Source organism: Phalacrocorax carbo, chromosome 3, assembly GCF_963921805.1.
Source record: "Phalacrocorax carbo chromosome 3, bPhaCar2.1, whole genome shotgun sequence".
Classification (NCBI taxonomy): domain Eukaryota; kingdom Metazoa; phylum Chordata; class Aves; order Suliformes; family Phalacrocoracidae; genus Phalacrocorax; species Phalacrocorax carbo.
In genome coordinates, this window is record NC_087515.1 from 49244858 (window position 1) to 49305805 (window position 60948).

Consider the following 60948-nt stretch of genomic DNA (forward strand, 5'->3'; position numbering starts at 1 on the left):
AGACACTGAAAAGATATTATTTAAGCATGCATCGGTTTAGCCTTTATTACCTGCTTTTCTCTCCATGATGACTAATTATAACAGAAAAAAACATTGCAAATAGTCGATCCCATCTTTGCAACCTCTTCTCCTGTGTGCTAAACTACAAGGTCATAGTTCTCCGTTTGTAACATCATTACTGCTTGTTGTGAGAATCGTCATGATGTCACAAACAGTATTAATGTAGGTAGTGATGTAGTATTAATGAGGAGGAGGGCTGAAAAGAGCCTGTCATGCATGAATACCACATGTAACACCTCTCATATCTGAAAAAGACCTAGGACCAAACCCTTGAAAAGAAAGGGAGCTATTTGAATGTTGTGCTTTCATTTCCCTTTTGACTGAACATGAAAGCTCATCTTTAAATTCATGAAATATAAACATTTTAGAGTTCCTATCTTGAGTTAACTTAACCCAGCCTTAAAAAAAAAAAAAAGAAAAAAGAAAAAGAAAAAGAAGCAGTGACAGAGGCCCAGACATGACAGAGACAATTCATTACAGGCCTTTTTGATCCAATTATCTGGGAGAGGTTGGGATATGCAGCCCAAATATGTGCAGGCTAATGGAAGAGAATACAAAGAAAGGCTACGCTCTCACTTTTCCTAAAAGTTACAATGGCTTTCCTATATACCATGCATATTAACAAGCATGCACACCAATTCAAAGACGCATTCCTGTTTGGAGAACAAAGGCAAAAATCCCCACATTTATCCCAACAATTCCAAATTTAACTAAAACCCAAGCATTAATGGCTCTGACTGCTTTGGAGAATCGCGTTGTGAACAGGGAGGTTGTACTTCTTCACTAACCCACTAACCCAGTGAGCCAGAGCAGGTCTTCCAGTGTAGGAAAGGAAAAGCTCCTTGTGTGTGTTTGGTTTAGCGACACCACACTGCAGTGCTGTGCCACGGACGGCATGCCTCAACTATTGTTGGTGGCTACCATCCCCAACGACTCTTGCTATCAGCTGAGAGCCCTGTTCAGGAGGAGCGGTGAGGAGACAAACAAAATGGCCAAACCTTGGGGAAAATACAGATAAAATGAGCAAATCAAGATAATTGTGCTAATTATCATAATGAAGGAAAGATTTTGTGTTTGCATGAAGGCTCCCCCTCCCCTGTTTTGTGCATGATGCCAGAGATGCATTCAGGGCAAATGAGCTCCAGGCCTCGCTAGATGCTTGAATTTCCGTCAAAGTGGCTCCATTACATATGTGTCCCCCAGGGTCAGACTGCATTAGTCGACTCCTTTATTCCATACATGATGAACTAAGGAGTTGGCAGAGTGTGTTCCAAAAATGCCTTCGTAATGGATATTTTCAGTGTCGGCAAGAACTTCAGCTCAGTTTAAAACAGGGTGGGGTTTTTTTTTCTTTTTTTCCTTTTTTTTTTTTTTTTTGTTATGTGGTAAAAAAAATAAAACACAAAATGTCTTTAAGGTCACGGAACAGTGACCTCATTGGCTGGGCTAATTTGATTGTGCCAGAACAATAGCACTGTACTCCTCTGCCAGCGAAGTGCATGCTAATTATGCGATTTGCCCTTGATAAGACCTTGGTGGGTCATTCAGCAGTTGTGATCTGTCACTGACTTCTAATCATGTATTATCGTCTGGGTGAGTCAGAATGGTACCCTAAGCTTTCTGTCTTTACAGCAATGTGGCACTCTAATTACCTTATGCCAAGTGGATATGCAGAGACTGAATTAAGTGATCACTGTGATTGCCTTCAAAATCTTCTCTTTATCCTTTGTGTTGCTTCTCTGCAATTTACATTTTAAGATGCCGAGAAGCTTTTGGTGAGACTGAAAATGCCACTCTAAAAAATAATGATTTTTTAATTTAAAAAGCATAACACTAAATTTAAGTCATACCAATTCCTAACAGTATATTGTTTAGCAGCATTTAAATACCTCAGTAAGAATCTTTCCATAAACTTGTTGGAAATTATAAGACATCCTTTACCTTTTAATCTGTAACCAAGAGAGAAACAAAAGGAGAGAAGCCTGATCTCTTTCTAAAGTTGTAACAATCCGTAACTGCTATTTAATAAGCAAAATTAATTATAAAGCACTTTTCCACATTTATTATGCCTGTGAAATGTCCATACCAATATAACAAACACTACAGATCAAATGTAAAGCTTGAAAAAGCTTCATCGCTGCATTCATGATGTTCGTTAATGACAGTAAAGATGGGTTGACCCTGTAAGTCTTACAAATTCGGGAGCAAATTTCTCACCTATGGGCTAACCTCATTTTGCAGCAATTTAAGGGATGTGTGTTAGGCTAGCTATGAAAATGCTCCATATTTTACCCAGTACTTTAAAAATCAGTTCGAGCTGCACCGTATTTCTCTATTGTTGCATAGCAACTCTCAAAAACTACAAAGCAATCTGTTATGGTAAACCAGTTGTATTAACATCTGTATTTGCCCAAAGAATGATCTAATGCCTGTTGCAAAGAAAATGTGGCAATATGTCTCTAGGTTAAATAAACGAAGTAATGATTTATAAAATTTGATAAGATACATTTGTCTGAATCATCCTTGAAAATATGAACTCTGAAGTGCTACTTGAAAGTTGTCATAAACGAGACAAAAAATCCTCACAATGCTAAATTTATTGTACTACTAACAGAAAATAAGGATTTTCAAAGCTTTTCTGTATTGTATGTCAATATTGCAGTATAATTTTTTTTATAGAAACAAACTGAAAAAAAAATAGTCAATAAAAACCATAAAGGACAATTGAGAAAAAATTGCAAGCCTTATTTTCTTTGAATCACATGATGCACAAGAAGCATTATTTGCTGAAACCTTGGTTTGTTTGGGGGTGGGGGGGGAAGGAGAGAGACAGAGCGAGAGAGAAAGGCAGAGAGAGGCAGAGTGCCTAGAAATAAGATGCATTCCCTGGGTGGCAAAACAAAAGAGCCCAAGGAAAGAAAAAAGAAAAAAAAAAAAAAGCTGTAGAAAGTTGACACAGTCAAGAATAATGGCTAAATCTATCAAGTTTGATCAGGTCTGCTATAATGAAGTGGAGCTTCATATTCCAAGCAGGGACAATGAAGACAGAAGTCAGGCTCTAGAAATGTGCTGCTCACTTTGTGCTTGGAATATGCAGCAGCCAGCAGGGAGCCACAAGATAATTACACAGTATTTGTGTGGTTCCAGGAAGCTTCCTGCGCAGGTTGAATGCCCACACTATATTAAAAGGCAGCACAGTGAAATGTTTTTAATGAATATTTTTGTCAGAGAAAGAAAAGGTATTTGAATGATTTTTGTGTATGCAGGGAACGACAGGTGGAACATCACTGTCAAAATACAGGTACCTTTATTTATATTTACTCCATTATTTACAGTTTCAAGAGCCTAACGTCCTTACAATAATACAAATTGCAACACTAGGTTAATGTTATTTAGGGCTAATTGCACCTGCAGTCCCCTAACTAATGTTTGCTCTTAGTATGTTTCCCTGAAATCCTACATCACACTGGCTTGAAACTACTTTTATTTTGATTTCCAGTAGGAGCTGAAATGTTTAGACACATTTAATCGGAAAACTCAAAGAAGAAGTAACACAGATGTTGATACTTACTATTCAGTAGCCCTTGGCAGTGATAGATCTAAAACACAAGAATACATTATTTCAGCACTCTGTAATTCTCACCTAACAGATGTGAATAATCCGCTGAATTAAAAAACCCAGACATGATACTCATAAATGCTCGTTTTGCAGTGCAAGCAATCACATTGATCAAACCCTGGACTTTGGTAAAAAAGTTAATTTGAAAGGCTTTTTACTGGTCCAGATTTCAATATTATCTACACCTAAGCAAGCCCCTCTTTTGCTGCTTACAGCTGAATCACTTCTGGTATGCAGAGACTGAGACAATTTGCTGCTACGTGCTGCTGAGTATCCTCATGCAAGATTAAATAAGGCCCTTTAGATTTCACAGCCCCATCCTCCACAGGAAACACAGGTACATACACTCGCTTCCTGCTCTAGATCAGTGACTGCAATTCACCAGGATTTTTTTGCATAAAAATTTTAAGTTTTAAACAAATACCATGATCAGGTTTATAATTAAACCATGATTCAATAGAGGGAAACTCCCTGGCTGAGGCCCCACGACCCTCCGGTCTGCCACCCGGGATCAGCATAGCTTCTCCGCCTGCACTGCCCTGTTCTCCTCCCCACCCAAAACGTACGCCCAGATCTAGTCTACTGATTTCCAAATACTGAACAAGAGAGAGACACGGTTTTGTTGCTCTCTAGGTATCTTCTTAGGCATGCATTTTAATAATGGTATTATTTGGAGGAGGGAAAAAAAGAGAGAATAATTTCTGGACAACATCAAAATGAAGAATGTAATTAAAAGGAGTAACGACTTTGGTGATGACACTTCAGGCAACCCACTGTAGCAGAAGACACAAAGAGCTCCTCCCCATCATCAAGAGAAGATAAAACTTTCACCTTTCTGCATTTTTAACTCTGCGCTTACAAAAAGACTAGTGAGTAACCGTGATAATGGTCCTGGGAAAAGAACAATAAAATAGAAAGTTGCTCCATCTGAATCAGGGTATTGAAGAAAACAACCTCATGGGTCAATATAATGCAGTTGAAGAGGTGGGTTTTTTTAAAGGACACTAGAAAATTGTTGAATACTTCTGATATTGCCACCGATTTTAAAATTCTTAGTATCTATAAAGAAAGGTTAAAGTGTCCCATGTGCCATAATAGAATAATTATGGCCACAAATTCATCCCCAGTGTAATTCCTGTTATTACCTATTTTGCTACTTAATTCAAACGCACCTATGACTTGCATTTAAAAAAAAAAAAACCAAACCAAAACAAAACCACCTTAAATACCAAATTGTGAAAATTCTTGCTCAGAAATCCTTTTCAGGTTCACTTCTCAAATACTTTTTTGTTTTTCAAGAGATAAAAATTAAACTTCCTTGAATACTGAGCACTTCAGTAATGTTACTTAGTCCTTGTTACTCACAGGGACCGATTCTGCACGTTTAAACAGGAGATTTACCCCAGGCAGGAACAAAACTGATGCAAAAGGGAATAAAACGGTTTCACACATACAACCCCCCCTCCCTTTTTTTGTTTGCATTCCTATTTTAGCAACACACAGTGTTACGTTTTTGGAAATGATTGAAGAACTAAGCTGGAAATACCTCTTTCAGAATTATCAGTGCTATATTTTTGCCTGGGAACTGAATGCGACTTTTACTCCATTCTTTGACTACGGCAGCTCTAATTTAAAAGGAAATCTTTCAATTACCAGATGAAGAGGTAAACAGCTGTCACACTTGGAGCCCAAGTAAACATTATAACCTACATTCCATCCCCCTGAGCAAAAAATACAGAACAGCTTCCTCTGCCACAAAGGCGGCAATGGGAGCTAAGTGATAGTTTTCATTTTATTTTTGGCAAGTTCTTAAAATTTTTGCAGCTCCAAACACTTGAGCCCATTTCTTAAATGGAGGGGAAGATAATAATTACTCCTTTGGACCTCTGGCTGTTTGAGGTTGCCTTTTGTGATTAGAGCAAATAGTTGCAACTAATCAACCACTGCAACTCATGTTTGCTCGGTCTCAAATAGTTCACTCTACCAAATACGTTTTTAAGTAACTAAAAGATCTAACTACAGCTTACAGCACGCTTATCAAGAACTGAGCTTTCATTCACCCAGGACGGTACTCAAAGCCTATGCTCTGTGTCTGCAGCTCATTTTGTTTCACTGTTGTTACAAATAAGCCAAAAGAATACTAAACTCATTGGGTCGGATTCCCGTTTCCGTTACGCCTGTCCATTTAATTTCATGTAAGCCAGTGCATTACATCAGATTTACAGGACTCTGAGTGACTACGAGATTCACTCAGGGTGACAGAATCCACTTGGGTTTATACAAGTTTAAGCGAGAGCAGAATTTAGGCTCTTAAAACAGAAAAAAAGAAATCTTAACACCCTCATTGCTCTACACAGCCTTCCCTTACAGCAGCCATACAAACTGCTTAATGTAGGCAGAGCTTCTTTTTGCATCTGTATATTAAACATTTATTTTGCCAATATTTATACGCTCATATCCCTCAGTACAAGCAGAGCCAGGAGTATCAACCATAGCTGTTAGTCCCGTTGCGTGAGATGAGCTTTGTATCAAAGGAAAAAAGGCTCCTCTCCATCTCACATGCTTTATTTTATTCAACCAGCTCTTTTTCACATTGTTATATCCAGTGAATATAGCACGGTTGGATTCAGAAGAGAACCTTAAGCGTTATCATAATGCTTAGAAGCAATGGCTTCACACTGTATAATCTATCAAAGGTGTCAGATTTACAAAATGCAGATTTTCTGTCACATTTGGGCACTATAAGCACTGTATCTTTTCACTAAGGTGCTGACTGCTGTTTTAATGAGGCCCTTTGGTGGCTGTAAAAAACTGAAAGGAGAGGATTATAGGGGTTACCCTAGGTATTGTCTATTTGTCTTACAAATTTCACACTAACTACCAATTACATCGCCATAAACCTTTTGGCTACTTCAAGCTATATGCCATATAATACATAAAAAATACGCTATGTTAACCTCTTCCATATTATACGAGTAACTACAGCCACTGATGCAAGTAACATATCTAATGAAGCCAATAATGAGCCTCTTTAAAAGTAGTCTTGTTATAGGAATAATATTAGAGCAGTTCAGTTAAAGGCTAAGGTCCATTATGGCATGCTTCCTATGTTCTCCAGTCCCAGGTCTGAAAAGATGCTGACATGCTAATTCAGGCTCAAGAAGGGCATTAATCTCACAACCTTCTACTTGTCATGCTTAATGGGACATCCTGCCTAGGTGAAATGAACCTGATGTATTCAGGTAAACATAATTTAATAATAAGAAAGAAAAAAAAAAAGAAATAGCCAGGGTCCGACATAATGGCAAGGGGAATATTTACAATTTAGTTTCAGCAGAGAGGATTGTTAACGTTTGACTGAGAAGTAGGCAATGTAAGAAGAGAAAAGAAAAGGGCAAATAATACAGAATCTGTTTAAACACCCACCACTGAAATATTAGTGCATTTAAAGGAATACGTTAATTTGGAGGAGGAAGAGATGCTCTAATGTGGGGCTTAGAGCACTTCAGTGTAAAATAGAGATCTGAAGCCATATAGTATGATATTTAAAAGGCAAGCATGAATGTCAGTGACTAGCTGTATATCCTCTTTTAGCTGTCATCAATCATAAGTCTAATAAGCCACCTAAAATTATGTCACAAGATATGGAATAGCACCAACCACAGCAGTTAAAGAAGCACATGTCTTACTTGCAAACTGGGTGGTAAATGCAGGACCCATCTCTCAAACCCCCAAAAAGCACAAGGGACTACAAGGAGCACACACCTGCACATGGTGTGCCGCAGATCGGGTGTTCTGTGCTGCTGGATATAAAGATGTTTACAGCCATTCCTTAACTTAGCAGAAGATAAAATTATAAAGGGCAAAAAAATATTGCCAACTACTTAGGAAAAAAAAATTATTTTGATTCATGAATTGAAGTTGGATACCTAAGAAAACCAAAATATTAGTATGGGCCCTTTTGCTCAGTATGAGCGGGTCTTTATTTCCCCGGAATTTTCCCCTTGCTGCCTCCCAAAACCAAAGGGTTGCGCTATGCATTTTAGTGCTGTGTGAGAAAGCAGGATGAAATCATCAGACTCGAAAAGGGAATAAAACTGTTATGGATGCTACTTGGTGATTGGAGTGGAGAGGGGGCTCCTGAGAAAGCAGAACACACCACACTGCTGCAGAGCTGGCTATCATCCTCGACCTCTGTGTGATTTTTAACCAAACTACATCTTCATTCTTTCTGTTCCTGTATAGCCCAAGCAGCACCGTAGCATCAAAAGCTCAGGGAAAAAGATTGGGGAAGTTCTTTGGCTGTTGCTGAATTTTCTTTTCATCCATAACTGAAGTTATGAACTGGGCAGTGGGCTTGTGCCGCATCACTAGGGTAACAGTGTTAACTAACCAGAGAAAATTAGGTAAATTTAAAAGTCCTGTATTTGTGGAACAGTTGTGTTGCGGTTGTGTCATGTTCCAGAAAGGGAACCAAATCCACCTTTCTTCTAACAATTATTCCCTTTGCTATGCTTCCAGTTGCATCTGACACATGGAGCCCAAACTGCATTTGTTTTGCACCACTGAGAAGAAATCAAAACTTGCCTTATAACTAGCCAAAAAAAAAGGTATGGAAAGAGCACCACTCAGTTGGGCCCTTACAGACCTGTACATACAGACGTTAATCTTGTTAAACCTTGAAACGCGTACTCCAAATAGGCCTCTGCTGCCTCACTGGCTCCCAATACACCTTTTGACCATAAACATCTGGGTATTTTATCTAGGCTGATTTTTTGCAAGCAGTTTACTCTAAAGCCACTAATACATGCTATCGCAATGGGGCTCAACGGTACCTATTAGGTGCTGGTCATGCTGAGTGAGGGTGTGGATTGTGGAGACATATTGCACCATGGGGAGCTATAGGAGAGACTCTGCTGCTGGAAGGCAAAAAACCTCCTGGAGCTCTCAGGTGCACAGAGGAGTGCACTTGCTATTAAATTATTTCACAGGGAGAGGCCTATTACCTATGAAAGCTGATCCTGCTCTTAAAGGCTAGTGCAAAGGGACCATAACCCTCTTTGCGGGGAGACTACGTGTCCAGAGGAATCAGTCCCAGGGCTCCCAAGTGGCCAAGGACTACAACAATAATAGGTACTTGTGTGAAGTATGTCTGATGTGCAGCTTCCCATCCTGCAGAAATCTGCAGCTGCCAAAGGATGCCCAAAGAAATCAGTAGTTTAGAATTTCAACAAAAAAATTGTCCAGTTGCACCTGCTCACACCAGCAGCTTGTAAGAGATTTCAAAATAGAGCCCAGTGAAGTGTTTGCCCTGAAGATGCTGTACAGACTTGCCCTCCTGGTTGGTAAGCTGATTTAACACCATTTTGACTTACTGACTTGTTAATTTTGGAATAAGCCCCAAATCTACAGTCCTATTCTCCTTTCATTTTGAAATTTAACATATTAATTTGGGTAACATTTCTAGATAGGTTAAAGCAGATAAAATACGTTGGACAACAAACTAAACCACAGTGATACATCTGCAGCAATGGCAGTTTGTGTTTCAGCACTCCTAGCTCCTGCAACTCTGATACATGGAAGGTTTTCTTCAGGTAAAGCCTTATGGGTTTTTATCTTGTTTTTAAAAAATGTATTTTTCCTTTTCCTGAGGAAGTTTCCACGTACTTTTCCTGAAATAAAACCCATAAACAACCAGGCAGTGTTTTTAGCTTCAGATGTGGTTATTTATTACTTTTTATACTGAATTTGGATGTGTATCACTATTACAGTTGTACCAAAAATATATACAACCATCACATACTACATGAACCCACCATAAACAGAGGCAGACATGTTACATTCTCACACTTGAAGCTAACTGCTGTTGAGAGCAGAATAAATTCCGAAGACGAAATAATCAGCAAATCCTAAATTATATTAATTAGGGCCTGCTCACAGTTAGATTATGCCCAAACTGCAATCAGAATGCAGCTAGCTAATCTGGCAACACTACAGAAACACAGACTTCCCTACTTCATGAACTTTACTACATGGCACAACAATCATCAAGTACTGACACCGAAGCCCCAGCTCTCATGAGCATTCTTAGTTTTACTAGCCAAGACAGTTAAAGTTTTTAGGTCAACATTTAAAACTAGAAGTGCCATTTCAATGTCCCGTTCAATTCCACAGCACAACCAAGAGGTGCCATTCAATGAACTTGCCAGTAAGGACAACTGAGAGGGACCAAGAGTCCATAGCAGTGTTATGATTGTTTCTTGTGCAAAGCATGCACAGAAGTGTCAAGAGGTCTGGAAAAATCCCTTCCTGCTGGTCTCATTCTGGAGCCATACGAGGAGCTCAACACTCCCTGGTCCTCTTTAAGCAGCAGGAATGTACAGTACAATAAGTTTCCCCCATTCTTTCATTCTCCATCTCAGCTTTTGGCCCTAGCATCATCCACAAATATGGGCTTCCATTTCCTTCAGAGCAAGGTCTAGCAATGATTCATCTGATTTTTTTCAAAATAAATAAAATAAAAATAAAAAATAGAAGTGTGTGATCTCCTGACTGGGAGGCTGGTGGGTCTAAAACTGGGTGGAAGGCATCAGACATCACAGGACCCACAATTATGTGAACCGTGTTGAGCTGCTAACATTTAATACAAGGAACAGCAGAAGGGAAAATGATTTTTCAACTTCATTAGCCATTACAATACAGAAATGCACATGTTCCCTATGGTGGCATCAAGTTAATATGCCCATAGTTTTCAGGTCTCAGTTTTTCATGTTGGTTTTTCTACCGCTATTTCATAGATAACCAGATAGATCTTGAACATTTGTAGGGGATGAGCTTACTCAACAGTAGCTACAAGGCTTCTCCCTACCACCACCAGTCAGAGGGGTTGAGTAACACTGCCCTGAGAGTCAGAGAAGCTCTGATACCTCTCCCTGGGGAAGTGTCAGCCCACACCAAACACAAATTTGCAGTGTCAATTTGGAAAAGGAGAAAACAGGTACACAGTTAAATGAGCACACAGCCTAGTGACTGCAAAAAGTTAATTACATTTCTTGTTTGAAGGTATGTCTGTTTCCTTGAGCCACCTCCGACATGCACCAAATTCCCTCATTCTAACACAAACCCATCATTTCTAGCTTAGCTTTTATGTTGCCCCAAAAGCACTGGCTAGCTTTGCTGGATCAGTCTGTCCATATTTATCACAAAAGCTTCCCCTTAGAGAGAAAGAAAAAGAGCCAACATTATTCCCAGTATTTGGATTTGATACTTTTGAATGAATTATCTCATAGATATTTTTTCCAGCATCTCTCCTGAAGTTCCCTAGGTGTTGCAAGGCTGCTCCCCCCACTTTTTCTCCCCCCTCCCCCTGCTCCAAATGGGAACTGTCTTCTACTCTCTATAAAATTGGCTCTGCAGAGCTGGATAAAAAATGTCACCTTAGGCACCTGAATTAATAGTTTGGTTATGTACTCTGTTAAGTCTTTACTATAGATCAGCATAAGTGTGCTAGACAGATAATTCTTTAGAGCTAACATTTTAAAAAGGTGTCAAAGCCAACATCCCTTTGAGATCTTGCTGAATTATCCACATTAAGAAAAACACCCAAAAAACATACTGAGATCCTGCCCCCCCCGCCACAGCTTTTCTTGGTACCACTGGAAATATAAAATGGTGGAAAAAAGTTGCCAGGAATAAATACTTCCATGGAGTTTCTAAAGCTGCAATTAATGTTAATGAAGCTATACCTTATATGGCAAGAAGATAGAGTATAAATTGGATAAGTAAGAAAAATGATCAGCCATTGTGCTCTTCCAATATAGTACATCAGGGTATTGCCACTGTAAAGCTATCTTTATTTTAAACCATTAAATAAAACAATATAAATCTGCAAGCAGGTGTTTCTTGTTGCGGGAGTATTGAAAGTTGTAATGCAAACAACCTAATTCTAGCATCTACGTAGAGCGTGAAGTAAATTTACTGATCACTGATGCACTGAGCACGGGGAGGACACAATCAGCGGGAGCTTCCAGCAAGATTATCCTATTAAAGCAGGAAGACTTCATGCGGCTGTTAAGGAAGTAGTCGAAAGCAGGTGATGGAAGTGGGGGTTTGCCGAGTAGGCATGGGTCCACTGTACATGTTAAGTTGTTGTTTTCTGCTCAGCTAAGCAGCAGAGAATTGATATGTTAGCAATGAAGTGCAATGACAATTAAATTGTAACTGACCTACATGTTACCATCATTACGCTTTCTCTTTTTTACTGCTTTCCCTCTTATTTAATCACACAGTATGGGGTTTTTATTAGGCTGTAATGTTAAAATCTTCATCCATTTAGCCATAAATGTTTGACTGGATATCTATCAGACTTCCTTGCACTATACAAACAAAACCATTTTGCTGAATCATTGTTGACTTGTTTGTGGCCTAATTTAATGAGTGTAATAACTTACATTACTACCCAGTTAACATTTAGGAGCCCAGAAAAGACCTGCTAGCATGCAGAAAGCTACTGTATACATTTTCTATTCATATCACTCCTCTTTGCAGTAAATTTTATACAATAATATGCACTTCTTGCAATGCTGGCTTTGCTTTTCCTCAGCCCAGGTTGAGTTCTCCATAGCCAGGCTGCAAGGCTCAAGTGCCTCAAAATTCCGATGCAGATTCAGCTTTCTAGGTATTGGGTAACGGTCCACATAGTCATCAAAGTATCACGCAAAAGAAACCTCAGCACATATTCATTACATCACACTCATGCAGGAAGCTGTATTATTAAGGAGGAAAATACCAAAACAAGTACTATTACTTCAGTAGAATAAGGTTTCTAAGTTAAATATAAAACTAGAGAAAGCTAAACTCGGTTTGCCAGACCTTAGTTCAAATTAGGTGAAACAAATGGTGCTGGCTTTACAATATCAAGGGCAAAAAACAGGTATTTGGGTCTGGCCCTGCATAATTAAGAATTTAAGGATGTCTGTAAGCCCTGGGGAGCTCTGAGCAGGCTGCGGGTGCCCTGCAGGAGCACATTCAGGCTGTGGGATGCTACAAAGCCACCGAACACCGATGATTTTGAGACATCTTCATTTTTATTCTATTATATTGGAAAAAAAAATCCTTCTTGTCACTACCTACACTTGAAGCATTCAGCTGGCACCTGACAGTCCAGGGGAATCAATTAAGTAACAAAATAAAGTCTCCATATTCATACCCTAATTTAACACGTACTTGGCAAGGCAGAGGCATTTTCCTGCTTTCAAGGCCGTAACTCAAACACCAATACATAGAGAGGGTAACAATCTGTGAAGAGCAAAAGTTGAAACATTCCATTTTCCACACTCACAAATTCGTTTCAGTTTATCAAAGGGATATCACCAACTACATTTTATTATAGACATCCTTTGCTAATTGCAATGAGTCAAGCTGTATTGTGGAATCACTACAAAGTCTCTACTGTCCCCCAAACATACTCAAACCACCCTCTTACTTTTGTCCACAGGAGAAACAAAAACCAAAACAATTTACAACAGACAAGAAAGATAATTTTGACTCAATAAGCATAAGCCTGACCATGCTGTCATACTGCTCACTACCTCTACAAAGATGTGTTTCAAGCTCTTCAGGCTTCTTGGGGCAAGTGAGGTTTTTTGTTTGTTTGTTTAAGTATATTCAATGAAACCCTAGGAATTCTTTTGCCTGTTACCTCCCCAGCTAAAATTGTCTTAATGCTTTTCCCTCTCACATTCCCCTGGTCTCTTTGTCTCTAACACTGGACAAACTGAAAAGGGGGCAGGAAAATTTTCAAAGGAATTAATAGATTGCAAATGTCTTGAAGAATGGCAAGGAAAAGCAAAAGCGCAGATTTCATCACCCTGGAAAAGGGTCTGAGCGTCAGGGTGGGGAAAGCACCAAGAAATCATGACTTCAGGATTCCGCAAATTAAAAACCAATTAACATTATTGTAAATCTGCCCAATCTGTGCTCACCACTGTTTGTGGAACACTTTGTCCATGGGCATCTTGACCATGAAACTTACTGTGTACTATTGTAGTACAAACTTTAATACATACAGCAATGAAACCTCATTAGTGATAGTTATCAAATCAGTGTGTATTACTTTTGCCATTGATAGCATTTCATATGAAAACAAAGCCATATCAGGACACACCTGTCAGCCATCTAGCAGCAAGACACCCTCATTGGTATTAAAACCAAGGATTCCCCAAGTTCTTTAATCTCCTCTATCCCTTGTAGTCAAATAACTTGGAAATACATTTTTTACAAACTCCTTCTCAATATTAGATTGTACAGTTAGATGAGGTACTTGTACTCATCCCAGGATGGACACAGAGTTATGAAAAATTAGGTCCATCATGCAGAAAAAGTACTAAGCAGAGTACAATGTAAACTGGAAGAAGTTGTTTTCAGAGAAAAGTACATTTTGAGGGGCATGCTAATTCCTCAAACCAACGTTTAATTTAGGACTTGATTTGATTTAGCTCAGCTCTTCTTTTAGTTCTAGAGCCAAACCTGCTTGTGCCATGACAATCCAGAGCTTCCTGAAAAACAGATCCTGTGGTAGGCTCAAAAAAAAAAAATAAATCACAGAGCTTTTAAGGTCAGATTTATTACCACTTCATTGCAAAGTTTCGTATCAGGGGAGGAAAAGATAATGAGCTACAATCTGGTTGGGAATGCCATTTGATTTAAGCAGCATCCACTGAGCTAAGCATAAACCAAAGACAGACTACTTAAGACAGCAGGGAGCATTCACACATGCGGGAGTTCCTTCAGCACCATCCAGGAGCAACTGCAAGAATATTTCTTCCAAGGCACATATCAATGCTGTGAAGTGCTCAAACTTGGAAAAGTCTATAATATTAGTGTCCTGGTTTTGGCTGGAGTAAAGTTAATTTTCTTCGCAGTAGCTAGTATGTGGCTACATTTTGGATTTGTGCTGGCAACAGTGTTGATAACACAGGGATGTTTTCACTCCTGCTGAGCAGGGCTTACCCAGAGTTAAGGTCCTTTCTGATCCTCACCCCACCACACCAGTGAGGGGCAGGGGGGGGCACAAGGAGCTGGGAGGGGAGATGATCTGAGACAGTGACCCCAACTGACCCCAGGGATGTCCCACACCACATGGTGTCATGCTCAGCAGATAAAGCTGGGGGAAGAAGCAGGAAGGGGGGGACGTTGGGAGTGATGGTGTTTGTCTTCCCAGTAAGTCACCATTAGGCATGATGTAGCCCTGCTTTCCTGGAGATGGCTGCACACCTGCCTGCCAATGTGAAGGGGTGAAGGAATTCCTTGCTTTGCTTGTGTGCGTGGCTTTTGGTTTACTTATTAAACCATCTTTAGCTCAACCCATGTGTATTCTCACTTTTACCCTTCTGATTCTCTCCCCCATCCCACCAAGGGGGAGTGAGCAAGCAACTGTGTGGATTGTGGTTGCTGGGGTTAAACCATGACAATTACTTATTGGCTACAGAGCTTGATGTCCAGCTTTGCAGTTTTAAATCTCTATTAACCATAAAAACTGACTTACGCACATGAGATGTTGCCTATGCGAATGTGCTTTAAGCTAAAGTGATGGTAACCCCATACAGAGCACTTCAGTTTGTGGCTGTTACAAGCCACAGTCAGATCAACCTCTATGTGAAAGGACTGAACACATGGATTTTAAGTACTTTTTGGCAGGATGCTTTCCTAATTGTTACAGCCATGAAATTCTTTATATTGTGGTGACATGGAGTAGGTGTATAAGTGAATTATACAGTTCATATTGGCTAAGATCTTGTAGCAGGATTATTATCCTGAGTTCAGAGCCATCAGTGAAATTCTGTGGAAGTAGACAAAGGAGAAAAGCTGAGGCGTAACTGTCAGGGGTGCTGGATGAACCACCAAAAAGGTGGTCTGGTAAACGGAGAAATGAGCTAGAACTACTACATACAATGACTACATGCAGGTCATTTGTTTTATTCCTGCATTCATGTAAAAACAATTTATCTTTCTATATTATATACATCATTACGAACACGTGCAGCATAATACTGACTGTTTTCAAGTGCAGGGCCGCTTCTTGACCGTAGCTTTTCCTTGGCAGCGTACAAACACACACACGATTTTGTCAGCACCTGTAGTCAGTGCGAAGGGCTGCTTCACCCGATTTAAGAGGCTTACTGAAAAGTATAAACACATCGGGTAGAATAAGATGCCAGGACTGCATACTGAGGACATCTGTAAGCAGAAGCTTGCAGGAGACACATTAATGATGAATCTCAAGGTACACAACGTAGAAAAGTTGAGCCCTGCCAAACTCCAGTCATAGGGGTTTTTTTCCCACCCAACATTTGTTACATTTCAGCTGGAATCTAATACCAAACCCTATTTCCACACCCAGCACCCTCCATTAAGCTCAGCTGAGCCCTTCTCACCTTCTACTGTAAAAGGCCAAAGCTCCAATAATTATTTAAATTTTATACAATTGTTAAACCAAAAAGAATTGATACAGTATTTCTAATTGTTTCTCTGGAAACTAACATGCAAACGCGTTGAATGCAGTGATTTTACAGCAAGGCTATCAAAGGTTAGAATCAAAAATTCTATCGCAACTTGAACTGTTCTGAATTTTATTTCAATCATTCGCAAGTTTTCTGAACCTTTGGTTGGAGGTTTGTTGGTGGTTTTAATTGAAAGAGGTCTAAATATTTTCATTTTTCTGTGTTTATAATGAAATATTTCAATTTTATTTCCACATATCTTCAAGTTAAGCCATAAGAAAATGAATACACCAGGAATTAAATCCATAATTTTAATACATTTCAGCTGTTCCAAAATGTATTTTTGTTGTCTTTCCATTGAACTATTAAAAAGGAAATATGTTGTATATCAACCACATAGAAAAAAATTTTAGGGTGCTAGTCAAACGAATGACTTCTATAACCATACGCAAAATACATCGGCTCTGATTTTACAGCAGGATGTAAACAGAACAGTTTCTCTTCCTTCCTCTGTTTTTTCCTTGCCTTTTTTAAAGGATTTTAATTATCCTATTTAGAAAGAACCTCTCCCTTCCTCAAAGAGCATGTTCAAACAACACCTCTGTCTCTCAGGGTTTGTTTCACCTGAATGACAACATTAAGTAGCAACTCTACTTAACTATTTTTAAGGCCCTGATCGGTGTCAGTTATACAGCGATGGGAAGATTATTTCAAGTCTGAAATACCCAAAGAGCTGTGAGATCACATATATGAATCAGCCAGGCTTAGAGATAAGTAGCAGCATCCCATAAAAAGACGTTCTTTCCTTCGCTCAGTCTGTTATGCCAAAGAGTTAAAAATCAGAGGCTGTCAGAGAAACCCCACATACCTCTTGAAACATCTCACAAAAATCCAGAAAAATGTACTAATCCCATCTTAATTTCTCAATATTTAATTTAGGACAAATGATCATGTATGGATTTGCCATTTTGTAAAAATTTTACCTGAATTTCTATTTTTTAGTGAATGTCATGAACTTCCAGCAAAATTTCTTTAAAACAGAAATTGAAAATAGCCAATATTTGATGATTATTTTGATAAATAGCCAATATTTGATGATTATTTATATTTTGGCCACTCAGTTTTACCATAAAGTGGAAGGCTTGGGGTTTTTTGTTTTGTTTTGTTTTTGCTTTTTAAGTTTGTAGCATGAAATGCACTCTCTCCTTATTGATAACATAATATTGGTCTATGAAAGTCACATAACAATTTAATTGCTGGAAAGGTTTTTGGAAAGATATCTTAATTCAATGCATAGTTCAATTTGGTTTTAAAAACCTTTAAACATCTCAGTAATAGCAAAACGTGTGAATTGTCAAAGAGCTGTGTATTTCAAAGCATTACCGAGTCATGATTATTAGTTTTATTCTGAATGGATAACAGCATACACCATGTGCTCCTGTGAGTCATGCTGAAGATTTCTATTATTAAATCCTGAAACCTTAAATATTTGATGTTTTTTCATTTGTATTTCTGAGTCTCCTTATATTCCATTTGTAGGACTGAAAAATGGGGCTGGTAGTAAAAAAAAAAACAACAGTGAAACAAGCCCCTGACTCACAAGTTTTCTGCTTTTCTTCTCACTTCCTTTATTACCTCTCAAAGTGGCATGGAAAGCATGACCCATATATGCTGAGCACATTAAAATATGATGCATGTTACTAATCCTAAACATAACACTGGCAGCTTGGCACTACTTACTCCACTCCACATGCCCAAATTAACACATGGAAAGGCAAAGGCGCCAGCCAGCTTCATAGCTCAACTATCAGGTTTTGCACTTGAGTCACCAGAAATATGCAAGACAAACTTGCATATTCCTTTTTGTAACTTGCCTTAGAGCAGGCACAGTCTAACAGGAAACAGCATCCTGTTTTTCCTCAGAAAAACAGTGGTGACTCGAGATAACTTTTCAGGCTACGGCTCAGACAACTGAAAAACAGAATTCCCCGATGTGCAGGACTCGGCCCTGTGGAATCCAGCAGGAAATGAAGGTAATATTCATAATAGAATATACTTCTCTGCAACTTCCTGAACTGAGGATCTGCAAAATCTCCCCCCAAAAAATAAATCCGACATTATTCTCTAAATCTTCAGTCACTGCTGCTCATTACGCTGCTCTTCATGCTGCACAGAAAGCCCCAGGTGGGGAACCGAGGCAGGCAGACTGGGAGTCACACTGCAACCCAGGGAAAAAAATAAAAGCTTTTATGCTGGAGGAACATACAAGTGCTGGACGATAGCATTAACCCTTGGGGTTTTAAAAAAATTAAAATTGCCTTCCAAATCACATGATCTTGCAAACAGAGAATGAACTCTGAGAGCACACAAGTCCCTCCCTCACCCCACTCCACCACCACCCCATCGTGCTGTGCAGAGCCAGGTTATGCCAAGTTTAAAATGTTACACCTTTCTCCTCTAGGTAAGCATCGCTCTGCTAAATTCGAGAGTCTCCCACACGTCTTCCTCTTGGCAATTCATGCCTAGCATGAATTCTTCACAAGTTCCGGTTATGTTTTCTAGTAGGGCGGTTCCTCCAGAACGCACATTTGCTGGACATCATTCTCAGGCCAGAGCATGCTATCCAAGCCATTTAATTACCAAATCCTCCATTTTGACAATATTGCACTTCTGGTACTATCACCTTCTCTGTGAAGTTCTCTATTCTGCTACTACAGTCTAAATAACCTAAGTTACTTCAAAACATCTTTAAGTTAGTGGAAAAAGGCAGGTTTAGAATTAACCCTGAAATTCTCTTATTAGCCCAACTAAACCGTTTGTGAGAAATATATCTATACTATGTGTCTGAATGAATGTATATAATTTCCAAAGTGTTGCTCCCTTCCTTTGGTGAAGCTTCTTCCCCAACTCTACAAATTCACTTTAATTATTTAATCAGTTTGGCTTAAATTCACAAAGCATTAAATTGTTAGTTGTTATTTAACATTCCTTATAAATTGTATTTATTAATTTCAGGAAGGAGACTTGCTGTTGCTACAGTAATTTAAATTAGTACCACATGGCTACAGGCTGCTGCTAAATGATACTTTGGGGCAAAATCAGTTCTTTAAAGGTCTTTAAATGACAGTAGAGGTAAGCTAACCAAATTTTTGTCCAGAAAGTTACAATTTATCAAAAATGTAATAAACCATGGACGAAATATTCATTGTAAGCACCACAATGTGGTCCATGAAATGACATTTTAGCATCTCTCACTCTGGTCATACTAAAGTTTGCTGACAGTGCAGGGTAATGCTCCATTGATATTTAACAGTCTCCATCTACATGGTAGTCTGTGATACTGTAACTTTATACACTCCAGTCCATTCTTTCACCGGCACTAAATCAGTCAACTTTGACATACATCATTGTTCCATTTTCTTTGCTTAATTTTAATGCTGTAGATGTTTTAAACTTCCCAATATTATTACCTTTGAAAGCAACTGGGGAAAAAGAATCGCTTCCTTTCCCAATTCTCCCTGCACTTCCCGGATACGTGCACGCACACACCTTTGCGATAAACCTCGGCATACTTCTCCTGATCATGAGGAAAATTATGGTCTCTGCTGGTGATCACTAGGTAGCACTAGCTATAGAAATTTAACAACTGGAGACTCTTTAATCTTGATGTAGTATAGACAAGAGTACATCAGCACCTCCTATAGGAAAATCCGGACGAACACCACATATAAAATAACAAAATAAATGTATAAAATAATAGATTCATCTTCCTGCAGCTAAAGATAAATATTAAATAATCCTATCTGCTTCTGGCTGAAAATTAATTTCTTCTAAGGCAAATAGTGTAATACGTATATGCGTTTCAATTCCCATTTGGCAAAAAGCCTATTTTCAGTATGCAGTACATAGACTTTTGAAATACTAGAACTGCGTTCATCACAGACACACTTAAACAAATAAAATTTTCTTCCTTCGGGTACCAATTCACTGTGGTCTAATAAAATATATATATATATATATATTTATTTTAGAGCATCAGTATTCCCCACCAAATCCAGATATCCAGACTAAAAGCAAAGCTTTTTTTTTTTTAACCTCCCTTTTCTTCTTTGCAAAATAAGTAATAGGTTGCATCAGAAATATTGAGTGCCATTACTTTAAAATAGCCACAGAGGTACATCTACATAATACTTCGCAGTGCCATGTGGAGATATTTAAGAGGTAGCTCTGAAAAAGCTACCCCGAGCGCCAGGTATAGTCTAGTCATAGTACCACAACTCAACACATCTTAGCCTAAGTGTTGCGTAGCAAGGCTCATTCATTCTGAATGAGTTCAGAATGCACAGAAATGCATTACACTATTTAGACATAATTAAAGTGCTAGATTTATAAAAGCATCATGCACCTTAGCATGACAGTTTTTCATATGCATTTATGTACTTATTCCTAATATATTTAATTACTCCAGAAAACCCCTCCAGCATGGTTACCTTTAGGTATCCAAATACCTCTGTAGAACAGGCCCAAAGTTGACTGTCCATTTTTGTAGCCCTGTGTACACAACAATGAGAAATTAAGCTCTACATGTAGCACTCCTGATTAATTCATTATTTGAGGAAGGATGGGAGGGCAAAACACAGAGCGCCTCAAACCGGAAGTCTGAGAACTCCCTCTCACCATCTTGGCTCGGAAACGAACATCTCCATTGCCCAACGCCTTTGTCATTTCCCCTGCTGTGAAGTGCTCAGAAAACACCAGTCCATGAGAATGGCTTCAGTGTACACTAATCATTTTCTGTTCGTGCCCTAGCATGCATGACTTGCCTGGTGATGTATTTTGACAGAAAGCCTGAGGTGGCATGACATTTTGCAGTATTGTCAGCTTCCTGGGAGTACACATTCTTCTCTACCCCTTCCCCACCAAAACCCCCTTTCTCCTGTTTCAGAAACAGCATCTGACTGTCTCTCACACCACGCCTCTTTCCCGTGGCACGTTTTAAGCATATTTTATCCTCTCTCACTTATTTTAAGAATTCCCTCCCCATGCCTGGAGCCTTCAGGAATAGTGGGTGAAGTTGCTCATTACCCACGGTTGGAGAGCCTGGATATCTTTCTAGACCCGTATATCCTTGCCCATGCAAGGATATGAATTTACAGATTTACTGGCATATTCTTCATTCTAGACTATTTTGTGGTCCAGCCAGAGCTCTGACAGGAAGTTTGCACAGAATTTTTTACCTGAAAACTTTTTGAGATATCTTCACCTCAGTATCTTACCCGGGCCCTATTTGGTAGTATACAAACTAGCTGCTCCAATGCAGGATGCACAGATAAGATATTAGACCTCGCTACCATGGTGATTGATGTTCTAAAAATATCCAAGTCAGCTGTACTGACAGATGGGTTAAATATATGGCTGCACTATACCTGGATTACAATCTGTTAGGATGAGGGTGCAGATAAGGACCAGTGAGTGCAATTCAGTTTAGAAAGTTTAAAAACCAAAACAAAACTCCAAAAACAACAAAACAACCACAAAAAAAGTGTGCATAAAACCAACATTATGAAACTCTATTGGTCTTATATGTTAAGAAGGCATCTTTTTTATTTTTGTATCTTTCTGGTATGGCAACTATATCTGGTGCATTTATGCACATGACGAAATGACAAATACGTAGATTACAGTGGTAAGGAGAAGAAGGGATCCAGTTCTTAGCAAACTTAACACGACAGAAAGCATTTGCTGCTGCTTCTGGAATGTGTGTATCCAAGCATTCTGTGAAGTCTAATGTGATCTTAGGCCACCTGCTGCCTTGGAAACTAGTGGTCAGATACTCTCAGCAGTGGGCATAACCAGCTAGAACATTTTGATTAGATGAAATTTCATGGAACTGAAATATTTCACACACTGGTTTCAGTGAATTTCTCTCAAGGACTGAAAGAGAGAGAGCACTCTCTCCCTCCTTGAAAAAAAAAACCCGTATCCTGGCAGTTTGGACACCAGGATGTTGGAGCTCTAGATTCAAGTCCTTTTTGGACCAAGAGATCTGGAATTAAATCAATTGCACCTGAAGCCAACAACAGGCTAGCCAGGCTGCAAACAAAGAACAAAGTCAAAAGATTTAACTTTCAGCTTACAAAAGAAAAAATTTGCTTACTATTCAGTGTTGTATGACTCACTTCATTGCAACCCTGAAGCTTTGAGAATCCAAGTGAAATTTGCCCATTTGCCCAGAAGCAAAGCACTCAGGTTACAAAAGCTACCTGTACAGAGTGTTTCAGACAAAGGCTGGTTTACAAAGGATCTAAAACTACTGAAACATCCAGTAATGAGAGTTTCACTTCCCAATAATCTTGCTTTGGAGAAGCAGAAATTCATTTTCCTCAGATACAATTTTAAGGTTATGAGGCTGAACAAAGAGTATCGTTATTGTAGGCATAATAGAATCAAATTAGCAAGGAGAAAATTTATTAGTATCGTTAGGTATATTTCCACATGTCCTACCTCCGCAGTATAAGAACTGGAGTACAGAAAGAAAGTGTGGTGGATGGGACAGCTGCAAAATATTGCCAAATATTGCTTTCCACCCAGCCAGCAAGGCCAGACTGTGCAACAAGTACATATATTGGCCGCAGACTTCCTACACATGCCTATAAACCTAAACGGCCATTTACAAAATGTGAAAGGCAATTTAGGTTTTGGCATATGCAGTAACTAGAGAATAGCACATTTTCAAAATGTCCCTTTCAACCCACCGAGCCCCCACTGCAGCTCCCTCATCCTGGTACTGTGAAGCACCACAGCCAGGACCCCAGCAATGGCTCAAACTAGAACTGCAAAGGCAAGATCTTGCAAACTGCCTGTGACTCCCCATTAAATTAACGCTCTTTATTAAAAATGTCTTTTCAATCACTCACATTTCCTCACATCCAGCTATGAACATTCCTGAGATTTTTCAAGGTCACCTGTGCACATGGATGTCCCCTTCTCCTATTTTGAAATCACTGAAATGACTTCTATTTTTGTCTTTGGGCTTAGAGCAAAGCTGCCCTTTGAAAGTACCAGGTGGGTCACACTTCCCAATAACAGTCATTAGCAGGTATGCCTAGGATTTTGATTTCAGCATATTTCTATGGAAATCATCCTTTTGTTGTCTTTTACTCCTCATAGATCATTTCAGTACCAGGCTCATAAACCCAAGTGATTCTAGAAAACAAATAGGGATGCATTTCTGGAAGGAAAAAAAAAAAAAAAAAAGCTATGTGCCACAAGAAATGCTATTATTAGTCTGTGTTCTCTGAGGGGTATGGTCAGTGCAGGGGAGGCTTCCCACCTACTCCTTTTGCAGCAATTGTGTTTTTACAATTTCAAATTTAATACTTTTTCTAATATATTATATGTTACCTCCCATGTATTTAAACTGTACTTAAAAGCATGCTAAGAACTGGTAATTCTTTAATGGTTGTTCACTTACAAGCGATTGTGGGTCATTACACAATCATTTAAAGGGCATTAATGAGAACCATTTAATGGTTTTAGTAGAATATCATTGTAAGGGACAGGGGAAAAGTTACTGGCTGTAAATTTTTATGACCATTTCTTACAAAACGTATTACTTTAAAGATTTATGTATGTAACAATGAGTACAATAAAAGCCATGCTAAAAATAATTTGAAATCAAAGTAATGCATATAGATGAGGTCCTACTTGCTGCAGTTTTGCATGCAGTCAGTAAGATTTTCTTTCTTTTCTTCTAGATACCTTACTACTTGCAGTGCAGCTTCAGATCTCCTTTATGAAAAGTCATAGCAGAAAAAAAATCGCTCAGGTCTATGTTTTAACAAAGCATAAATTGTCCTTTACAGTCTATATTTTATTTTTACTTTTCACTCATTGTTTTGCATATATAGTCAGTATTTTTTCAGTTTCTCCCCGGATACAGCACAATAAGACAGCTTTTAACCAGAATGTAAGGAGAATTACTTTTATAAAGCATCTTGAGCTGTACATTTGGTTGGCTTTTTATAAATGGAAAAGAAAAGGAGAACTCTGCATGCCAAAATTAAAAGGTTGCCTATTTCCCCACAGGGAAATTCTTTATTACTATACTAGACCAGAGCATACTTTCAAAACTACAGAAACTTATTTTGAAAACTATTCATATGGATGCATTAACCTTATTAAAGTGCTTTAATAACAAAACAGTCATCATTTTATGCCTGGTTTTGTCCATTTGTGATTCGCACGGAATACATAATGAGGAAGACAATGCCCTTTTTTCCCCAGTATTCTTGCATAAGTAGGAGAATATTTCTAATTAAAAGGCAGAGTTAGCACAGCACATGAATTGAACTGAACCATATCTCTGGAAATGCTGATATTTTTACTGTTTGCATTAAGTAAGGATTGTATTTCTCTCTGAATCTGGCCCAATACCCATTACCAATAAGATTAAGATTTAAGATAACTTGGTCAAAAGATGGTGAATTATAACTTTTAATTAAAATGTAGAAAATAGTTTCTTTAAAATAAACATGGTAATACTTTCAAGATCATTAATTTTTTATGTAACAAACAACAAAACCAACCTGAATATTTTAAAGTGTGACATTGTAGAGCGAAGGAAGAGGGATTTTTTGAAATTTCTCGATGCAATAAAAGCAAGCCATGCAAGTTAATCTGCAGATTTTTTTGGTTTTTGAAATGCTGCTATTCTTTCATGATGAGTTTTAGCCTTACACTACCTCTCCAAAAATTCTATTTAAAGATATTGGGGGAGGGTGGTAGTGGTGGGGTGAGTAATGGGGGTGTGCGGGGGTGTGTGTGTTATTACGGTATTTTCTCCACTTACTGTTTTACTGGTTTATTTCTGGTTATTTTGAAATTACTAAAGAAATTCAGTAGCTAGACTGATTTGATTTGCTTCTGTGTTTCAAATTCTGTACAAAGAAATGTTACTAACGATTAACAGTACGTGAAACTGACTGTCTCACATTTACTACAGATAAATAGTCTATGGACTTCTCAGTAATTCTCATTGTTGTCTATCCTGGTATGTATTTTAGTTGCCAGAATTCTGCTTAATACAAGAGCAGAATGTAACTAATTTTATTTAAATATTGTAAATCTTGGGAGGGAAATGTAGGACCCACGGAAGCTGGGAACTATAGTCATAAAAGAGATGAGAGAAATCCAGTAAAAGCTCCCAGGCAAGTCAGCAAGCTAACATTTTGCTGTATGCGGCAGAAGATGCATCTATACATCCCAGCCTCTAACTGCCATGCTTTTCTGTTCCTCGAACTCTCGTGAACAAAAATCATCGCCCACACCTGACTGTGTCATGGCCATAACATAGGGGCTAATGGGAATAGGATGAGATCAAATCTGCTTTTACCTGCAACCTGAACTAGGATTTAAAACCTGAATTTCTGAAACAAAAGGGTGATAGACTAAAAATCAATGGACTACTTCATTCCCTGGTTTTGTGATCCCTCTCATTATTTGCATTTTTCAACTCTCTCCCGTTTTATTTTTCACTGGATATTAATCACTGCTAACTATATTTTCCCATACCAATTCTTCACCTCATCAGAAAACAGCACCTGCACTCAGAGCACAAAATTAAGAGATTCATAAAAATCAAGGAATGAAATGGCACATTGGTTTAGTGTGTCAGCCTCTCACCTCTAGGAATACAGGACTGTGAAAGAGGAAGGGGGGCAGAAATAAAAGTAGTAAAGAGAACAAGAAGCAGAAATTTAAATAAAGAGAATAACAGGGACACCGACAGGAAGAGACAATGGGAGAAGATGAAGATGTGTGAATGTAACTGAAAAAGGAAAAGTGGAAGTTGGGTGGATGAAAGATTAGCAGTTATATGAAATTATTGTCTTTACACACCTCCACACACTTGCACATGCTACAGCACACGCTAAAACAAAGCGAAAGGTGAAAGCAAAGCACCAAAATTGTTCACTTTTTTCCTATAGCCCCACTGAAATAAAGGAAATTAAATGCCATAAATATATTCAAACATTAAAGATTAGATTTACAGTAAGAAAAGCAAATAAATTGTGAGTAACGATTTGAGGTTGTAGAGGTCTCTGAACACTACATTCTTTTTATTTGTCATGTGTAGTGCAGTATTTAGATTCACTGAGGTAGATTCAGAACAGAGGCTCTGCCTAGTTTTTCAAGACATTTTGCTTGTGCTTACCTTGTCCCTCCTTAATCAAATAATAAAAGTGTGGACTACACAGGGACCTTTGTAGTTACAATACTGCAAGCCCAACAACTACAAAACAATATGGTATGTGGCAATTATTGACTTCGCACACACAAGACTGACTCTTCTTCAGAGCTTTTTGAATTTAATAATGTTTACTGATGATCCTTTGGCTACTCATACAAATACAGACTGTGAGAAGGGTAGTATCCCAAAAATGTTATATCACAGTATGCAATGAAAAGGCAAAGCTGTTTATGCTTAAAATACACTTTACCTTAAAAATATTTTAGTCCAGTGGGAAAACTCCTACTGTTCATATATATATATACACACACACACACACAGAGAGTTTAATCCACTACCTTCTCCCTAAAATTGTTTCAAATTATATTCAAGGAAGCTGTCTAAAGTTCTGAGTTTCCTCTTCTGGCTTTGCAGAAACAGTTAACTGGGAATAGATGGAAAATGAAAAAAGTATGGAATTCAAAGATAATTCATTTACTATACATTTTCAAGGTATCAAAGTTTAAAAACACCTGTGAATGACAGAAAAATGGAAAATAGCAGTTAAAGTTGCTGACAATACCCACTGCACAAAAACTGAGGAGTAATTGCACAGAACCTGGGAAAGCAAGAGGGACACTGAAAGCGGTGGAGATCCGTTTAGCTCCACTGATCTGATCCACGATCTCTGAAATGCAGATACGGCCAGTGTCTCGGAAAACTGATTTCGGATAAATGGTGACTAGGAGACTGCCACTGTAGAACTGTAGGTACACATCCAAACCCAACCGTCCAAACATGCGTGGCTGAGACTTGACATGGAAAAGTAAAAGGATGAGGAAACCATTTCCTGAGAGGTACTTTGTAGGTACCAATCTTGGGAAGCACAGTGCAGCTACAAACCAGACACAGCACTTCTCATGCTGTAGGGAAAGCCTTTGATTTTTTCCTCCCATTTCCTAAATTGGAGACAGCATCTTTCAGTATTAATTGTAAAGGCATTTGAATTTAGTGCTGCGCAGCTCATGCAGCTGACCACAGGACAGAAAGGTTAGTAGCCCTGCCTCTGCCAGGTTAGGAAAGGGTGCTTTTCTTCATGGTCACAACTTCATTTCTCTCTTTGGCTCTGGATTTCAGATATGCAAAATAACCTGGTCAGAAATATATTTTTACTGCAGAAAACACAGAACCTGAGCTGTTAATATCTGAACTACAGGGTCCCTGAAAGGCAGAAGGGGCATTTACTGTACCCAAGAAGGCTCAGAGATACTACATCAGGGCATTCTGCTGATCAATAAAAAAATATTTTAAGATACAACAGCAATGAAAGCCAGTTAGAAACGCCTTATTAAACATGATCATATTACAGACTGCAAAATTACCATGGTGGGGAACTCATTGTATAAATGGGTACAGAGCCTACTGCATGCTAGAGTCCAGGCTCGCTCTGGCTTCTAGCTGTTACCAGAATACAGGAATAACTGTTAGAGTACTCAGGGGCCCCAGTCAGCACCATTGTCCTGGTGTGCTATCCTCTTTCAAAACAAAGTCATAGGGACTTCTCAGAGAAGCTTACAAGCTAAGAAGTCAGGAAAGCGAAGGACTTTTGAGTGGTAGTGCATTCCAACGATCCATTTGCTACACATGGAGCAATTGGAGTGCAGAGAGTGATCAAAACAGGTCTTTAGAAGTGTCTACATGAAAATCTAGATAGACAGGAAGGAAAGATCCCTGCATTTTGCTCTTCGTTCCAACACTGTCTGCAGCCATTGTTAGTATATTGCGCTGAAGTTCTGGTATCATATACCTGTTCAAAAGAAAAAAAAAGTCCATTCTGACCTGTGCGCATCTATTTGTGGATAATTTCACCACGCCGACCTGTCAGCTTTCTCTATGCATTCTTTTGCCTACCATACCTCTGGGCACGTGCACAGTAGAAAAGTACCGAAGTATGGTTTATAGTAAAACTTTGGGGTTTGTAACTGGGGCACATGAGTAGCTGTCGTGGTTTAGCCCGAGTCAGCAACCACGCACCATGCAGCTGCTCACTCACTCCCCTCTGTGGGACAGGGTAGAGAATCGGAAAACTAAAAGTGAGGCAACTCATGGTTGTAGATAAAGACAGTTTAATAGGTAAAGCAAAAGCTGCGCGCAGAAGCAAAGCAAAACAAGGAATTCATTCACTACTCCCCATGGGCAGGCAGGTGTTCAGCCGTCTCCAGGAAAGCAGGGCTCCATCACGCCTAATGGTGATTTACTGGGAAAACAAACGCCATCATTCCCAACGTCCCCCCCTTTCTACTTCTTCCCCCAGCTTTATCTGCTGAGCATGACATCATATGGTATGGAATATCCCATTGGTCAATTTGGGTCAGCTGTCCTGGCTGTGTCCCCTCCCAGCTTCTTGTGCACCCGGCAGAGCACGGGGAGCTGAAAAAGTCCTTGACCAGTGTAAGTGCTACTTAGCAACAACTAAAACATCTCCACATTATCACCACTGTTTCCAGCAAAAATCCAAAACAGTCTCATACTAGCTACTACGAAGAAATTTAACTCTACCCAAGCTGAAACCGGGACAGTAGCTTTTCTGTGAATCACTGAGACACACAGCCCTGTTCGCTCCACATGAAGGTGCAATCATGGTAGAACTGATGTGCTCAATTATTTCCTACGAATCTAGAGGAGCACATGTTTAAAGTAACCATGATGTAAGCAGCCCGCTCTATGAAACAAGTTGGGAAGCAGAAACTCCCCAGCCTCAATTCCTGCCTGAATGCGACTGACTCCCTGAATTATTTACCTCTTTTCTTTAGATTCCCCATGTGTAATTGGAGAATAACAACACTTACCTACTTCACAGCAAGACTCTTGTGAGAACTAATTAATGTTTGTTGCACAACACTTTGAATTTGTGAAATGTCATTTAAGTGATAAGTATTATTGCCATTATCGTCAGTGTTGTCCTGGGTACCACAGATACATAAAGCTGTCTGCTGTAAGAGCTACTTAATATGTTAAGAACAACGCACAGAATAATGGGAAAAGCATCAAATCCTTTTCATTTTCTTAGGAACACCAAGTGCTTAAAGAAAAAAAAAAAAAAGGTTGACAAATATCTGCTTGCTTTACAGATTTCTTTGTTAGGGTCTGTATTTTCTGCCACACTCACTTTGACTGGGCAGTATCTCATCCCCAAAGTACTTGCTCCAACTCGTCATCAATGGGACCCATTGTGTAACAGCAGTGGAACCCACCACACCAGGAGCCAGCTGAAACTGAGATGTTGCATATGTGCAGTTTAATAAGTCTATTTTTTCCTACCTTTGCTTCCTGTGGAACCTCATTTCCCTTTTTAATTTCGTTTTCCCTTTCTAGACAGCAAAGGTAAGGTCATCAGCCAATGATGTAATATGCTAGTTAGTAACGTGCTGGAAAGTGTACCACGTACAATAATAACTACATTTATTTATACAATTTCAACATTAATTATATTTTTAAATCTATTTATATAACTCCTATGGATAAATTACAAACTATTACTAAGTATTCATATGGGTTAGGGAAAACAAAAAAAAAAAAGGAAGAGAGAGAAAAGTCTTAAATTATGTCCAAAAGGTAAGAATATGATTCTGCACATGAGGAGTGAGACCCTGAAAGTTTATTTCCTTCTGAAAGACAGGGATTCCAAGAAAACCCTGTTAGTTACAACCCTGGGACAGATGAAAGCTCAGTTTGGACTTTGTACCCTACCAACTCGGTATGCTCTGAAAAAGTTAAATAGCGACACCTAAGACTGTGATTCTCTGGTAATTTTTTCCTCATTAACCCAAGGTTGTGGGGAATCAACTCCAGTCAGGAAGATATTTACATCCAGATCATTGGGAAATGAGACTACCCAACATGGATTGTGTTCTGCACAATATTTTAGTGTCCCAGACCTATTAAGTGCTATGAGATTTATACCATGAAGATCATGTACCATGCTATAATTTACATTTTAAAAGTTGGCTTGCAGCTGCTTACCCTTGGCCTGTTCTTCCATTATATACAAATTAATAACGTCTGTAACCTGTGCTTCCTTATGCTAAAGGAAATTAAAGAACAGGGCATGGGGGAAGAAATAACGATAAAAAAGTTACACTAAATGACAAAATTTCTGAACTGTTGTAATATGTCTGAAAAAATCTGGCTTAACGCATCTATGATATAATGTGTTAAAAATAAGAGGCTTTTAATGTACTTTTCATATTTTTGACTTCTCAGATAAGTTCCTCAACAAGTGATAGTTATGGCAGCTCACAGTATGCAAACTACAGAGGACTCCAATAAGATCCTCTCTGTTAAACATGCAGTGATACTGCAAAGCACAGATAAAAGTGTAAATAAATAAATAGATAGACTGATAACATAAGATACCAGGGTACAAATCACAGAGATAAACTTAAAACTTGAGAAAACAGCCCTTGTATATATAAAGTGAAGGATATCTTCACTTTAGACATTGTAAGCTAAAGTACAAAGTATCATTCCTTAATACAGGTTTAAAATACTCCAATTTAGTTTACAGAAGAAGAGAACTATATGCACAAGAAGCAGCAGTGTATATTCTTGCTTTAATGTAATGATGGTGAGGGCTTTCAAATCAATAGGCAGGAAGGTATCTGTCCCCAGAGCAAACAAGAGCCGAGTAGAACACAAGTAACAGCAGTGCAGGTCATGGTACCAGTCTGAAAACGAGCATCAGCCCAAGCAAAGTGGATTGCCAAGTCCCAAAAGTACAGTTCAGTTTGCACTGTCACTCATTCAACTGCTGACTCTGCTAACATTGCTGGGAAAAAGGGAGGGGGCAATAAGTAACATTAAGTATTAGAAAACCTACTACGAAACCCACCTGAAGCAGATACATTTGTGTTGTGAAACCAGGTTGAGACCAGTAGCACATTTCAAGTAAGACATAAGAGGCATGCAAACATTCAACTGACTTGAAATATTACATATTGCACCACGCAAATGGGCACAGGTCATTCACCACCCAACGCAAAGAATTTACATTAAGGTACATGTAAACTAAATCTCTAAACCTGGAGTTGAATTCAAGTCCCCTGCCATTATATGGGTTTTTCTTTCTGAGTAACAGACTACGTAATGGGACTGAAGGATCCAGAAAGACAAAGAGCATCACAGAATGTAAATTACTGCGCCAAACTACCCAAGGCAGGCACAAATGGAGTTTCTGCTGCACTTTCTATTTCTCCTTCAGAAGGGGATAATAAAAAGCTGGAGCGGAAGAAGAGTTGATGCATGCAGGCTGACAGGAGCTTAAAAATGCACTGAAGACCAGAGAGTAAGCAGGAGCAAGAACAGTAGAAAGGGACAAGGGTTGTGTTAAACATACAGCGCCCTTATGAGAAAGTATGCTTCACCCCCCTCCAGTAATAAGTGCACCAAACCCCAGCCTTTACTTACTGTACATGCACATATCTTTGACCTATATTTTGAGAGCCACTAAGAAACCAGAATAAGGACAAATAAAAATGAGGAGAGGGCAGTTTTTTTGTTGGTGGTGTTTTTCCTCCTCTTCTCTTTCGTGTTAAATAGCACAGCCTCAAGCCATTCCTTACAGTTGCAAACACGTTCAAATGAGACCTTCAAAGACTGGAGGCTGAACTCTCCAGGGTGGACTCTCTTGTAATCATTAAGCTAAGCATAAATACAAAATTGCTGTAAACAACAAGCTTCTATGAAAGAGAATGTTAAAATATCATGCCACCAAGTCAACAGGAAATCGAAGCCACCTTATACACAAGTCATGGTCACAATGCACACTGAGTTCACATCAAAATGTAACTTGGTTTTCTTCTGCTTATATTTATTTTCTGTGTATTACTTTGTGCAACAACAAAAGCCAGTAGGGGAAGAAGAGAAGCAAAAATAAGACAGTCCTGGTAAGAAGAATACTTTCAATTGCCTTCTGCCCTCCTAACAGCCTCAGGAAGGCAAAGGAAATAGCCATACGCTGCAAGTTTACCAAGTACAACAGGAGGTGAGAACTCCAAAAGAGAGCACAATCCAGAAACATCAGATTTTGTATTAAACAATCACTGTATTCATTTTTAAAGAGGGAGTTTTATCTCGTGACAAATCCTCTGAAGACTACAGCCCTTTAGCAGGAGGCAATAATAAGGTAAGGTATGGTGTGCTTGCCTGCCTACACATCCTCTCCACTTAGTAAATCGCCTCCTACTAGACGAGGTGGAGCAACCCATCACTTTTGTCCCAAATATGCAAAACTTGCTGCAGGTGTCACCATGCATCTCTGATGACGACTAATAACAGAAACAGATGAATTTTCTCTTTCTTAAACTAAATGAACAACTTGATTTTTGTGACCTGTGATTCCAAAACTAATGGTTGTGTGATCAAAATATGCGAAAGACAAAAGACCAGGTGTAGGGCAGCATTACAGGATTAGCTGCAGCCAGCTTTATCAGATGTACAATGATGCACATCAGAGAATTTTTTCGCAGTGACATAAAAGCCAAAGTGTATTAAATGATAAAAGTTCTCAGAAGAATGCCTACAACCACAATTAACAGAACATGCTGTATCTTAACTTTCTAATGTGTTTAGCTAAGAACATCTTAAATTCTTGAATATAAGTCAAATATATTCATTTAAAAACAGAGATGAAATTACAAATAATAAATTTGCTGCTTGCAAAACCGCTGCTTTATAAACAGAATATTTACTAAAAGCACATTCCCAAGAGCCTTGTGTTCCAGCAGTAACACTTTTCTTTACAATTGTATACTCTGAATAGTAGGTTTGAGCTGAAAAAGGGTCCACATTTTGGTGCAACCCAAGATCTATGCAGTCACATCACACAAAACCCTATACACTTCTAATCCTGGGCTGCCTGCCTAAGCATTGCTGTAATTTATGCTACTGGCATTTCTTCTGCAGATACTGTCTTAGTGAAGGACAGGGACAGCAGACTGGTCCACATTCAGTAAAATTTAATTCCAACTACAAGTAGGTCTGTATGTGACAATAGGCTCTATTTTGCCTGAACGGGAAAGCCCAAAGATCTGCCTCTGAAAGACGTGACAGAACAATTTTTCAGGTAAGTTGCACTATTCATATGAAAAACAAAATAAAACTCTCAGTTCACGTACTACCTGGCAGAGAGAGAGAAACTAATAGATACAAGGACTTTGATTAATTAAGTTTTCACTACAGGTTTCACTTTTCAGCAAGCTGCCTGCGTTGCTCTACTTCTTTGGGTATTCCTTCTTAGCATATTCACTAATATCATCTAATGCTGATATAATTCACTTGGCAGCACGTCACACAGTTTTGGCTGAAATAACTACTTCTAACATTTACAGACCCCTGCCCCAACAACTAATCCAAATGGAAGCAGCTGTTCTCCTGCCTCAGTGTGGAGCTCTTGTTGGCACACTGACCACAGCCGCAGTACGTCTGTGAAGCCTGTAAAAAAAAAAAAAAAAAAAAAAAGAAAGACTTGACTATATGGAAAATACCACAATAGTTCAAACTAATAAGGATCTGATCTCTATCACGACTCCTACGTCATTTAAGAAGTAATTTCTTTTGTTCAATTTTAAATTTCACTCAATGCATCTATTGTTCTGGTACGGTTTAAAAATGTAAAGCTGAATAACTTCTTGGTAAACATTACAGCATATGTTTCCCACTCTATCTCCAACATTTTAGGACACTGAAGGAGAAGCAGAGCTCCTCCTTCCTCCCCTGCCACAAACAACATTAGTCTTCAGAAAGGTAAAAATAATAGGTAGTGCTCTGTGTTTACATTCACACAGCTCCTTTTGGGAATGAAGTTCCTGGTATTTACTGGATCCTACAATACAAGTTCTTAAACTACGAACACAGCAGGTGTGCTGACCTGTCTTTCCATCTAAAACTGCCTAGTTAATGGAATACTACAAATTATTAAAAGTTAATACAAAAAGTTTGAAGTACTTCAAGTAACTTAGAAGATTTTTAAATAGTAAAACTCTAAAGAGAGCAGCATAGTACACAGACCTGGCTTGGAGATGAGCACAGCAGAGAAAACTAAGGCGGGACACTAACAGCCATGCGGCAATTTTAACTGATGCTATAGCAACATCTATACCACATTTTTTTTTATCCGGATTTGGCAACATCCGGATATCATAGGGCAACAGTGTTCAGAGGTCTACAAAGATTAGGTGCCCAGGTCCCATGGACGTTCATTTAATGCTGAGCTCTTCAACATCCCAACTCAAGTGCAGATCGTAAGTTGTGAGAGTCACTATTGTCAGGCCACCCAAACGCAAGGTCTTAAAACAGTAAATGCAAAAAGGTATTTGTAACACTTGGATCTTTAAGGTGAAATTTTCCCCAGGGGTCCTAATTTTTACCAGGTTGCCTCAGGCATGCAACAGAGGACTGGCTTCCCATGTAATAATGGGATGAAGACAGTGCACCAAGTAGCCACACCAAACATATCTGTGATTCCTATTTTCTGATCTTAGTTTTAGCCATAATATATGAACCTCTCTCAACGGAAAGAAGAGGCCCCACAGAGACATGTTCTTAAAGGGAATGGTTAAAATGAAACCTCTGCTTAAGCATTTTGCTGGATCACATCCAAATCAAGCCCCAATTCTTTTTGTTTTGACAGTTTTGTAACATAAAATAGAAAACACATACAGTAGAAATACAATCAAAGTCCTTGCTACTTGAGTATCTGGAAGTTTTTCCTGTTTATAAATAGCAAAAACGTATGTTTATGTAAAGGGAAACACTGATTTACTAGAACTGATTGCTTCACAGTCTAATTACTTTTCAACTGGCTGTTCCAAATTAAGATGTCATTGATGGCTTTTTGTGATATATTTCATTTTAAGCAAATTTATTCTATAATAGAGCACATCATAATGGAAAGCAGAGTTCCCACTCTTCCCTCCTCTTTGTAGCCTGATATCTTGACAAGTAAATTAAATTTAGCAGTTAAAATGCTTCCATTAGTAATTTTATTAAGTTAATTAAGGGATCTCTCTTTCTGAATTTTAACTACATTCATTTCAGCACAACCTTGATGGTTTTTTTTAATTCCATATATTTAGTAACCATGATGGTTTCTAGGACAAACAACCACCTATACAACATTCTTAAGACTATGACAGACTTAACTAAGTAAAACCAGAAATGTTTTAAAAACAAAACCTCATTTTATCTCTAAATTCTTTCGCTTTACAAAAAAGTAAGACTCTCCTACTCAAATCTAGGAAGAATGCTATGAGCAATTCCAAAATCTGCAAGCCACAGCAGAAATTACACATCTAGAACATTTAAAATAGGAAAAGATGTGTAAACGATTATCAATAAAAAAGGAGAATCAGCTGAACCTTCACCTGTTGCTTAAGCCAAATTCCTCACTCCTGGTTCACGGAAATCCTATGTTTTATAAGTAGTGCCTTGCCTTTCTACCTTTTTCATCTTTCAACACAGACAAAGCATGGATGTAACCAGATATTATGAGAACAACTGTTCTCTTTTATATCCCTCCTCCCTGAAACATGGAGCTATAAGAAATCCCCTGAGATTTTCAATTGCCTCCAAAGCCAAAAAGTCTGGGTAATTTATATCCAAACTAAATTCATATATTGTAAATATGAACTAGTAAAGTGCTTTATATTTTCAGTCAGCACCAATGTAATACAGAAGAAGCCTCACACAACATTTTCTGACAGTAAAAATTTTAATTTATCTCCTCACCTAAAGCAAGGGGATTTTTCAATAAATAGTCAGACATTAAATTTGCCACAGGACTAGGGCCAAACTAATGATAACGTCCACTTGACATTCCATGGTCTGCTGAAAAGAAGGGGCTACAAAAAGTAAAACGCGATTATTTAAACCCAAACACTAACCACAAGGAAGGCTGACATTCATTGTATATGACAAGGCCACCCAGGGGCATGGCTCAGCACAGGCAGATTAACATGTACAGATGTAATAGTGCTCCCTATCACAGCTAAACATGCATAAGTATAAGGAAGAAACAACAACTGTGAAGGGTGAATCATTTGCTGTACAAAAGATCAGCTGAAACAGGTATGGGAAAAAATTCTCGAGATGGCAATATTAAAACGTAGAGAAATGCTACAGGACTCATTGATCCGACCTGATCTTAGTAAAGATCAAGTAACACCTGCAGACAGTCCCTCACATACTAACGGAGACAGGGAAAGCTTGGGAGAAGTACGGATTATGACTATAGGAGAGAAAAACCACTTAGATGAAGCAACTGTATAAGGGTTGCACATTAAACTAATTACTTGACTGTGAACTACTTGGACATCATCTATTCTTTACTATAGGACTGACCAACCTGCAGCACGAGCCCTGTGTAGTTTATGAGTGGTTCAGTCCAGCTCTCACACCAGGACAGCGCAGGTTGCACTTACAGACACATTTCTTCTCCAAATCTCTGGCTATGAGCAGCAGGGCTACACTCAGTCCCCCACCCCACAAAAGTGCTGCTGATGGCAGATGCTGAACAAAATGCCAGGACTTAAGCCTTCCTACAGCTCCCTCTGGTAGCACACATACACACGTGCTGTGACTCCCAGCCACAGGAACATGTTGTTATGGGAACCATTAAATCAGCACAGCTCTTATCCTGCTCTTCTGGGTCTATATAGCATCTCTCAAAACTCTTGTGAGGAACATTCAGGAGAAGAGCCTTCCAGCACATAGATGACGTGACAGGCAAGAAAGAAGAATGCTGAGCCAAGGATGAAGTAAAATTGGAAGTCTAAATTACTGCAACACATATCGTCCCTAATTATGTCACAGTTGGGCTGCAGATAAAAACAGTCATAAAATTGACTATTTAAAATCATATTCATATTGTACTGGTGGAGAACTGCCTATCGAGATGTTGATCCTGCTTCACAATGTGGTTCCAAAAGCATTAGGTTCCTTTTGCCAAGTGTTTTGGCTGAAAGATGGGAATGAGGTCAAAACATGGCAGAATTTCTCTACAAACAAGAGCAAACACAGAGACTGTGGTTTTTTCATTAGTAATGGTCAGAGGCCTTTGGATGAAACTTTTCCGAGCATAAATGATGTTTTGTTATAAAATCTGTACCTTATAGTTTATTTTTGCAGAAATAGAGAAGCCTCAGACAAATTTGCCATTGAGAAAATGTGAAGTTCCTCAATTTCATAAATATGAAGCAAATTATTTTTATTCAATCAAAAGATTTGTAGGTTTTCTCCCCAGTAATTAAGAAGTTGACAAACTGCATTTAGAGCAAGATTTCAGTCATGGAATAAAAAAAAACCACTAATAAAACCGGAAAACACATTAAGTCTTTAAGTCTGTTTTTCCTATATCAAAGCAAAATTCAGAATAGCTATTATATCATTCTTGATGGATCATTGACATTAAATAAAAGAAGAAAGAAAAAGAAAGAAGAGGAGAAAAAAAAAGTCCCCTTCCCCCATCTCCAGTAGTGCAAACTCTCCACATTTCACAGGCAAGATACTTGGGTGCTTCAGTACCCCGGCGCTGCAGATTTCTCATGCACCTAATGTGAGCATCTTGCTGCAAGCCGATTCTATTTTGTTGTTCCCAGGCTCTGGCTGTGGAAGGCATATTGTTCCTTTCTCTCTACAACAGAAGTATTGAAGGAGGAAAAATAAACACCTAAAACTCCCTTTCCATATAATGAAGTTCTGTATTTTTTAAGGGGGAAAGGTGATTATGTCTCAACTTCAAAGGAAGGAAGTGTTGAAAAGCAAAAGCTTGTGCAGTGGATAAATTCCTTACCACTCCTGTGTTTTTTTTAAAGAAACTTTTCTAATACTTAGATACATATACAAGCTTGCAGAAACAACCTACCAACCTCACCATCCCCAGGATTTATCATTAATTACCTTCTAAATTGATTTACAAATAACAGGGATCAAGACATGCTACACAAGCTCTCAATTCATTTGGCCTGAATCCTAAACTCACTTTTTACAGGAAGGAAAATAACAAAACCAACAAATAAGGAGGCACAAATAGTCTCCACAAAGTGATTTCCAAGAGCGGACTCGACAATGACTTCACTCATTTGCATTTACTACCCCATTGTTTTAGAGATATCCTGTGCCTACATTTTAAACAGGTAAACAAAGCTTCCACAACTGATGATATGGGTAGAAAGATTTTTTTTTTTTTAAAGATAAGAATACCTGGAAAAAAAAAACAATCTAGAACATGCAAATTATTTTCCTCATTTTCCATCATTTTTTTCACTTTATGGTAGCTCATCTGAGCAACATACCTTTGTAACATGGCACTTTGTTAAAAGGTAAGGGACAGTATGAGACAAGTTAAAGTCAACATCTCATTAGGCTTGTAAGATCTGTGAGTAGGATATTAAAATACAGACAGAGGAATCCAGATTTTCATTACATGAAGAATAGCAACTTGCCAAGCACTGTCTCAAACAGGAGGAAAAAGCAGAGATGCACAAGCAGTTTATAGGATTAAATGCCTTGGACTCTCCTATTCACATTTTCAAGAGTTGGGTCCAAAAAATGGTATCTTGAACTGTGTCTCTCTACTTCTGTCTGCAGTCATCCACAAGTGTTATCTATTAAGTGATATTAAGAACCACAGTTTTTCTCTCAGGAACCCACTCTACCCCTGCATTCAGTCAACCCAGAAAGTCTGGCAATGTGTAACCCAAACAAATGTAATATCTTTCCTTAAAAGTTCCTGCTAGTCTTGTATTTTCTTTCAATAAATCCAGTGATTAAAGACTATGCGAACAAATAAAACAAATCCTGTTGAAAACACTCACTGTTCTAACTTCTGTTCTCCTCTACTACAAAAAAGGAAGCCATTTTCAGAAGCCACAGAAACACAAAGCTGGAAAGGATCACAAGAGGTCAGAGAATCCATCCCTGGGCTTTGAGAGAGGATCAGGTATATTTGCACTGTTTTTAAACAGGTGTTTTTCCATCCTGTTATTCAACACCTCTAATTGCAGGGTTATACAATCACTCTCAGCAGCTTATTCCCATAGTTAGAAAGTTTACATCTGTACTAAAAAAATAAATCAACCTTGCTAATAATTAAGGCAGTTGATTCTTGTTCAACACTTGGTCAATATGGAGGAAGTATAAAAGGTTATAACATGGTAATTTTAAGACTATTCAAGTGCCTCTCCCAAAATACTTCTGATCACTTCCTTCTAAGTTAAAGACACACAATTCTTTTGACCAAGAGATTTTCTACTTCCAACGTACCTCACTAAGAAGGTCCATAATTTTGATTTCTTTCTGTACTATATCTTCCATGATTCATCTCAGAAGAGTCAAAAAGAAAGCACCGATTTGCCCACAGTTTGTGGTTTGAAAAGTCGCACTGAGTTAAGACCTAGAGGCAGTCAGGCCCCCCCCTCCTTCTCCACACTCACACCATGGCAATTTTCTCTCCTTCATAGATTCAATCAGCTATAATCTTTAAAGCAAGAATACCAGACTTCCCTCCTCAGTCTTACAGGACCTCTATAACACATGGCATTACCTCGTCTAAAAAGCATCATTTGGTAATTTGTACAAAAGTGAAGAGAGATGAGCTTAGATAAGGGTTCGTTTTTCTGAGACTCAATCCAGACACACAATTGCAATGCTTGCTGGACAAGGGTAAGAGCTGAAAAATACACACACTTTCTTTTACAGTGATAAAGGATATGCTTAACCCTAAAGAGCTGAATCTCAACATTTCACCATGCCTCACAATTCATATTTTGAGCCCTCCAGCACTTCCCAGTTGGAATGCTAACACACACACACACAACTTCTCATAAGGTTGAAACCCAAAAAACCACCCTTAGCTGGCTATGGAAATACAGAATTCCGTTTCTCCTCAGTATTATCTTTTAATGTATTATCAATACGAAAGCATGCTTTGCCTCATATTTGCTTCCTTCCATTAAAAAGATACATATTTAACTCAGTGGTTTTTATGGGCATGAACTTAATTTACAAAGCAGAAAAGACAAATACAAAACCAGTATGAATCTTCCAGTAGTATGTACCATACACTGTAACAAATACACTTCTAAAACTTATATATCAAATATAAACCTACTGTTGGAAAAAAGCCTGCGTATCCTCCATACACATTCTTCCATTGGTGCTAGACAAAGGACTTGCCCTGCCCACAGGAAGTCACTCAAGACTAGCTCAAACCAACTGAAGGGAATCTGAAAATCAAATCTAGCCTTCATAATTTGATTTGTAGAAAATTGAGGAATAAAGCTTTACAGAGTGATTTTAAATAAATCATAATTAATTACATGTGCAAATGCATAAACTAAATTTGGATGCACAATTAAATAACTAATCACAGTTTGGAAAGGCTGAAAATTGCAATTGCATGCTGAAAGGGCCAGCCTTGGCCCCAGGCATGCCCAGGTGTTTCTGTTTGCTCAGCGAGTCAGGCATTGGTTTCTTTCTAACGAAGGACCACCTGTTGAAAGCACCTGAGTCAACTTGCATTCAAAATTAAACTACTGTTTTTTTCTTTTTTTTTCTGGTGGGTCAAATATAAGATGTTTTAAAAAGTGTATCCAAGAAGACCTTTCCAGAGCCTCAACCTGGAACAAAATCAGTCTTAATGTGATAACTGGAGATACAAAACACACATTCAGTTAAAAACATTTGACACAATTAGAAATAAGTGCTTCTCTTCTGAACTGTCTCTCATGAATACCAACATCCTGCTTAACTCCGCTGCAAACCCACCCTACATAAAAAGCACAACGATTCAGCTAGCAAGCATTTGTGGAAGTTGGCAGAACAGCAAACAAATTCTGATCTCCTTTACCCTATGTTAAATAGAAATATTGCATGAGCTGTCAACTTTCTTAAAGATCCTCCTTTCTATTCCAATTCTATCCTGCCACCAAGTACAAAAGAACATTGAGATGTGATCACACAACATCAAATAAATTCACTTTTAGGTCAGAAGGGGCCACTATCTTTAGCTAATTTGATTCCAAACCGTATTTTCCCTATCATTGGGCCAGGATTTCACCCTTATTTCTCATCTGCTTTGTTGGATTGTTCCTGCTTTACATAATACTCTTGACATTTTTCCCACCAAAACCAACAAAAAAGTGCTGCTGAAGAACTCAGAAAATGTATTTGCACAGATCTAACCTTTCAAAATCTAACAGACAAACTTCTTTTAAAGAAAAGTATAACCCTCCTATTACTATGTCCTATTCCAAGTTTGAAAGAGCATCCCTATAAAAGAACACACAAGTTGACACCCAGGGATGACTTCGGGGCCAGAGGGAACAAATTTTTTCTTTTCTGGTTTTCTGCTGTTATTCTTGTACTATAGCAAAGGCCTCCTGTCAAACAGAGCCTGTGAATCCAACAATAATATAAATAATAACTTAGAAACTAAATACCTAATCTGAATTACATTTGTATTCATTATTTAGAATATGCTGAGTTATAGTAAGCAGAGGAGAACACGAAAACAAAGATGTGGGGTGTAAAAGAACGACAGTACTTCATGCCTTTACTGTAATACGTGTCTGGACAGAAATAGCTGAGACACAAGAGCTGAGACATTTTCTGTTCCAAGGAGCTTGCAATCTAAACAGCTGCTGATCTCTAACAAACCTGTTACTTGCCTGTTTACAACTCCCATTCAAGCTGTGCAGTTTGCCGGTATTTACCTGACAGGCTGGGCATTGCACTGCTATATATAAATTGTAATTATAAACTTATTACACCTGTACATTAAGCATCTTTCCAGGCATGCATATGGTCAGATGGCAGCTGACAGTTTCATAATCCTCCAAGAACTCTTGAGGCTGATGTAATACATGGCTAAAACCCATTTCACAAAAGCTGCCAGTTTTGGCCCTTCAGAATTTGAGGGGGATGAGTCCGAGGCAGCTGTAAATACAATTATACTGGAGGTGGACAGGCTGTGGCTATAGACCATGATGGTTCTCTCTGGAAGGCAGACGGGCAGTGGAATTATAGTTCTAATGAAATTGTCAATAGTAATCCTGTTACTGTGAGCTTGAAAACCCTGTTTAATGAACTAGACAGTAACAAAGAAAGTAAAAGTACTTTAAAAGCTACAGTATGAGAAAATGATAATTGGTCCAGATTTCATGTCTATGATGAAATGCACAGGGACGGCATTACCACTGAGCAGTATTATGACCTACCAGGGAACTGCTGTTTTGTCAGTCCTCATGTAATTATCTATTGGAAATGGGGGCTTGCTTTACTTGCAAGAATTCTTTGTCACGCAGCACATAAAATGGTCAAAAACGTAGTCACGTCTGTGTGGAAAAGTTTGCAAGGTTTTAAATAATTTGATGCTGAAAGAAACAAATATTATCAACTGGCAGGAAGGGATGAATTTCATGCCCCACCATGATTTCTAATGCCCTTGACTGATGTTCACAGCAGACCCCAAAAATGGGGTATAGTAGTTCCACAGCACCAGAACCTTTGCACAGGTATGCATTTTGGGTTTGAGGAAATCTTTTTTTTTTTAAGGAAACTAAATAATGTCTTCAAATCTATGTGACTAAGGTGCTGCTGCATGCTTCACACAGAACATATAAACATATGAAAATTCGAACAGTGTGCAACTTTTTCCAAGTAATTTGTTTTTATCAGGAAGGAAGGCAATGCAGCAGTACAGAGCTGAAACCCTTACTAGTTGCCTGTCTCATACTGAGATGAACTAGAGCAGAATCCCAGGCACAGCAGAAAGAGGAAGATAATTTCCTCAGCCTACTGTTGTGAAATTTAGTAAATGAGACTCCCCCCCACCCCAAATGAGACAAAAGATTCGATTTGTCCACCCCAGCGGATAAGGGGAAAAATCAAGATGGATAGTTTCACCTGTAAACCTTTAATAACAATACCTCATCCTGGCAGATCCCAGAACACTCTTGGCGCTCTTTTAAAATATGGGGAAAGTGAGATGAGAAAGGACTTGCCTTTCTCCCAGCCTGTTAGCAGGACAGCCGCAAGACCAGTGTCCTGAACCCCAGACAAATGCTCCATTTGCGAGATTACAGTCGCTCCTGTTTAGTAATGGTGTTGGGGCCCGGAGCGTGTCCCCCACTGCCTGACCAGGGAACACCCTGATCTGCAGGGCTGTACATCCCTCTGCTGCAGCCCTGCAGTGACTCCCAGCTAACCCAAGATAAAAACACAGAAACCTAATCTAGATGAAAGAAGATCTTGCAGAAAGATAACCTATTGGTTACAGGTCCTTTTAGGCCTTTTGATAGACACCTAAAGTGATCAGGACTCGATATAGGGTCATATTCGAGTAACAGAGCTGCTGAATGCAAGTTACATCTGAAAAGATAACTCGACCATTCAGTCTCCCCAGTGACAACTTCATATATATTTCTTGTTTCAGCCAAAATGCCCAATGCTTACTTGTAGGGGGTTAGCTACAGGTTACATGCAAAATTATTAATCAAAATATGCATCTAGGAACAGAGGTTAGCAAACTGGATGCAATTCCCTTTTGCTGTATGCAGAGTAAGAATTAGAATATGAAAAATGTCCTTGTTTTCTATAGGTACCTTCTGACTAAATATACAGTTTAAACACCAGGATGAAGATCTGTAGTCCTCGAGAGGATGGCCATTTGCTGTTGATAACTCCTGATATAAAAGGGACAGGGACATCATCATCTTTACATTCAGCAGAGGACAGTGCTAGTTGTATTCTTTCCACAGAGAAAAAAACAACTCCCGCAACACGGGCCTCCTCTACAATAATTTGATCTGACATCACCTTAGTCCTCTTCCCTCAGGCAGTCTGTCCCCATCTTAAACTTTCCTCCAACACAAACACTGATTTAAAGACAAAATCTGGCCTGTGTTGCATGAGATGCTGACTTCAGACCAAGTGACTTTACTCAGGACTGTTCTGGTGAGTGTAAAGGGAGGAATGGCTTGATGCATCGATAACAGCACTAGGTCTAAAAGTCTATGCAAGGCATTGCCATTTGTGGAGCAAATCCACTTATACAAAGTTTTTTGATTCTTCATTATTCAGCACAACATATTAATCAATGTAAATATGATCAGTGCAGTCTGGGAGAGTGCTGTCAGGCAGTTAAATGTGACGTTGAAGCAACATACCTCCTGGATGAAGATGCACCAAAACAACCGCCAAGAGGTGGCAATGAAAGTGGCAAGGAAAGGCAGCAGCAGCTAAAAATGTCACAGATTTTAAGGACGTTTCCAAGGGTCAGGACAAAGACTCTGACATTGAAGCATGTGGCTGCTATTACTGGCTTCATCATCATTAAGAATTCAACAGAAGATATCTTCCTGTTACCAACATCACAGTCCTATTCTTGAAAATTATTCAAAACACTGATTGGACGTTTCTAGCTCACCCTGAGATGGAAAAATGCCTCTAAGTATGTGCCAATAAAAAGAAAAGCATAAAAGAAATAGAGAGAGACATTTATGAGGATTTGTCAGGAAACCAAATTCTGACATGTCTATTACTTACTAATAATAACACCTGCCCACACATAAATAGAAGAAGTTCCATATTTAGTAGCTATATCAGCACTAGATTTTATAAAAAGAACAATGTCCTTAGATTCGCCCACATATCCTATTATTTCATTTAGAGTTGCAAGAATATGTTATTTACAGTTATATTATTCAATTTTGTCTAGTAAACCTATTATTACAGAGGAAATATTGTGCCTAGAAAAAACATGATGCTACAGTACAACTCAACGGCATCATCACTGTCATACTGTTGTTGAATCAAACCAAGCTCAGTTCCAGGAGGACTCAATCACGTGCACGTGAAAATTAGGACTGTGAAGAAAAAAAGATGAAAAAAGTACTTGTCTTTGATGGACAGAGACTCTAGTTACAGGACTGACTTCTGGGTCCTCAGGAGAAACTGACTGAAGGTATTGTTAGAGAATATTTAGGTCAGAGTGAAAGATCTGTTTCTCATATAGCAGGCACTGCAGATGGTGGAAGAAAGCTGCAATATGTCAGAGTTCACAAACTGCTCAAACTCTGGTGATGAAAATTGTGGCAGAAGACATGACTGAATAGATGTTCACAGCTCTGTACTCAGCCCCGTTGTATCAGACGTGCCACCAGACGCTCATGGCTAGCATCACTCTCAAGTCAAGGTCATTTAGCACTAGCCTTATTAATCTCTGGGATATGAAAAAGAAAATGGGCCAAGCAGCCATTGCAGCAATGGCCAGACACATTGTCTAGACCACACGTCTCAATGAAAGATAACATGTTTGGTCAGGAACAAGTGAGTTTGGACAGCAACTCTGCACTTTTCATATTCTTATTTACACTATGATGAAATCCATTCCACATACACATGGGTGGTTATGATTTTAGAGAAATATTAGCTATGTTTTCACAAATTCTCTGTTGGGCAACATCATTGACCACACACATAGCTGCCAGCCCTCTGTTTTGGTACCCTGTCTTCGTGCACCAGAGATGTACCACTCTCAGTTTTGCTGCCCAGACCAGTTATGTGGCTCTTTCACTGTTGCTCACTCTCTGCTCAACAGTTCATTATTCCAAATCCCTCTGTTTCTCTTGTGACAGACAATTTGTACTCAACCATTCATGTGAAGCTTTGTATTAAGGATATACAGAAACAAAATATAAATGCAGTTTATGTTCCTGTGATTAAAGAATACATTGTTTCAGACATCCACACTGATGTAGTTGAAAATGCAGTCTATAGCTTCAACCAGAACATGACCATGAATGCAAGTGAAACCATTTTCTGTGCTTAGAACTTTCATTCCTTCAAATGTATAAAATAAGGAAATACTAAACACAATAAAACTTCCATTGTGTACTCACTCCAGAAACCTGAAAATTGGCTTGTCTCTCAGAGTACCAGATAAAGAACAAATTTCATAAAAGGTTGTTGATACAGTGTATAACAAATATGATGAAGGAGGTGTTCACATGGAATTAACAGATTTGGGAGAAAGCTTTGTGTAGAGAGAAAGGTCTTTTAATACACTTCTAAAAAATGTTATACGTGGACACAAAGAAGCTTGTTGAAAGACTATGGATATCAGTTTAATGTAATGCGACTACTTTCTACCCTGTGTGATTTTGCGAGTATTTTAAACAGCCAGGTGTGAATCCAACAGAAGGTTTGATGGTTTATTTTTGCTTACTTATTTTACTGCAGGAGGAGGAATTACCATTGGTCTAATTAATTAAATTGAAATAGCTACATCACAAAGAAGATGAGAGTTAAAGATCAAAGTGTGACTGAACCTTGAAAAGTCACTTGGGAGCAGATTTACATGCAAGATCTGAATCAGCCAGATTCAGATAGCCTAGGCTCGATCTCAGTCCTTATGCTATTTTCCCTTCTGATCGGCCTTCTGTCTTGAGAGATACCGGAACAATAGGAAATGCTACACACTGGGGCTCAGGAGGAAGATAGCCTCCCGGGGCCTATTGTGATTTTCAGAAATAACTAACTTGCTCTGAAATCAACAGTAATTAGGTGCTCATTCATTTTTTAATACCTAAATGCAAATACCTGCATTTGCAGATACTGAAATACCTTTAAAACGAAGTCCTTGATCTTGCTCTGAATTTAACCACTTACGTGACACAAAAGTACTTTTGGGGACAGGTAGCAATGGGAGAACTGCAGACAGGGAAAGCTGGTAGTGTGATGTGGACATAGTCGTAGTTTGTTGTCTAGACTTGGACTAGGTTGTGAGAAATCTGCATGGAAACACTGTCATCTTTGCTCACATCCTTTGTTACTTGAAAGTCATCATCCTCAATGGAAATCCCTGCAACCTTTTTCAAACTACTGGAAAGGAGGAAAAGGAAAATCCAGGCAAAGCCTCATCCCCACCCATGCAGTGATATTTGGTCAGAGCATTCTTTGGGTGCAAGAGAGCCCATATCACCCCATGTCCACCCGCTCCAATGCGGAGCTTCTCTGGGACTTGGTGCTGGGCTAATATAGGCCCTTGCTGGCCCCTACATAAAACTAAGGAGCAAGAACAACAGAGCTGTGCTTCTCATTCCTACAATCCAAAATAAAACTACCCGTGAAAATGCCTGGGAAAGGGAAGGTTAAAGGACACAGAAATTAATACCTATGAAAAGACAGAGGTAAGAACTCAGCAGGTGAAAGGATGGTGACTACACACCAGAGTGACGTGTGAGACAAACAAATGTAAATCCTGTGAGAGAGGAGGACAGGTTACCATTTTAGAAAGGCTACTCTGTCTCTGCTGCTTCTTGATTCTCTGGGACCAGGTACACAGAGAAGTGACAGTATTTCCTCCGTTTCATTCATGATACCATTGATGGACTTTCTTCTCTTTTCCTTCCATCACCTTTCTTTCTATACCTATTTAATTATTTCCACCAGCCTGAACCCACAAATAAAAAAAAAACCCTTGCAGGCATGACATCAACACGGCCATGAGAAAATGTTTGTGAGAGCAGGCAAGTGCACAAACCAAAATACTCCACACTAATGCAGAAATTCTTGTGGAAACTTTGTTTATCTTTTACATCTTTTACAGTCAACACAGCAACTGTTTACCAGCTGTGGAAGGGCAAATCATCCTCACAGTCCAGGCTCGGGTTGCTTTTCAAAGACAGGGACTTACAGGGCTCTGACAGGGACTGAAGGGTGTCACCACGGGACGTGAGCTGATTCAGTTCCTGTGGAGTTCTCCCACTCAAAGCCCTGTAGCAACCAGGGTCCAGGTCCAAAGTTGGTGCTTGGAAGAACTTCTTCCAAGCTGTGTCTCCAAAACCACTGTTGGCAGAGTGCCAAGCTGTTAACACTGGCTCGGAATGACTTGCCAGAACAGTACTCCAGCTGGCCATCATTGGGAGGACTCCTGATTCATACATACATATAAGAGCAGAATAAGATCTACATGCTGCTTTCCATTACATCCACTCCAATACCAATAGGTATTGGTCGCCGTTTATTTCAGCACTCGATCTAGTAATCTGTAGCTTATTCTACTGCCTACCTTGCATGTTGGGAGACCCCTTAATATAATACTTTGAAATTTGCTGGTATCAAATATTATGTAAATGCAAATTTTTACACTAATACTAGGTTTCAAGAGAGTTGTACTCTAAGAGCTCTAGTCTCACTGAATCCCAGCATTCATTAGAAGCACTTTTACAGAAAATACATGAAATTGTTCATGAAGTATTCCTGTGTAAAAGTTCAAAGGCTCATAATCTAAGCAACTGGGATGATAATATATCCACTTAATCTAATATGTATTTACAAAATCCATGCAAATCTCTATGAAGTCCGAGTTGTTTTCCCAAAGAAAAAGACACTTAGCTCCTTTTTGTCTGTACCAAATATTCAATGCCAATAGGTCAGCATGCATGAATAACCCTAAAATAATAAATGAGTATGCCCACATCGGGGGGTGTGGGGGTGGAAAGGAAACAGATTTTAGGTATAAGCTTCTAAGAATGTTTTGTAAGGAAACCTAAGAAAAACACGCTATTACCCCATAAAGAGAACAACAAACTTTCTCTTAACTTTTACAGCCAAGCAGCTACTCTATGATGTTTTCCATTGTCCACTTGTATTGCTTCCTAGCAAAAAAACCTACCCTGTTAAAACCCTTCAGTTCCCCTCCAAACAGCCAGCAGAAAGGAAATCTTGGTGGCAGAACGAAGGGCCAAGGAGTGTCATCTGTGATTATAAAGGCTTTGCAGCAGTTCCTTCTGAGCATTTTGCAAAACCCGTGTGAATTGCAAATGCTGGAGTTTCATCCATTCGTCCTCTGCTAGAAACTACCTGGTTTCATGGCAAAACATAGCACAGAGTTTCAGCTCCAGGTTTCCTGAAACGGGCTCCCTACTTGCTTGAAGAGTTCATGAACTTCTCCTAGTACTCTGGTTTGGATCCCCAGTGAAAGCAGTCAAGCTTGGCTTGGACTCGTTAATGAGTGTGTACAGCATTGTACTTAACAACAAAAATCAGCAGTGATCAATGAAGTGTAAAAGGAAAAAAGAGAAGGGAAACTGAAAATGTTTGTGTTTCCTACCAATGGCATTTTTAAATGCTATGATAAGGAACTCAGTTCATTTTCTCAGTCCCTACTATGGTAAACATCCTTCCTTTTCTGAGTAAGTGCAGGGCCTAAACTTTCTACCAACATTTTCTGCTCACTTTAAAACTTAACTTCAACAATATAAACATTGGTGCCTATGTGCAAGGTTGAAATGAATAACACAGCTATTTTGTTTAAACAGACCATGCTGAATCTTTAAACCTTTTTAGGTGGCATGACCAGTGGGTTCAGGAATGCAGTCTGTTTGGACAGTATAAGACCTTTGTTGTTGTTGGGGAAACTCTGGCCTGATGCCTCTATCCATCTAAAAAACTGAAATAAAAGTGCATTGAAATTAGAAACACATGCGGTCTCCAGACTTGTATTTTCATTGTGCAGGATAAATAGGAACTTTTCATCTCTCTCTGAACTATTCAGGCATACAGTGCCATGTGTCTCATTAGCCAAACGATAGGTTCCCCTGAACCTTCCAAGGAAAGGGAAATGGGATTCCTGCCTCCAATAAAAACATCGTACTTTCAAATACTAGCCAAGAACATTCGTTCTCTATGTACCTCTCCTTTCCTAAGTACCACCAGTCCAGAAGGCCACCAAAATGTGTCAGTTTTAGTGGTGTTCCCTGAAAAGGAAGGGCCTATTGATGAATTTTAGTACATAGTTATGGCACAGCAAGGCACAGGCTTATTGCAAATTATATTTTATACTTCTTGTTTTATCAAACGAAAATGAAAATGAGAAGGGCATGTAGTGATAGGGCAAGGGGTAATGGCTTTAAACTGAAAGAGGGTAGACCTAGATTAGATCTAAGGAAGAAATTCTTCATTATGTGGGTGGTGAGGCACTGGAACAGGTTGCCCAGAGAAGCTGTGGATGCCCCAACCCTGGAATTGTTCAAGGCCAGATTGGACGGGGCTTTGAGCAACCTGGTCTAGTGGAAGGTGCGCCCGCCCATGGCAGGGGGGTTGGAACTAGCTGATCTTTAAGGCCCCTTCCAACCCAGACCATTTGATGCTTATGATAATCCTGTATGTGAAATAAATTACTGGGATAAAAAAAAAAGGAGCCTGATATACTTTATAATCTATTAATAACTGGCTTTTGCAACAATCATCAGTAGGTAAATGCCTATTATAATGCTTTTTGCTACGTTATTAATCACAATGTAAATGTATTAATATGAACTTTGAATTCCACGTCTTTCATGTACCCATTAAAGAACAAATATGGACTGCCCCAAGAGAACGAAGAGTCTAGTATCTCTGTTGTTCTCAAATGCTTTATTAACATGCTTTTTGCATCACTTATGGAATCGCAAGGAGCGTAGTGTTTGGAGCAAAGGCCCACGATGCAAGTCTTTTCACTCCAGGTACATCTTTGAGCTGAACAATGATCTCCCATCACACAGTGGCAATGCCTTCTTCACGAGACAGGGTATATAATCAATCCTTCAGCTACGTTGAAGGGGACAAAAAGAGCATGTTGGAAGGAAAAAGTTTCCCTTACCCTCTGAATTTAGCCTTTTGTACCTTTATAGAAGTCTTTGTGTTACACATGCCTTCAGCAAGGCTACAAACTATCCTTTGCTTAGCTTTCCAGTGTCAGAATGAAGCTTCTTCCCATTACCAGATGCAGAAGCCATGCTTTAACTCCACCCTTGCTTGGATTCAGGAGCTTGTACAGAAAAGCAGCAGAGAAAGGATAGAGTTATTGTCAGGGTCCAGTATTACTCTGTTAATGGATATTAACGTCTTCCAGTTACATTTAAACACTTTTTTTTTTTCTGGCCATAAGGGTACATAGAAATATTTAAACTATTTGACTTTTTATGATACTTCAAGAAACAGCTAGCCTGTCTTGATGACAAACATATAAACGTTTGGAGGTGGATGACAAGATATTCTCAGGTGACAAGATAGTCTGAATGCCATATACACAGAAATGTTAAACTTTTATTTAAAACATGTGGAATACTCAGTGATTTCACATGGAGATACATTACATGAAAGAAAATCAATGCTAATTTATTCTGCTTTTCTTGGTTTTCATTAAATATCTGTTTTTCAGTACAATGTCCCTACACACATTTTTAAAATTTCACATTCACTACAAAATCCTTGGGAAAATGAGCACAACTATAATATCACCATGAGAACGACCATTTTGAGAAAACGTTTCTCAATTCCTACATTCATGAAAATATTTACAAATTTTGGAATGTCTCAGTGTTTTTACAATCATACAGCTATTTGGTGTTTTTTTCCATATTAAGAATCTCAAAAACGTTTTCAAAATCTGAAGTCTTTTATTCCATGTACACAAGTGGCTAAACTAGTTTCTTAGTTGAAGCTGATCTTTATGCCACATTCTGATTCCTCTTAAAATATTCCAGATTCAGGAACACATGCACCAATGACAACTGAAATATATGACATTTTTCAAAGCGCACAGAGAGGAGAATCAGGTCAACTTTGCTTCTGGCAGCAATCTGGAAATTCTGTAAGAACCAGAGCCCTCCTGAGACCTCACGACATAAGCTATGCAAGAACATCCTTTGCTGAAGTTTTTCAACAAGTCTACCTACAAACCAGCACTCGTCTCTGAGCATGAAATGCAGATACCAAGGAAAAGCAAAGTAACAGAGGAACTGTCTGAAGCTGAAAAAAAGTGTTAAAGATTCATGTTTTGAAGATCCCAGTCTGTCTTACAAATCCCAGTCAATTCTGCTGGTCTAGTAACCGGCTCAGAACCAAAGCCTTCCAGTATCCAAATTCAGCTCTGATGTTCTCTTTCTCCACGGGCTTGTGCACGACAAGCAAGGCTAAATTCACTCATGACATAACACATAGAACTGTATGGCTCCCACATCAGATTAACTGAGTATCAGGCTTTCTTATGTATTACCTTACATTATATTATATTGTATGAAATGCACAGTCATACACTTCACTCCCTGAACAAAAGGGAGAAAAATTATCCCAATATTAAAAATAGGCAACTGAGGCTCCTGAGCTGGCTAGCTTCACTCTGACAGTTTTCTTAAGAAGAATGAATTAATTAAGAGTTAAACAGGTAAATCCACGCTTCCTGCGTGCAGGTCTTACTTTCAGCAGAGCATCCTTCCTCTGCCCCTGACTTTCCAAGAGGCCCTTGTCTTCCTCCAGACTTCAGGGTCCAATTCTTAATTATTAATTTTCTTAAATGTAAATATAAATTGGATGTATAAATATTACGTTCAAAAGCACCAAAACAATGGGATGAGGGACAAAGAGACATGTTCACTCATTCACTCAAAAGCTGTGAGAATAACACTGAATGTGATTTGTATGGGGACAATAGTACCTAACTTCAAAAATTATTTCAAACAAAATGACTGATTCATTCCCAGGGAGAAGCAACAATCTTGTATATTCAAGCACATAAGGCAAACAGAGTGAATTATAATACATAAATACTATTGTATTTTAAGATAAAAGCAGAGAGTCCCCAAAACATACTAGAAAATTAGCATTTGAGTTCTGACGACTGGATTAAGCTGAATACATTTCAGGGGAAAAAACCACCTGACTTCACCAAATTATAAATAGCTGCCTCTCATTTAGCTACATGGAAATGACAACTAGATTTTTTAACACAATGCAACCATCCTCGCTCCACCTCTATCTTCTTTTTTTGGGTATTGCTGTTTGTGTTTGTTCCAAAACACACAGGACAAGATGATGATGAAGGAATTCTGTGGTTTTATTACTGGTGCAGATAAGATTTACATCTGACATCCCAGAATAATGAAATCTACACTAGCAACTAAGATATTCTTGTTTCAGAACTGAGCAACTTTTAAAATCCCCTTTTAAGCTTTGCAGCCACAGAAGACTCTTAATAATTGATTATAATTGATTTTAACCTTGTCCTAACCTGGGCAAAATGGCAAAGCCAATCATCTTTGTCCAGATGGGATATGAGAAAAGAGCCCCCAATACACATCTTTAAAAGCTCCAGACATGAGCAGAAGATAAAATATTTAGTCTGCAGAAGCCTTGACCTCCCAATTCTAGCCAGTTTTGAACTTGAATTGATTTCCGACAAGGCATCTGGGAGATGATTACAACAAAATGCACTAAAGCTGGGCAGCCTTTATTTTAACATCCCAGCAGCTTAACCTGTTAATAACAGCAATTGTTTTAGATACAATACCAATTTCTGTAACAGACACTAGAAATGGATAACAGCAACACAGTAACAATGGCAATGTACAGTATTAGAGCACAGCCATTCACCATCCTCTCGTTAAGGTTGTGTCAGCCCTCCCATTAGAGACCCCTGTTTTCAGGGGTTTAAAACTCAGCTGCAAAAATACAAGCAAGGGCTGAGACGCTGCAGATCAGCTGTCCTGCCTTGGGCAAAATGCTGACCGAAGCCAAAGGGAGTTTTCCCCAAGTAAGGGTAAGTGCAGTCAGAACTTGGTCACCAGTCAAATAATTTAGTATGAAATAAAAGATGAAAATACTACAGAGCTACCTATTTCTCAAAGACTAGCTATGACTTTACTCAAAGGATGAAAAGGGCTTTGCAAGTAACCATGTTCCAAACAAGGATATCCCAGAAATACTTCCACTTCCGCATAACCCTGAAGATATTCTAATACTTTGAAAGAAAAAGCCAGATTTGTGGATTACTTACGGATCGCAACTTGCTGACCTTATTTATAGAAGCAAGTGAATGGAATTAATTTCATGAATGCATGAATTAGGATATGGCCTTATGTTGCCATAATGTTAAAACCAGACATCATCAACACAAAAAATCATACTTGTATTGCCGTCTGCTCATGGAACACAAAACTGAAATCTTTATAAACTTACAAAAATGAAATTATGAGACCACAAATTAAATTGGCAGCAATACTAGACAGATAGAATGGCTTATACCTGCTCTTGTTTCTTCCCATATCATTTGCCTGGTATCAGGTAGTCAGCACCTTCAACTCATGTAGTTTTCTTTAGTACTTTACTGTTTAGGTTTTATATTAATAGAATATTAAGGAAAAAGTAACTTTTACAAAGATGCTATTGTTTGAAGAATTTGCAGGGCAAATGTCAGAGATATCAGTGCCGCGTACGCCCTGTGAGAGTCTAGAACCAACCCAAAATGCACTATATTATAAACGCTGTCTAACGCATTCAAAGTTAATAAAGTGGTGGCACAAACTGTTGTTTAGTTGGGTGGGGATTTTTGCAATAGTAATTGCAATTGAAATATTCCATATTTTAAAATGCAGATGTTTCTTGAAGCATAGACGTTTTAAGCTCAGATATCATATTCCACACAGCGCATGAATTCCTGAGCATGTTTTTTGACTTCACCTCTTTTCCATTAGGGTTTGAGGATAAACAAGTGTGCAAATGAAAAACAATTCTGCATTTATTACTAAAACAATATTGAGATTTTCACAAGCAATCCTTAGACAATTACAGCTGTTGGTACCATATTTTCACCATGGAAACTTTTGTTTTACTTAACAATTGAAATTACAATCAGATGTGCTCATCCCTCGTTGAAGTAATGAACAATGGTACATCTGAGAGAGAAATTCAAAGTGCATCATTTATCTTATCCTACTTTCAATTAGGCCAAATAAAGTGTAAGATGGTTCCAAACTACACCACAGTAACAGGGTAAGTAAATTTATTACCACTAGAGTGCTAATCTTAGCAGATGGTAAAAAAATATTTGTAGCATGAAATATGCTAAAGCAATAAATCTAAACAAGGTAGATGTTATCAACTAATATCTCCCTAGTGTGAGGTAAAACTCCTGCATGACAACTCAGCATTCTTATAAACTCTGGGTGAATGCTGTAAGATGTAAGTCTTTCCATAGGATGAAAAATAACAGAAATTAGTATTAGTAGCAAAAGCATTCAATGTGCAGTTTAATATAGCATACCTAGTAGAGGAGAGGTGCAGAATTTTGCCTAGCGAGATTTTTTTTCCACTAGACAACACTTTTTTTCTTACAGGAAATTTTTCATTGAGCCTGGGAAAAAATATAAATCTAGTAATTCTCTCCTGCCTTGAAAGAAACACTACCTAGTTTTTTTAATAGAAAATAAGACGACAAACATTAAAATAATCTTAAGAAGAAAACAGGTGGAACTTGGGAGGAAAAAGGATACAAAGAGAGCCCTTCACTTGCCAGTCTATATGCATAACAAAAAATATAACAACAAGCAACAGTAGAATGAAAAATGGTTTCCATTGTTATCAACAGCACATTACAAAACACTTGAAATTCAGAACTTAGAAACCTGCACCTTTGCAGCAACGAAGCACTAAAAATACATGGAGTAAAAAATGCTCAGGAAACTTTGGAGGCTTTTTTTTTTTTTTTTTTTAAGATAGCCATGCTGTTCAGCACCATATTATAATCAAACTGGTTCATTAAATGATAACAGAATTAAAATTAGTAAGCATCTGCCACAGGCAACAATGCCTTTACTGTTTTAAAACTCATACTGTTGCTCACCTTTGTGATGGATCATGAAAATAAATGATAGGTTCCAAATTATAAATAAATAGAAAAAGTGGTCCTTTTTTAGGGCAAGAAATCAGGACTTTGGCCAAAGCCTTTGCCTGCAACCATGAAGAGCAGCATCAACCTTCTGTTTCAAAAGGGGAAAACAAAATAAAACAAAAAAGTAAGACTGATTTTAAAACCTATTTAATATATTTGAATGTGCATTTCAATTTGCTTAAAAGTATAACTTCCCAAGCAAATGAAATAAGGAATTCACGTCAGGAGATCTGAAATGGACTGGCAAGTCTCTGGGCACCGTTAGAGAAATAAAGGGAGTTTGAAGACAGGCTGGGGAAAATTAAACTCCAAAAATCCTATATTCCAGTGATTCACTAAATCCATCCTGGCAGTGTTGATTTGTGCCAGCAGACGGAACATGATGAAAAATGGTTGGAAGGAGTTTGGATTATAACAGATACTAAAATACCTAAATATGATACCAAAGTAGAACACCCCTCATGTCAACTCTCCATTTGATCTCACAGTTCCAAGTGACAGGGTAGCCCAATAGCAGATGTAATGCTGCTAAGTATAAATTAACATCTATAGGGGAAAAACGATGGTGTTGAACCCACTGCAGAGCCTGTGGAAAACACCATCACAATGCTCAATGTCCATCATAGAACAAAACTGAAAATGTAAAATGTCATGACACTATGAAACCCACCATGCATCCACATTTTGAACATTACCTGTGGGCTACAGTCATCCCACATCAGGAGTATATAAAAGAAACAGAAAACATAAAAGGATGATGATGAGAATAATGAGGGAATGACGGCTCACCATTTTTCCTCATAGAACAAAGCAGTGTGCACAGAAATAACCAGGCAGGAGAGAAAAATGAGCGGAGGAGCGCACCATCCCCTGTGTGCGTAACCAGCCCATGGAACTCCTTCCCACAGGATGCAGATGAGGCCAGGAGTTTAAATGGGCTCAGAGAGGGATTAGACAAATCCACAACCTTCATGTTAGGAAACCTTTAACATTGATCACTAGAAATTGGAGGAAATACCTGGGACACATTACACTGCACTTGCTCTATGCTCTGCTTCTCTCTGTTGACCAACAATAGGACACAAGGGAATGGCAGGAAGATATGCCAGGGGAGGTTTAGGTTGGATATTAGGAGAAGCTTTTTCAACCAGAGGGTGGGGGAGCACTGGAACAGGCTCCCCAGGGAGGCAGTCATGGCACCAAGCCTGACGCTATTCAAGAAGCACTTGGACAACGCCTTCAGAGACATGGTGTGAATTTTGGGGTTGTCCTCTGCAGGGACAGGAGTTGGACTCAATGAGCCTTGTGGGTCCCTTCCAACTCAGGACATTCTATGATTCTACTTTTTTTTAACCCTTAAACTAAGCACCTGTATTAGCCCGAGGCAGAGTACCAGTGTAACCAACCTCTGGGCTAAGCCAGTACAGCCGTCCCTACATTCCTTCCCTTTATGGATGGCTAATAAGACAGACTGAAAAGTTACTGCAGCCACTTCCAGGACAGCAGAAAATAAAAAACAGTGCTGAAAGATGTTTAATAGAGTGAAGTTTCCAGAATAATGATTGCAGTCTGGGGCAAAAAGGTACATATGCTTGCCCAAAGCTATATTCACACCTAATAATGCTAAGTGATAAAGAACACGTGAAATATACTGCGTACATTAACAGAAGCACTTCAACAATTAACTGCTCACCTCTAACAGAAGAATTTGCCTCCTCTGTATCCTTTTATTTGTCGTCTTCTCACACTAGAAATCTTTTAAAATGCATTACCAGTTTTTATTAATTTACATAGCTTAAAAAAAAGAAATTTGTTCCCCTTATGAATCATGCTTTTTTATGTTTTGTTTTATTCCACCTTTCCCAAGCACCAGGCAAAAAGTGTTTAAAAAGTAAAATAACCGATCATAAACCACCAAGCAGGACTTGCGTGGCTCCCAAGTATATCATCAGATTCAGCTAGCTAGGTAATGAAGTGGAACTGATGATCAGCTTATTGGCCACGATTAGACCAAAGAACAACAGGAATGAAGGAACCTCATATATTGAAAACAGGATAAAATGTATACATTGCAGGCTAGAGAATTATACAGAACTATTCCACTCCCAAATCTTCCCAAGAAAAGACTGTCCAAATTGAAATTAGGATAATATATTTCCCAAAACTTTGTTGTAATCTTCATTGTCAAATCACTTGGCTGCTTGGCTCAACTTTTTCTTTTAAAATACATCAGACCAGAAGTAAAAATGAGGAATGTATATTTGTCTCAACAAAAGCTAAAAAGCTCAGTTCTGTAGTTTTTACTGAACAGCAGAGGCTGTCAAAAGGAGACTTACCTGAATGAAGGCTACAAGATGAGGCCCACAGAATTTAAATAACTTCCTTATCTAATAAAATATAAAAACTTATAATAAAAACATGGCTATAAAAATCATAGAATTAATCTATATTGTGTCTTTACAGTTTTGCTTCAATAATAGAAGTAAAATAGATTAAGGTTTTAAAAGCAGTAATTTTGTTGCTCTAAGATTTGGGTCTTGCATTTTTATGCCTCGATTAAGAATTTCCTTAATTTGCTCAGTTCAGGTATGCCCTAGTCTCACCAGCTGATCATACAAAGACAGAATTAATTCAGAGGTTTTTTTAATAAAGCTCAGAAACTTTTTACAAACCTTACAGATAAAACATGAGCCCGCAAAGTTTAGATCAGGATTCAAACTCTACCAGCAACTGAAGCCGAGCTGGCATATGCTTGAGAGAGCTCCCTGTCTACCACACAGGCACAGGAGAGCATTTTTTCAAACTGAGAGATGCTCAGATCAAGAGTCTCGACTGAGCCAACATCAAGTCCAGCAGTTTGCCTTGTGCAGAATCAAGATTTTAGATGCAGTATGCCCAGGAGAAACCTCCTAGGAGGCTTCGAGTGGGGAAAATGAAGGGAAAGATTATGCACAATAAGGATGAAGAAAATCACAGACATAATTTAAGCTGGTGTTACCTTTGCATCAGAAACCATGAAGAAGGTGTACTGGGACCTGAGTGATGGATGACATGTGAAGGGGAAATACAGACGCAGCAGCCCAGGAGCCGAGTGAGCAGTGCAGAGACGCAAGAAAAGCGATCCGCCAAACTTGCCTCCATGGACGGGAGATACTCGCTGTTGACAGCAGGGCCTCTGTGGCAGCAATTACGATCAGAAAGGCTGTTGTCTGTGCTCCAAACAAAAAAGTTCAAAGACCGGACCCTGCTCTCAAAGTGACACAGGTGACCTATAGACTGCAACGTTATCGCTAGATACGTGTTCTCCAAAGCCCACTGTGTTACTTCAAACCTTTGTATTTTATAGTGCACGTACCTGTTGTGGCTAAACAGCAACTACATTGGGGAAATGTGTGGAGTCCCGCAGCATTCTGGACACATAAAATAGTAAGTAAAGAAACAGCAAAAACAAATAGCTTAGAAAAGCAAAGCAAGGCGCCTCTATATAATTCCTGAAAAGGATTTATAACCTATATAAACATGGATCATAAACCCATTGGTAAATAGATACAAGCCATTTCAGAAAGCGGCTTAGTTTATATGTCAGAACGTAGAATTCTGAGTGAATGCAGTATGGCAAAGAGATCGACTTCCCCTACTCAGGACACATAATACTGTGGCTTGTGAATGTACCAGCTTTTCTTAGCAGAGACTTGATTTTTGATCCTTTTCAATGCTTGGATTCATGTTCAAGGACAGGGCACTCAAGTAATCTTATGAATGCAGTTTGTGCTATATGTCCGGATGAAAGATTTTTCATAGAAAAAGAAGCTTACAGCATCTGGCCACTCCGCTTCCATTCAGCACAGTACTGAAGGACTTAAATGGAGATATATACTGAGGGGTCACCACCCAAAGTGTAATATGCATGGCAGGGAAGCTTTCAATCACCTGTCATATGGAGTCAAGTTGCTATAAATCTTAGGAACAAGATGGTTTTTTCTTCACTATGTTTTTATGAGAAACAGGTTACTGATAATAACTGGTCTGACACTTCGACCTACTTCCTAGTGAATTTTGCATTAGTATTTTACTATACATACACTGCAGGGATAGCTTTACTCTTAGAACTGCATGATGGATCTGAGCTTCAGTATGCTTTTCTGCTTAGATGCAGGGATCTTACACTGCTGTCAATGTGAGCTCAACAGCTGTGCGTTAGTACAGTACCAGCAGTGAGACCCGCCTATAGAACAAGGGCTGTGATTCTAAATTGTCCACAATGTACTCAACTTCTGGCAAGTCCACATGGCTCCAGATTTTACTTTCAGCTATTTCTTCTATATTTTTTCCTACTGCAGAAGACCTTATAATGCAAGCCTGCTAAGGCAGAACACGACGACTATCACAGATTTCTGCAGTCACCAGAAAGACAGCGTGCAGATGATAAGCAAATAAAACCAACACTGTCATTTTACAGGTGGTCAGTTTTCTCTGTTTCAGAGAAAGGAGCTAGCTGCATTTTTCACCTCTAAATCCAGACGTTAGGAGATGCTCAGGAGTTCAGAAGCATGCCTGTTTGCTGGGAAGTGTGCCTGTTTGTTGGGCTACATCCCTGTTGCCCAGAAGTGCAATTCCCATTCAATGAGATCAATAGATACCCCATATGTGAAGTAGTACGTAAATGGACATGGTACTAGAGATTCACCTTGCTAGCAAGAGGTCCTCAGTGCAAATGAGTAGAAAGTTTTATGCAGGGGGAACATCTGGGTTGTGCGTGTCTAAGTTT

At 38.8% G+C, this 60948-nt stretch overlaps 1 long non-coding RNA gene across 1 annotated transcript; it reads right to left on the minus strand.

Annotated features, from left to right (window-relative positions):
• Nucleotides 1-32587: 32587 nt before the first annotated feature.
• On the minus strand, nt 32588-59385 carry LOC135312850 (uncharacterized). Its single transcript, XR_010372469.1, has 3 exons — nt 59179-59385; nt 55554-55643; nt 32588-33901 (listed from the first exon to the last, which is right to left on the minus strand). It is a non-coding gene; the product is annotated as an uncharacterized LOC135312850 (long non-coding RNA).
• Between the last annotated feature and the right edge of the window lie 1563 nt (nt 59386-60948).